Below are 52,982 nucleotides of genomic sequence, written 5' to 3' on the forward strand. Positions count from 1 at the left end.
TCAAAAAGTTTGAAGTGAGAAGTGCAAAAGTTAGAAGTCAGAAGTGGGAAGTACGGAAATCAATTGTCCCTCCAGGGCTTCCATACTTCGCCCATATATTAAACGATTTTCCTTATTTTCCCTTAATCCTACATGTAACTTTTCTGCGCGAATTTATCAGTCGAACTGAAATTTGTTGCTGTTTTAACATGCAGTATGCATCATTGGTTATGTTCATTTGATTTTGAAGATATCGCTCGAGGATGACGAATATTGATTGCTTTCCAATGATAATAACTGTACATGTACTTGTGAAGTTTAAATAAAGCGGAATAGCGGGACCATAATTAAATGCGATGTTTTCGATGACCTAATGCACAAAAGCTTAATATATTAAAAAGATGCCTGCTCGAGATAAATGTTGATCGCAAAGATAAGAAGTTGATCGCTCAAGATAATATTTGATCGCTCGAGATAAGATGTTGATCGCTCAAGATAATATGTTGATCGCTCGAGATAAGATGTTGATCGCTCGAGATAAGATGTTGATTGCTCAAGATAATATGTTGATCGCATCGAATAGGATGTTGATCGCTCAAGATAAATCGTGCACAAATAGTGTTGATCGCTCGAATATATGTTGATCGCTCAAGATAATATGTTGATCGCTCAAGATAAATGTTGATCGCTCGAATAAATGTTGATCGCTCAAGATAATATGTTGATCGCTCAAGATAAGATGTTGATCACTAAGATAATATGTGATCGCTCAGAAATATGTTGATCGCATCGATATAAGATGTTGATCGCTCAAGATAATATGTTGATCGCTCAAGATAAGATGTTGATCGCTCGAGATAATATGCTGATCGCTCAAGATAAGATGTTGATCGCTCGAGATAATATGTTGACCGCTCAAGATAATATGTTGATCGCTCGAGATAAGATGTTGATCGCTTAAGATAAGATGTCGTGCGCACGAAATAAGATGTTGATCGCTCGAGATAAGATGTTGATCGCTCGAGATAATAATATGTTGATCGCTCGAGATAAGATGTTGATCGCTCAAGGTAATATGTTGATCGCTCAATATAAGATGTTGATCGCTCAAGATAAAATGTTGATCGCTCAAGATGATATGTTGATCGCTCGAGATAAGATGTCGTGCGCACAAGATAAGATGTTGATCGCTCAAAATAAGATGTTGATCGCTCGAGATAAGATGTTGATCGCTCAAGATAAGATGTCGTGCGCACGAAATAAGATGTTGATCGCTCGAGAAAAGATGTTGATCGCTTATGATAATATGTTGATCGCTCAAGATAATATGTTGATCGCTCAAGATAAGATGTTGATCGCTCAAGATAATATGTTGATCGCTCAAGATAATATGTTGATCGCTCAAGATAAGATGTTGATCGCTCGAGATAATATGTTGATCGCTCAAGATAAGATGTTGATCGCTCGAGATAATATGTTGATCGCTCAAGATAATATGTTGATCGCTCGAGATAAGATGTTGATCGCTTAAGATAAGATGTCGTGCGCACGAAATAAGATGTTGATCGCTCGAGATAAGATGCTGATCGCTCAAGATAATATGTTGATCGCTCGAGATAAGATGTTATTCGCTCAAGATAATATGTTGATCGCTCAAGATAAGATGTTGATCGTTCAAGATAATATGTTGACCGCTCAAGATGATATGTTGATCGCTCGAGATAAGATGTCGTGCGCACGAGATAAGATGTTGATCGCTCAAGATAAGATGTTGATCGCTCGAGATAAGATGTTGATCGCTCGAGATAAGATGTTGATCGCTCAAGATAAGATGTTGTGCGCACGAGATAATATGTTGATCGCTCGAGATAAGATGTCGTGCGCACGAGATAAGATGTTAATCGCTCAAGATAAGATTTCGTGCGCACGAGATAATTTAATCTTAAAAAAAATAACATATGTCCTAAACATACCACCGTACGAACCCGTTTACGATGTAATGTTTATTTTTGCAAAGATATTCGTGAATTTTATATATAAAACACAAAGAACCCGGTTTAAAATATTCAACAATAATATATCACAGTGTCACAATATCAGTGTGACACACTACGATATCCGAAACGAGTGAAACACGTGTATTCCACTACAGCTGTAACACACCAGTAATATTAACCCTCCTCGATAGCCTATTGGTTGAACGCAAGCGTGTAGTTTTGAAGGTCGTGGGTTCGATCGCCGGCCACGTAAGTTGTTTCTTTTCTCTCGTATCAGCGCGGCGATCAATTCCATCAGAAATGAAGTATGCGTTTTTAGGGCTTAAGGATATCACAACATCTACAAAAGCATTTCTGTTCTCTTGTAGAAATAAGTGATGTCATTTAAAATAGTGCATCAATTATTTCTTCATTTCAACATTTATTTGATGACTTGTCCGCTCATATACAAAATCAGTCGCATTTCGATTTACGGATAGACTAGCCGTTAGACTGGTAATAAAGAATTTGTCACAAAATTTAAACTCTTGTAACCTATCTTTTATTCTATGCAATAGTGACAATTGCCAGCCTGTTTTAGAGATTTTCTCAGACAACTGATTGTAATATTGTTACCCTGAAGTGCCTAAAATTGGCTGTCCCAATTTATATGTCTTAGATATAGATAAAGCAACATCTATGTTCAAAACATCGACTAACACTTAATAAGTAATGATTATTTATTCATTTGGCTTTAAAACATGTAAAGGGTGGAACTAAGAATGCACAAATATTTTTTTCTCCCAGTATATGTCCCACTGATTTGCGGGTGTGATGTAATCAGCAAATTTACATCTTTAGTATTGAATCTTTCTGTTTCGCCGCTACTATGAAGAGTATAATTTCCTTCTACATGATTTCATTGACGATGGCAAAATAGTTTCATATTACAATGGAAATTCTACCACCAAGAGGTAAGAACTTATTAGCCTACTTTTTGTTTAAGTCTGTTGTGTAACATAGTTATCGGTATTATCACACACATACACACACACACACGCACACACACACACACACAACATCAGCAGAATCACCGTCGTCTTCTTTTTAGGGAAGGCAAAACTATAAAACAGAAATGAATAAAATGAAATCTAAAACTTTATTAAGATAAAACTTGTATCACAGATTAACATGAAAGATTAAACAAGTTCAGAAAATAACATATACACAAGCTGAAATCAAAGACATACAGATAACAAACTGGAATGTACTGAAGTCTGCTGAATCATCAAAAACAAGTGAAATGCAATGCTTAAGAATGAACGATTGCTGAAGACAAGTGTCGTTCATAAAGTCGTTTGATCAAAAGCTTTTTTTCTTCTGGTTTAAATGAATTTAGGCAACCTATATGCAGAGGTTTGTAAAATAAATCAACTGTCTTTTGATATAAATGACGACATCCGTTGTTACAGAGACGAAATATTTATTCGAATTTAGAATGTATGTCGCCACTAGGTAGAACAGTCACAGAGATACTTGAAGGTAGCCAATCAGATTTAAGCAACATTTTATGACATTTTTCAAAATGATTCTTATTACAATTTTTCTTTTGATATCTTATAAGATTTTACAATAACATCCATTTAATATAAAAGTATTTAGAATGTGGACTTTTTCTTTTAATTTTGATAAAATTTCACTTTTACGTTTGCATTGAATATTTCAGGTTAAATGTCACTAATTCAATCATATAAAAAAAAACGACAACTTTTTATCATTCGTTACGCGAAGTATGTATATCAAATTTATACTGATGCTTAATACCGCTATCTTGGTTGGACAACCAGGATTTTAAAATGAACCCAATGCAAATGTAACATGTATAACACAAAATATGAGTTAATGATAAGTTGTTAAAGTTTAAAATAAACTTACTGATTGGCGAAAATCTGATTAACCATCTATAAAACCGTCTTGTTTTGTTTGTGTTAATAAGGCGCGGGGTAATTTGTGTCCTTTTTGTGTAATAAAGACTTCATTTAATTCCATATCGTTTTTAACAGAAAAGCAACAGCTAATTGGATAAGAAACATTACAAATGCCGGAGAGGCAGTCGTCAGCGGTTTTTCACGTGATGTTGACAATTCATTTACGACGGGCCATTTCATCTTTGAACAGTCCTAAATATGTTTCCAAGAAACCAATTAGGACACGGTAAAAGGCATCTCAAACATATAAACCATGACCAGCTGGGGGTTGTGAGAGAAATTTTGGTATTTGAAGTAGCGACCTAATAACTGGTAATTACGTAAACGCACGCAAGGTATGTAGGGGATGTTTAAAAATAAATTACGCCAGAAAATACAAATACTTTATATATTTTGGTATATTTGATTTGGGCAAATTTAGTATAGATTTATAGTAATTGTTTTCAATCTTCATGATACAGTATATACTTTTGAATATGACTAATGAAATTTAGAGGAAGAGTTTAATCACTTGAAAATTTAGACCGTATTACAACAAACAAGGCGATGGTCATTATGACATCAATCATTCTCTCCACGCAGTTTCTAATTAAGATGTTTAAACAATAGCTATGCTCAATTGTGTACCCTGGTCGATTTACATTCGTTTCAGTCAGGCTAGTTGCGCGCGCATTAATTTGGCACACCTGCGGGACATGCCTAATAGCCCGGCGCATTTCGGTGTATCGAACACGTGGTCGGGATAGCCCGGTGTGGTGTAAAACGAGCCTATCTAATATGTGGCTCGCCACGTTAAAAGAATCATATTTTTAATGATTCTACCGGACTGAGAAACGGCTTTCGTATGTATATGGTTGCACTTCTTTCTATTAAGAAATCAATCGAGAGTATTTCCAGATTCAGGTTGCAACTGAAGATCAAGATTAGGGCAGCTGTAAATGTAGGCACAAAAAATGCGTATACTAGTTCTCTCTTAAACAGAAACAAAGTTCCAAGAAGTGTCAACAATTTTAGCAACACTTAATGTGTTCCTATATTATAACGTTGAAACGCACCACATGAAACTCGTTCATCATGCCGTTGTTATTTATAAAAACTGAACCATTGCTCCAGAGATTTCAGAATATTAATTGGCAATTTCATTAATTGCTTTCATAATCAATTATTTTTCAATATATGAAACAACATTCAAACTTCAAAACTACCAGAAGTCAATAAGTTGTTCATGATATGCAAATATAAAAATTAAACAACTTTGACAAGGCTCTATTACCAACGGTTATTTAACAGAAAGTGTATTGTCCAGGCTACTTACGCATGTTTGTCATTAAAAAGTGCCAAATTAGTAAAATAGATAACAGTCAGGCTATGCACTATGACTATTAATCCTATAAAAATGTATTTACTTTAAAGTGTCAAATATTTACATAACACAAGTTCTCATTGCATTCAAATTATAAGACAATTCCATAAACAAACCTTACAGACGAAACATTTTACGTATATGGTTCGTAAAGCAAACAGCTAAATCGATAAAACGTTTGGACATCAGCAGGATAGTATTTACTATTTTCATAAAATAGAACTCGGGGACAATTAACATCAACAGCAAAATGTTAGAATGATAAAGCACTTCTTTCTAAAGGTCTTCTTCACTTTTGTCAACGATGCCAAGTTTTTGTCCTACCCATGTGCATTTCGCAATGATTTCGTCTTGCATGAGAGCGAAACACATTGACAAGATCGCCATTCCTGAAGAAAAAAAAAACAAATATGGATTCAGAATCAGATGAAAGACATTGGCAAAATTGCCGTTATCATGCAATAGGAGCTTCAACGGCCACTGAACTTTACCGCCATTCAAATCATATGCGTCGGCAGAATTGCAGAGTTATCTCATGTGAGCAAACAGCGAAGGGCTATCGTTCTTACCAGATTCCCACCTGTGTGCCAAATAAGGTACAGGAAGGTAGGTAGAGTCCTCTTACAAAAAAATACCAACATAATCTACTTGCACGATGTACTAAACCAAACGGGCTTGACTGTATGTACAAGGGGAGATCATTCAAGACAGAATGATATTGCGTATGAGACTTTGAGATCAAGCCGACTCTATTTCAAAAGTAATAATGAGAGTTGGATGCGTGTTGTTTACGAGATTGCCAGTTAAGTTCGTTTTAGGCGAAAATGCTTGAGAAACAATAATTGTTGCCTACGTATTGAGCTGCTGATCGTTGTCCTTGTTCAATTCTGTGTGTGAGGGACTTCTGCCATGGGTTCCAGACGGGATAACAGTATTCAAACTGGGTAGACAAAGGTGTTGTGTGTCATTTCTTTTATCTTTCTATTGTATGTTTTGACATTTCTTTTGATGAATGTAAGTGATATGTTACTTAAATAACTTGCAGCTTCTGGTGTTTAGAGAATTTTGTTATGAAGTCTAAATTTCCGACTGATTGGTTTCTTCTTTCAAGTTATTCTCATTTATTAACTCTTATTTAGATTGTCATCCGACCTGGGTTTTTTTTTGCCAAGGCTTCTGTGAAGCGGAGATCAGTGTGTAGGTCTGAGAATCAAGGGATGACACGCTGGTGTCATCTGCAAATCTCGATTGACTTTTGACTTTAAGAGGTAATTGATTTGGTAAGAAAGAGGCTGGAACCCATAACCGAGAACCCCAGAGTTAGGGACAAGGAATTCATCCGAGGAGGAGAAGTCTACAAGCAATCTTTCCTTGACAAACTATTTGATTATCTGGAGTCGCAATGGGTGTTCATAGGACAGGTATAGGATGTATTAACAAAATTGCAATTGATGGTTATAAAGGTATCTTTAAAGCGATGTAACTTTGCATGCGGGAATCAAAATATTTTGCGCTGCATTTTCAGAATGTTTCGTACAGTAAGATCATCTATGTAGACACACACTTACTGTGTATCATTAACTTTGTAAAACTGACATATAAGCTACTATTATATCAGAACAAACTTAGTATGTCTTAATACTGACTAAGAGCAGAACATTTACGAAATGGCCGGTACCAAGCAAAATGTTAATGCAAGGTCAAGTTCTGAATTTTTCTTTCACGAGAACGCACTGCAATCATAAATGTGTAACACTTGATTTAGATACTGTATAATTTGTTCATTGAAGTAGATCAAAAAGTATTTTGCACATTTCTTTACCCCTCATAAACAGACTCAATCAAACAAAGTCTGTTGTTTGCGTTCTGTGCTTGCTTCCATAGGATCTTTTCACAGATTCTATTTTAGAAGGGCGAAATTTATTTATTAAAAGCTTTATTAATGCGAATGGTACATTAACCCGTGGTGCAATACTATATATTCAATGTCAAAGAAACACTATTATCACTTAGAATAGAATAGTGTCCATACCACCTGCATAAACAAATGTTTTATAAAGTCATTTTGAAGTAACATATATTAATTCTACTTATATAATAAATGAGTACTAGAAATAGCTCAATTCAATGAACATAAGATGCTTACCAAAGAGCACATAGATAGCCCCGAGGATAAGTTGAGCTGACGCTTGTGGGTTGTCAAAGTCTGTACCAGGAACGACGTCTCCAAATCCAATGGTGCTCAATGTGACAAAGCAGAAATATGCCGACTGTAAGTTATCCCAGCCCTCCCACAATCCAAACAAAACCGCTCCTCCAAAAATGTAACCTGTAAACATTGTAAAATAACATCGTGATACTTGATAGAATATTTTATCTTACTGTTTATATCTTAATTTATATTCTATTTGTTTCACATGTAACATAACCAAGTATTAATATGCTGCCTAAATGTGAAAAATGCAATTTTACTGTGAATTAAATGGTAGTTGCACGCTTATTGTGTTCCTATACTTCAAAGCATTTTTCGAAATAGTATGTTTTATCCTCTTCAATCTTACTTAACTGCGAGTGCAAAATTTTAATACAGGAAAGTACATGTACATTTTTGTTTCAAAAGCACTATGCTGAAGGATATATGTTTCACATCGTCAATTAAACGAATTCAATAAAGTGAATGTGAAAATATACAAAAGCAATATCAGCTGAAACATCAAAATTTCTCCTTTATTTATGTATTATATCTATTATCTGTTATATACCAAGTCAATTCGACCAACGTCTCCTGTACTTAAAACGGCTTTATTACACTACTTAAATACCAAAATTATGTTGTGATTTTATTTCACTCCAACAATGTCGGACATGTGATTGATATTTTAAAGTAAAATTTGAGAACAATCTTCGACAGCTGCTCTTTGTTCCTTATAATACATTATAGATTCAGAAAAAGGTTATTTCAGGGGGAAAAAAAACAATATAACATTACGCTACAAAATATGAAACTAAAGTGGAATATAAATATGCTACTATGAGAAGGAGTTCTACAAAAAAAGTATTTTGTTCGATGATCTTACTGTTCTTCCATTTTTATTGTAGTTTTTTCAAAGTTTGACAGAAGTGTCAAATATCATAGAATTTATTTGTTTCAATAAAAACTAACATACGTTTAGTTTAAGTAATTGGTATGAAACTTTACCGGGATAATAGCTTAAAAGAAAATTGGAGACACACTATAATAGGCTATATCGGTTATAGATACAGACTGTTTCATTTTATGAAACTACGCGTATATTGTATTGACTGGCTGCGTTAACTATTCAAATATTTTTTTATATATTTGAACTTCATATTGAAATAAAACGCAATGAAAATTTAGCAGCATGATCAGTGTTTTCATCTAAATTACCTATCTAATCACTCACTTCATCCCCAATAACACACACAAATCATTTTTTTTACAAAATCAATAAAAACACATAACACTTTACCTGCAATGACAACCATTGTCACTGTTAGCGGCACTGTCACCTTCTTCTCATCAATATCATCATCTTCATCATCACTATCATCATCCAGTATCATCGGTTGGTTCCTTATTGCCTGGTTCCTGTTTGCTAGTTCCGCTTTGTTCAATGTCTTAATATCCAAAGGAACAACCTTTGGTTTTGTAGAATCGTCCTTGAATTTAAAATAAACATGTTATAAGGTATGCATGATTTTTAGATTTGCTACAAACGTGAAACTCGTACGAGTCCACCAATTTTAGAATCCTTACAATCACTGTAAAATGCTAGCGTCTGGTCACAGTACCTACGCGTCCCGTACGATCTTTAGAGGATGCAATCGTAGGGCATCCGTACGGACATCGCAGACTAGTCGTGCGGAGCTCGCAGGGAGGCCGGCAGTACCTCGTACGGTGCACGCGAGCTCGTACGGCGCTCACACGGCACTCGTACGGTGTCCGCACGGTGTCCTTGCGACAAGGACAAATCAGTTCGGCGGCGTGTGAAAAATTTGCATTTACAATCGGAGGATATCTGTACGGACAGCGCAGACAAGTCGTACGGAACTCGCAAAGAGTCCGGCCGTACCTCGTGTCCGTTGGCTCGTACGGCGCTCGTACGGTGTCTATACGGTCTCCCTGTAACAAGAATAAACTAGTTTTGCGACGTCTGAACAAATGTCCTTTGGTAGCCACTCAGCTGATCGTAACACCCTGCGAGCCCCGTGCGGACATCGCACGTTCTCCGTACGGTGTCCTTAATATCGTACGGTCATCGTTCATTGATCGTGCGAGTCCCCTACGATAGTCGTGCGAGCATCAGCAAGCCTCGCAGTTTTCCAAATCCGTGCGATACCCGTACGAGCTCCTCCGGGGCCCGTGCGGTTCCCGTACGGGGCTCTTGCGAGCTGCTCCGGACTTCGAAAATCTCTACGAGCTAGTAAAGAACTCAGGCGCTCGTTGAAACATTTTCACCGAGTTCCCGAGTCCTCTACGAGTTCAAAAAATCCGCACGACGGTCGTATGAATCAACGATGTCCGTGCGGACGCCGGACGAGTTTGCCAAAATTCGACTGAAAACCTACTCGTACGGAGCTCGTAGCGTTCTTGTGACCAGGGTATTAGCAATAAATTTGTTTCAACTCACTTTTTTTAGCATTGGAAGCCTTATCAACAATTGATTGAGTGCTTCTATGCATGTTTTTTGCAACTTTTCGTTATGTATATTTAATAAGAAATCAGAAAATAAGCTTTACTGACTAGTAATAACAAAGCTCTAATAAAATTGCTGATAAACGCTGTACGGGAATTTCAAATGCCTCTGACGCAAGATGTTAATGACTTTGTGTTACATAAGATGTTAATGACTTTGTGTTACGTAAGCTGTTAAAGACATTTTGTTGAGAGCTGTACTTATAATTAAATATATTTTTCAGACCAAAATGTTGAACAATTTATTTCTGTTTATCAAGCTTATGAAATTAGTTGCCATTAAATGTCGTAGCCATTGATATGCACATCGTGTAACATGTTTCAATAGCTACAGGTCTTTTTTACAAATAAAGTAACGAAGTGGAAAAGATGGTAATTAATTTCAGGTCACATCATTAAATTTCCAAACCTGTGATTTTGACGGTAGTTTGTGAAATTCTGTATTCATTGGTGCTTGTGCGTTTGGGATAATTTTGGTGCGATCGTTCCATGCAGAGTCGGGTTCTTGTGATGTCGGTTTTATCTGAACAACCTTTCAAAAACAAGTATAGCTTTAGTTTACACGAATTGATACCAGCTTGGTAAACAGACTTCGAAATAAATGCCGGTGCCTGTAAATCGCTTTAGAATTTATATTTCATTAAGATAAAAAAATAGTATTGTTGCTACAGTTGCCTCACTATAAATGTATATGACGCATTATGAAAAAATTAACTAAGCAAAACTAATCTGATTACCTATGAATAAATAATACACTTAATTACAACTTTAATATGATGTATATGTGCTATACCAAACAGCGTCTAGAAAAATATCAATTTTAGACACTTTCCTGAGAAATGCTGATGACAGGAAACAAAATTACATATATCAAATGAATGTAAGATTTCTAGAACACATAGCCATTTTACTGCAACTGGCAACAACAAAAAACATATTACCTTGTTCTTCGATTTCCTCTTGCAGCAGCCACAACAACATATCTTGGCATATATGAATCTAAATATGTCTGCTAGGATGTCACCTATATTCGCGAGGCATAACAACATCAGAGGTATGCCTAACACTGAGTAAGCGATACACACTAACCGTCCCCAGAATGTCTTTGGTGCAATATGACCATACCCTGTAAGTTATAAATACAGTTTTTGTATTATAAGTGTTATTTCAAATGATGCACTGGTCCATATTCATATAGCATTTTTCTTTTGTTGCTTAACGTGCAACAGTGAGAGAACCTAAGATATGGTTATTGTTCAGCTTTTTTGGTAGCGGACTACCCCAGGTTCACTCCGGGAATTCCTTGACGATCTGAGCAATACTCAAACAAACAGAGATAAAGTTTCAAGTGATTCGGAAACAATGGGACACCTGCTCTAGCGACCTATACAAATCAGGTACAGAACTCCCCGCCCAATCATTTCATTAACTGAAATTATGATAACGTTTAGGCTGCAAATCATGACAGTTAAGTTTTAAAATTTTCATATTTTTCTTTTGTTCTGTTAAAAAGTCTATTATAAAGTGCGGTTTCTGGTAAAGTTCAGTAAGTGTATAAGTTATTGTATCTACAAACAAAAACATATAGCAAAACCTTGATATTATGTTAAAACTTATCATTAAATCTGGAACTCTTCTAGTTCCAGAATATAAACATCCGTCCATGTGCAACCACTGAATTTACAGAAATTCAAATAAAGGAAACTGGATGGAAAGCTTTTTAAAGAAGCATTTTAGTTCGCATTTCGATTTAATTTAATGCAATACTAATTCAACGTGTTGATGATATTAATTGGCACTGGCGCATCGATACAAAATTAAATTACAATACATTTTAGGATTGCCTTCATGCATCAGTTGAAATCAATCTTTCACAAGCAATGTCTTTGTATACATATACACTTTAGAATAGTTTATTTTATCAATATACTAGGCATTTTAAGGTACTCTGAAAGTAAGACCAAATATGTATGAACAAAAGCAGTTTTAATGTGATATACTGGACCGAAAAGTGCAGCTGAACATATTTCAGAGGAGTTAAGCAAGCACAATATTTCGATTTGGCATTTAATATAGAATGTACTATACATTTTGTATAGTGTTTTAAATAATTTTAGAATATTACAGAATCCAGGCATATACATTGTTTAGATGCGCATTGCAGCTTTTGGTGTAAACACACAAAAAAATAATTTATTTCCAATTTGGTTTAGACTGGCATCAGTCGTTAGAGTCCATTAAAATAAATATCTCTGTCATAAAATCCTCTTAAATAGCACTTTCTGAGAAATATTACAATATCTCTTATCTCTGTCTAGAGAGAAAATGTTTTTCTGAGAAAATATCAGTATCAGTATGAAGAAAGAATAAACCTTATTACAGATTACTTGATCTCATCAGACTTTGTAGATAGATAAAAATGTATCTGTCAAACGTGAGCTTCAGGTAAAAGTAGTTCATGACACATTGGAGGAGGGGGATTATTGACGTGTAAACTTTTTGAATAGTGTTGTAAACAAGATGTATTTGCGATAATGGTCGCCTTGTTTATCTCATTATGTTAGGGGTACCGAGTACTCGTAGTTTAGTCCAATAGAATTTAATCAAAGATAATCATCATTACCCTACGGATAACAAGTTTGTTTATAACGATTTTCAGTTAAATACAGATATGGGGATAAACCTAAATCTAGAACACTTCATTCATTTGTTTAAGTCTAATCCATATACATGTACAATTAGTTGCATAAATTGTAACCGCCAAATTGTAATTGGTGGACCGGTGGTCTAGTGGTAACACGCTTGACTGTCAATCCAGAGGTCCGGGGTTCGAATCCCGGTCCAGGCACTGGAAATTTCTGAGATGCTCTTGAGTGTTTCCCACCTAACTAGAGGCATGTAATGGTTCTTCCCAGGAAAGACGGCTTCGCGTGTATCGGTGCTATACACCGGGCATGTTAAAGAACCAGACTGTCTATTCGAAAAGAGCTAGACTAAGTTAGCCGGACATGTCTGTATCTGAAAAGTTCTCTCTGTCTGTTCCGGGGGCTTTATCTCACTCTGTCCCTATGGTCAGATCGCTCTGAGTCTGTACTAGTAGAGGATGATTTCGCACCATGTGTGGCTGCAGTATATGTAAAGCGCCTTTGAACGCGTATATCATGAAAAGGGCGCTATATAAATCTGGTATAATAATCATAATAATAATAAATTAAATTATACAATACATTTTAAAATACACTAATTGTTTATAATGGCCATGCTTTTTAAGAATTACATTAAGACTACCGGTAATGTACATACATAAAACCTACAATTCACAGACATTGCTGATAAATTTATTAACTATGTGAGTCCACTGTTAATGTAAAAAAAAACAATTTAAAACTTTGTCATACTACATTATTGTCCCTTCTCTTGAGAAGGAACACTTAGAATTGGTAAGTCACACTTGACTGAGCAACTGACCTCGCAAACTGTTGTCATCAATCAAACTCCGTGACCTTAGAAATAACCTCTGAAGTTAAAATTATTCTTTCCTAATTGAGGCGACTCACTGGCTGAACGCGCCCCGCGGATTTCATATTACTAAACCCGAGGATGGAAAAGTGGCGTTGTTGAAACATGCCAAACATCTCATTTGTCACAAAGGTTAACATATGTCGTTACCTTCAAATGCATGATCAATATGTGAAAACAGACCTCACTGCGACCCTCTCATTGTGCGCAACATTCATGAATCGAATGCTCGGATGTCACATTCAGGAGATTTAGGACAGATACTACTAAATTATAGCCATGCATTACTTGATCAAAGACCACTAAGTTTGTTTTGTGCGAGGATATAGAATGTTAACGCATTAAAGTCACTACATTAGGATGTTAAACAGAAAAAAATAAAGCGAATATATGTCAATATGGTGGAATGGTCTTGTCCTTGCGTCCAATCCTGGGGTTCCACACACTGGTGGCCGATTTTTAAAACAGGCGTTGCAACCGGAAGTTTACCAGATAAGCATTATATATTTATATAGATATGCTTTAGCAGGAACATTTGCTATGCTTAAACTTGTTTCTAGTATATGTACTACTTAATTGGCAATACAGATCTTGTTATTTTGGAGAGAAAAGGGATGTTCTCTGATAAGGTGATATTCAAAACATGATGCCACAGTAAATAATGTATATTATCATATTCCAGTTGGATGTATTTTATACAAGACATTAATGTCATATGAGAATTGCCAAGTAAACCTCTTGCCAAGTAAACAAAATAAAAGAAATATGCAGATATCAAAATCCCTCAATTATTTTGAACGAAATAAAACATAACACAGAAGTTGAAGAGATTTTCACCACAAACAACACGCTTTGTTTTGTTTTAAGGGCATATTCATTTTATGTATCTAGTGTTATATTTATCTTTCGGGTATATTGGAATAACCAGTGTATTTTTTTTCAATATGTAATCGATACATGCATTAAGGCGCATATCTTCATTTGTGCTGGCACTTGTTCCTAAAAGCTTTACCAAAAGGACATAGATATTAGAAGACATTTTGCAGAATTATCTTTGTCGCCCTGGTTATTGATTCCTGTAGCGTTATGTTTTCTACATGCCGCGTAGATTAATCTGATTAATATTTACCAGCAGTAGTAATTTATCGCACCACGCAAGCGACATCCTGTTTTGTGTTACATTTGAAAAGGGATTATTCAAGTCACTGAATTATTCCAGGACTTAATGTAGAATTTCATTTGATCAGGTGATTATTAGTCAATAAACTTATCACATTTATTAGAGGTGTTGTGAGTGTTGTGACCACCTGCAGCACACTGCCATGACGTCTCTAACTTCTCGGTTTGTAACAATCAATGGAATTCAATCTTGCAGCGCTACATTTATGTAAAACTCACCTATTGTCGTGATAACTGTCACGGAAAACATTAATGCTCCAGGCCAAGACCATTCGTGAACAGGGCAGTTTGGCTCGCCGTAGCAGTCGCAGTTCCGTCCGTCATACCCTATAGCCAGGGAGTTGTTCCGAAAGGTCTGTTAGAAGAAACAATAATAATAGAGAACCTTACAATAAAGCTGAACTGTATGGAAACACTACTCTCTGAGTTTGGAATGAAAACATAACAAACTGTACGATACAGAATGAAGGTGACGAAAGATCAACGGTGAACATCAGCTGAACTCTAATTATAGACATAATCCCGATTTCTCATTTATAAGGAGAGAACAGTAAATGCATATTTTAGAAAGAATCTAAAGACGATTTGCAATCATTAAATTGCAAACAAAAAGAACTGCAGATATTTCTTCCGAATTCAGCTGAAGTGTTTCAATCAGTTGTAAATACATGATATGTAATCTGTACACGTCTTATCCAGTAAACTTAAGTTCTATTCTCTTTTTACAGTTTAATTTTCATTTACTTCAGCTAAGATTTTAGACTTACCTGTAGAATGGATGTCATTTGTATCATCATTGCATCAGTGTTGAGATTGTTTTCAAGTATAACCTTCTTCAGGTTCTCCAAAGTTTTCTCCTGCATCGGATTGTATTCCCTCCGAGATTCAAAACACACCTCTTCTTCGTTTGTCTTCTCAAGGTGTTCAAATATGAAACCTCCAGCTACACAGTACAGTACCACCATGGCACATAGTCCAATGTGAGAAAACATGAACTTCCAGAACATTTTGCAGCAACCATCTCGGCCCTTTTCATCATCTGCGTCAGCCCCCATATCTATTTCTGTATTTGTCCCCGTCCTTTTTCAGCAAGTTTAAGCTCGTTTAGATTCCTGGATATAGTGAAATAGTATTTTGTTTACGTTTCATTTCTATAAAACTACGAACAGTTATGAAATTGCTGGATGGTTCAAGGTATGTGTGGTTGAGAAGACATGTTCGAATCTTTAACATTCTGCAAACATTCTTTCGTCCAAAAGCCAAACTACCTACTTGATACCTTCGGTAACGATTAATGGTCTCATGACGTGGTCATAAAAATAGAATTTTCAAATTGCTTTAATTTATAAATGAAAATCTTGCATAAGTTTTTAAGCATATCACGTGACAATTTAAATCAACAGCCTGATGTTTTGGCTTAAGGAATAAGTTTCATTGACACATATCTAGAAATGGTGTTTGCCATCTGCAGTTTCATTGAAAAGCTGTATACTTTCCTAATCAGTTAAAGGGGCATATTTCGAGTTTTGGGGTTTTTCAAAACATTTTAAAGAATAACACCTGTAGAACTACATGATTCAGTGTGTCCTATGTATTATCCATGGCAGGCAATTGGAATATCAATCCAGCATGGACTAAGGGGCCTCTGACCTGTTACGTTGGGCCCTTAATTCTTATTCTCTTGTAGATCTGCCCTCTATAGTACATCGCCTATTTATCAAAGCGCGATGGTAGGGCGGTAGGATAGTATGATGGTAAGATGGCGATGGTAAGATGGCGATAGTACGATGATATACTGCCATCCTACTACCCTAATATCGTTATCCTTCCATCGCTTTCCTATCATCTTACTATCCTACCATCTTACCATTGCGTTAAGCATTACATATATTGATAAAGATTTAGTGCCTACAACAGAAATGAAATATAACTACGTATAAACTCAAGTAAAAACATGTAGTAACGGAAGCAGAGTTACATTAATTTAAATTAAGATTTTCAGTCGGTTGATTCTTACAGAATATTGGTTTGTTAATCCTACCATCGCCCATCGCCTAATTATCAATGGTAGGATAGCAGGATATAGTACGATAGTAGGATGGAGTTGAATGGTGGGAAAGTAGGATGGCACGATGACAGGATAGTACGCTGCTGTTGATAGGACAGTAGGATGATAGAATATCGGTGATATTTTTGTAGGATAGCGATAGTAGGATGACAATATTTCATTCTATCATATCCTACCGTCACCTATTCTATCATCCTGCTGTCCTAACATCCTGTTATCCTACTTTCCTGTCATTGCGCTTGGGCAATTAGATTCCGTAGTAGTACATAGGTGTAAGATTCCTTAAATATATTTAAATGAGCATATCTGATTTAGCACGTGTGTTCGGGATGACTATTTATATTGTCCTGTTACTTAAAAACATGTTGATGACTAAAAGTGAGATATTGAGCACATTTAACCAGTTTGTATAACTAGTAACATTAAAGAAACGGAAGCGTCACGGAATAACTGTATGCTTTTGTATTTCTATGATGGTAATTATACATGATTTGCATTAAAAAGTTAAGAAATAGAGATTTGTAGTTAAAAACTGACAGTGACACATATTAGGCCAAGACAATGTGTTTAATGTCTAAGTATTTTGTCGAATGAATGTAGCAGTGTGCAAAGCATTTGATGTATTGAGTTTAGACCACGTTTTGTGATATCTATTTATCTATTTTTTAAAGCCGTATTGAAAATGGACTGCCTGAATAAGTTTGCAGATGAAGTTGTAAAATCCCATCAATTCAGAGAGGGCCTAAATTGTCCACTTGTCATCCTGTAGCGTCGCTGTATTATTCCAGTATTATCCGAATGATTTTCACAAAGTTCATGCGGGAGGAAAAAGTAGGTCTTAGGTTGTAATGGGTCTTTAAGAAGTATGGTTTTCAGGCGCAATAGAGATAAGTCTATCAGGTAGAGGACGGTTTCTGACGACAATCTTTTCTTGTGTGTAAAAAACACTTCAGCCATTATTATGTAAGAATTTCTTCTTATTTTGTGTTCAGCTGTAGAAAGGAACCACTTCAAAAGATTTTAATATCCCTAATACAGAGTTCTTAGGGTAGATCTGATAGATATGGATGAAACGAAAGTAGCTATCCCATGTTTGATTGATCTGTGGAAGAATGGTTTTGTGTAAAGTAGCTGTTTCAGTCAAAGTCGAAGTAGAAAGATATTTCTTGGATGTTTAAGTAACAACAATATGCTTGTTATGTTGATTTTGACTTGTAAAGTTTTGTTTGATTCAGCTCCCCGGCAGTGTTAAATGTGCTGCTGGTTTTACAATTGTGATTTTTTTTTACTGAGTGTCACTTACAAAGATTTAAAACTGGCGAATTTTTCTATCTATGCAGCTCAGAAAGTAGTCTGACTACTGACAAAAATAATCATTTTATTTATTCTGACTTGATATTTCCTAGCTCTGATTAGCATACGTTCAGAGAAGAAAAGGGGCATAATTATATAAAAAAGGAAGTATCTTCTATGATCTGAATACAGACTACCCAAACCGCGCACGGTGAAACCGAAATAGATACGTAAATAAAACGGAGAGTTCATTTACTAGTATCAATACATTATAAATACATGACAATGTAACTACAATAATACTTTGATTTGTTCAGTGTAAAATGCATTTAGGCGGGACTACTTACAGCAGACGTGATGCTAGACACCAGACGCACAAAAGGTTAAGGGAAAACTATTTTGTGTCTATTTTTGTTTATGTGATAATTGTGTTTGATTGGTCAAATACCTTTACAACCTACACTGTTATAAAGACTGTCGAAAAAGTTTGAATGGCAGTGTTTAAAGTAGGGTGAATGACAAAATATAACACTATTAACCATTGTTAATAAAATCAGAATTTTCTTAGACTGGTGACCATCGTCTGTCTCTACGCGCCCTTTGAAAGTTGCGCATACCTTCTCATATAAAAGGAGTAAATATGGTAAAAATACAATTTAGTATATTTGTATAAATACATACACTTTACTATTCTAAGAATATGCATATATAAAATTATATAAATCATTTAAAGAAAAAGAAAGCTTTAACGTTAAACTATATTTACCTCTAATTATGAATTAAACAATCCAGTCGTCAAATAATGAATAAAAGGTAGTCAAATAAGTTACAGTTTTAAACATTTATGCACATTGCAAAAATAAATGTAATTCTACAGTTGTATCGTATTTTATTCACATATTCTTGCCAGGAAATTCAAACCGCTTTCAGTAATTATTTCTATATCAGTATGTCAAAAGACCCACACTTTACAGAAAAGAGTTGCAGAAATCAATAAGTTTTCTATTTGAATGAACATCCATTAAAAATTTATTGTTAAAGTTAAAACCGAAGCAGCGCCACATTGATTGTTCTTACGTCGGTCGATATCCTAACAATGATCTGCGTTCCCCCGTTCCACCGGGTAAGTATTGAAATTTTCATAGTTCTATCCAAAGCTAATAAAATTCAATAGCAGGCAATCGATTCCGAGTACAACATTTGTTTGTTTAAATAATTCCACCTTATTGATTTGAGAAGCAGGCCAATAAATAACGGCAGGGGTCCTGTCGACGATTACGGTAGTCAAATGTGCTCCTATTTATATATTTTTAATGCTACTTCAGTAGTGAAAGCTGATCAGGATATTTATTTACAGCCTCATCATATGTTTCATATAACATATTTCATTCACAAAAAGTCATGACTCCTTACGCTTTATTCATTATACGTGTAAGGTTGTTCCCTTGTTTTATTTTTAACAGTATATCATCTATATAACGGCGCTTAGCAACTTACATATTTCCCACTATAACACATAAGAAAGAGAGCATAACTAAAGTTTTTCTGTCAAACCTGCACAGACAACACTTGCCAAACACATTAAACCAACTTACCTAACAGAAATAAAAAAGTATAGAATAAAAACGAATCATCTATACAGATCACCTCACGTAATGGAAGTTTGAATTATTGATGAAAGTTTTTTACAATAACATATGTAAAAATAACAATAATATGATACATTGATAACAACTGAAACAATATATTAGATGTTAGTTTGAAATATTGGTAAGGTTTACGTATTCTACTAGCACCTGTATAATTTTCCCCATTTGCAGCCGAACAAGAAAGCCGTTCAAACAATTCGTATTAGAAATGGCGGTAACGCACGATATACTGCCAGGTAAAGAATAAAATATTGAATCCCAGGGGAATATAAATAAGACCAAGTATTAATATAATGAACTTTATGATTTATCGATAGGGAGAACTATGTTTTCAATTGTTGCATGGCATCAGGACGACAAGCGTCAATGGGTAATCAATACATAGACTTTTCAAGTATTGATATAGCAGGTGATAATAAAACATTGAAAGCATAGACTGCACTAAAGCGAAATAATAGCAGACTTGCTTTAACTGAGGTTATGAAAACCTTGAGTTCGATTCTCGGGCGGGAGCTGCATTCGATTTTATTAAATGTCACAAATGCTGTTTTGTAGTGATGTATGGCGACAGTAAGAAGTCTCCCTGAAGTTGACTTCAGTGTTGTTCTAGTTCTTTTTGATCATTTAGTCTTCTCAATATCTGTGTACTAGAATTTCAGACGGTGCTAGGCGGTAACGGGTATTGCACTTTTTATTACCTCTTATGAACAATCTCGGCCAAAACAGTGTCTTCTATTATTTTTTCTTGGCTTCATTCTTCTTACAGATTCCATTAAGAAACGTAACTGTTGTAATTATCGGCAGTATTTCTTTTATTTGAAAATACATTTTGGAAATGCAGCTGTGACAGGAATGTTAAAAATAGATTGAATTATTCCTAAGTTATATACATGTACCTGATTACAAGATGTTTAAAATTTGTTTTCTACATTGTGTCGCCAAACTGAAATGATACCTTTGATGGTGCTTCAGCCCCATGTGGTTCTGGGACGATCTATGTATGAAAAGAATTGGAACCACTGCCTTACCCATGCACGATCGTAAGAGGCGACTAATAGGGTCTTAACACTTGGTTTTGCTGTAACTCTGTGATTCCAGCAGGTATGCAAATTTTGATTCCATACCTCATGTTTTTATTTCGATGTAAATGAGATGTGGAACCAAAATTAGTAGTCCTGTTTGGCGCCATATAACCTATACTGCGTTGGTGCGCCGTAAAACCCAAATAAATAAATAAATAAATAATAAATTGATGATGCTTCTCAATGGAAGGCTTTAGCTACATCGTGCACCTGAACTGAATTTTTATATTACATGGTGCATCTAAATCGAATGTCTAATTTACATAATGCCTCAAGTTTAAAATACTTTTCTTTGATCGTTGACGATTGCAATTTAGATATTTCGTCAAAACTACCTTTGGAGAATATAAATTACGTATTACATAATCTTATATCCATATATGGCCAAACGAGCTGAATCTGCCGACAGACGTTGCTGAAACAATGATGTCATACACAGGAATAATTTTGAGCGACTACGTTTTCCAGTAAATCGACGTCTGCAAACACCACATGAGAACATGTTGGAATGTACACAAAATACGAAATTAGCAAGAAATGTTCCCTGTTATTTTCAGAATATCAGTACAGTGGAACAGAAGACCTGAAATAATGCGTAACACGGATAAAATGGCGACCACAGAGCCACGGAAAATGCGAGGTGACGTTTATACGTAGCCGTTTAAATCAAACATAGCGCAAGACAAGCAGTACAAAAATCTCTTTCTGACTATTTGTCTCCAAACTTCAAAGCTTTTCTTCAAGTATTTAATAAACAGTTCAATCTAGTAGATACATATGGTTGCGCTATTCAGTCTCTTACCAGAGAAGGGCGTCAAACATCTTTTCGGTTATGTTGTTCTTTGGGTTACTACTACTTATCACTGTTTTGATAGAAAATTAACAAACTAAAGGTATGTTTTTCTTGAAAAATGGCGAAACCGAACACTGAAGAAAATTCCGTAGCTCCTGCGTTACTACATTTTGCATTCGCTGTTCCTGTAGCTCCTGTGTTACCGGTCAGCTCGGTCATGAATCGCCTTATATCCGTCTTTCAAGAAATTTAAAGTGGCATTATGCGCATCTTACAGCACGTAGTGTGTTTTTGGTGAATGTTTTATAAAAGCAAGTTTTCGGTTGCTGTGCATTTAAATGTGTTTAATTAACAATAATGCCGCATAAGTATTTGAAAGTGATGCTTTAGAAATGAAGAAATCGGACTTATAAAAAATAGTTCATTTCTTCAGTCGTGTACGCAATGATCTCCCTTACCTATAAGTAGAGATTTCTGAGGTTGAAGGGAAGCAACTCATGCAAGCAGTTTGACTTTTCTTAAAAAGACTGCCCCAGTCAAAATAAGAAAAGTCATATTTAAAAAGTTATTATTTCGTAATGGTAACAGGAAGAGTTTGGTATACTGGGTTAAAAACTATAATTTCCTCCAACCTTTTTACACACATATCTATTTGTGCTGTATTTTTGTTTGAAAAAATGCGTATAATTCCACTTTAATTCATCATTTGTATCAAAAACATGTAACAGGACTGTGTCAGTAATATCACGGAAGTGTTGATATAGTATTTTTGCCGAAAAATATACTGGAAATAATGCTTTTTAGTGTACCGTGGCATTGTGTACCTGTTATTTTCGCATGGCTTTCCAAAGTAATTGAGAAAAGTGCTTAGATTTGCTGGAAAAAGAATAGCAACGAGTATTCCGCAATGTTCGGGGCACATCTTGCGCTGTATGCTGTCCTTGGCAATAATTTCTAAATAATAGAAAAAGACAATCTTCTTACCTAAAATCACCAATACCGCTCCATTTTATCTGAGATCATACGTTACTGATCCGGTTTTTAGACGCGGCGTTATCAGACAAACATGACCCATCGAGTGTGAAGAAAAATCGTAAATGTGCTTTAAGGCAGCAATTATAATCAATACATGTAGTTTACATTATTTGTTATTAATTATCCGATTAATAAATTCAGTATGCAGCCCGATGAAAATTTGAATAGTGGCACGACAATAACCAAGGGTGTTCCGGATGTAAACATGATTTGCATATCAGTATCAATTTTTTAACGAAATTTAACTTTTTCTATTCCATACAGAGAGGGTACAGATGTTAGTAAGCCTTCAGTTTTTAGAAGACATATAAACGAATCGAAAATATACAATTATTATGAAAATAAATCAAAACAATGAAATATTTTTTCGTCTACCGCTGATCAAATTCAATTGGTGCTTTCAATTTTGGAACAAGATGGTGGCTTGGCAAATGTAAACATTCGGTGTAAAAAAAAAATGAAGCGACATTTCCTGGATAATAATGGATTGTAAATTAAATTTACCTTGCAGAACTAAAGCAAAGGTATTTCTTTTCATCTAGGTACAATTAACCAACTTTTTAATGTTTGAAAAATTGAATATATGCTATATTCCTTTGACAGTATCCGTTAGACGTCAAGAAAAACGTTGATAGTTAAAATGTAAAATGTCAGAATATTGAATGTTGGACGTCAAATGGCAAATTTTCGCGTCTAATTATTTGGACTACATTGGCTTCGTGCCACGCTCTGTCATATTTCAACCAAAGATGAAATGATGCCAAGAACACATTGCTTCCCGGGTAGATCTAGATCATTAAGTAAATTACATGCCATTGTTCATATGTGAGAAATACGTTAAATTTGATAATTGCGTCAGTCAGAAACGATTATGGGGAAACAAATGTCACGACTAAACAGCCATTCAGAATTAAGCTTCCAAAAATAAAATACTTCACCTGGCGGGGATAACTTTTATTTACACGGAAAATGGTGGAAGTAAGAGTGAGGTTAGGTGCACCATACAGGGGCGGATACAGGATTTGGTGTTAGGGGGAACGCAAAATATTTGTAGTAGAGCAACGGCATGCCCCCGCGTAAAATTTTGAAAACAATATGGATCCATGTAGAGTAAGATTGGGTAAATCCGACACCTTCAAAATACCGACAAATTTGCGTTTTTCCGTTATTACTTAATTTCTGAGCCAATTCACTTCAAACATGGGTTACTTTATCGTTTGATTCTTTTATAGTGTAACTGTCTGTTGGATAAATGTCTTTTCCTGAAATCTACAAAGCTTTTTCAGTTTTCTAAAAAAAAAGCAATTTCTTTCTTCTTCCTAATACCGACACTTTAATGGCACGGTAAAATATCTTAAAATTCTACCCTAAAACAGAGTACAATTATGAAAGCCTAGTTTTTAATAACAAAACAAATTCTATATGTACCTTTAATGACATTCAGCTCAGTAATAGTGCTAGAGGAAAATCTGATTCTTACGAGCTTTAAAGATTATGATAATGAAATATACTAGAGTGGTTACAAATGTAGCTGGGTTTTATAGAGCTTTGCGTGAGTCAGTTGTAGCGAAATCAATGTAACATGAAAGTTTTGACAATAAAGTATACAAATTGTGCCTTATCTCTGTATCTAGAAACAAAAAAAATAAGTGAATTTGCTATATTAATGGACATATAGGAAAAACTGCCTATGGTCTGGTTTATATTTCTTATTTTTCTGTTTACAACCAGAACATAGGTTAACTTTAGTAATAATTGCAAGACAAATTTGATATTATATTTAAAAAAACTAATGCAACTTATCTATAAACTTATAAAAACTTAATTTACACTTCTTAATGGTGTCGGTAATAGGAGAGCGGGTGTCGATATTATGGCAAATTGAAAATTTTAAAGGACTTGACTACATTTGTTAAAATAGTTCTCATTGGTCAATTTGCAAAACTACTGAAGTTGCACATCATTTTTCAACCAATGAAATCCGGTTTTATTAAAGGTCCATTACTAAGGGAAAGTGAGTTGGCAATTTTTTTCATAGCCAGTGCATAGACTTCTGCAAGACACTAAATAATGAAGATTGGCAGGTCAAAATTTACAGAAGGTCTTTGGAACTCAAAGAAATGTATGTGTATCATGTTGAAATTTCAATGAATCGACAGAATGACCCCCCAGGTCTTTTTAACTTTCTTCATACTTCATAGAAAAATAATTGTACATATACTGCGATTTATTTCGAATTTCTACATACCAACTTTCATTTTCCGATAAAATGAAATAGTTTCTGTGCTTTTTAAAAGAAATTAAAATGTTCACTTTCCTTAGTATTGGACCTTTAAAAGATAAATTTCAATTGCAAAATAAATTGCCCTGACATCCACTATGTTCGTTCTTTCTTAAGGTGTCGATAATAGGGCAGTTTACTCTAGTGCATTCTATGCGTTCTAAGGTACTTTATTTGGTATTGAAAAATGACAGGTTTTGTGACAAAATCAATCCAAATAACATGCAAATAATAGTCCATGTTTTATGACTTGTCAGACTTATTCTTGAGTAAGTATCTCGGAATGGAATTTCGTAGCCCGATTTCTGAGGATTTTTATGGGGAGGGGTTACCAAGGGCTATCAACATTGAGATAGTAAAGAGCGTTATAGGAGCTTATGCAAACTTTGTCGGATTTTTATTGTGCGATCATAGCGATCGAGAAAAAATGCATATTTTAAATTTAATTTTTCACCCAGAGCAAAAAAAAACAAATTACCAATGCGAGTGTAGCGAGCGAGAAAAAAATGCATATTTTATATTTTTTGCCCGGAACAAAAGACAAATTACCTATGCGAGCGTAACGAGCGAGAAAAAATGCATAGCCTATTTTACATGTTTCACTCAGAACAAAAAGATCTTGAACTTACGCAGAGTATGCGAGCGAGAAAAAATGCATATTTAATATTTTTCACCCAGAACAAGAGATAAATTATACTACTTATTCGAGCGTAGCGAGCGAGAAAAAATGCATATTTTGCACTTTTTTCACCCAGAACAAAAGACAAATTACCTCTGCTCCGGCGATTTTAGGGGTGCGCCCCACCCTCCCCCACAGTAGTGATTTTGTCACTGACCGGTCCAAGGCGGTGCCCCACTGTGTTCCTTTCTTTGTTCGTTTTGTCCTAGAGTGTGTTTGCTTTGTGTGACAAGGTCGTATATGGCGTCCGCGTGCTGGGTTGGCGTTTGTGGATGCTGTGCTTTTGGAACGTGGCTTTCAGTGTTGGATATTTATCCATGCTTTTTTCCATAATTTATTTATTTTATAGCTAGATCTACATCTTTAAGGAATGTTATTATCTTGTTCACTTTCGTTTTGCCGATCGCCTTTTCATAAGAGTTACTCCCCTTATGTTTTTGAACGTTTCAATGTACAACTACAAAGCAAGGGCAAGGGACCAACATTGAAAACAAAGTCAAATTATGTTCGCAAGGCAAATGCCAGGTAGGAGAAGCTTTTCTAAATTTTAAGTAGATCTATTTGTGATAACTTAAACGTACGTGATCTAGACTAGATCTAGAATCTTTTGATCGGCTGTTTAGTTGTGACATTCGCTACGATCGTTTCTGATTGACGTAGATCTAATTGTAAATTTTGTCAACGTTTAAATTAAAAATCTAGATCTATATTTCCTAGGATTGTAGATCTATAATGACATGTAAATAATCTACCCAGAAACTAGATGATGTAGGTCTATTCCACAGGTGCCAGACACATAACCAAATATTTTACTTAATAGACCTATATATGTATATAATAGACTTAAGGTCCCCAACGGAACAAAAACATCGTGCTGAACAAACAAGAACACTGCTGCAAGAATCGATCAGATCATGGTTTTCTCTTTGTGGTCGCCACTTGAAAGCATCAATCCAAGCGTTAACACTTTTTATTTCATTAAAATCCCTCAAATAGCAAAGAAATGATGAAAAGTTTCACTAAATACCGCGATTGTCAATCCATGTCGTTTTCGACGTCCATTCTATACATGTATACAAACACGATTTCTGATCGATTCCTACGAAATAAACGAGAAACGGCTAAAACTTCCACATACTTCCAATAAATGAACTCTTTTCCTGTCAATCTGCGAAGTATTAACTGAACAAAAGCCCTCTACAAACATTATTCATCTGAAAATATCACCCGTGGAAGCAAAGCTCAAGTAATGCTCGCCATTTTGATTCTGAAGTGACAGGAAAATGATGCGAAGAAATAGTGTTATACGATTGGTCAATAATGAAACAGGTAAATAATGACAATGGTTTTAACCAATCAAGTCCTAGCATAATATTAAGTGCAGAACAGTATACATGGGGCTAAAATAACTGTCACAAATTAAATAACTTCGTACTCTTTAGATGAATTATGTTTGTAGAGGGCTTTTGTTCAGATAAGACTTCGCAGATTGACAGAAAAAGAGTTCATTTATTGAAAGTATGTGGAAGTTTTAGCCGTTTCTCGTTTATTTCGTAGGAATCGATCAGAAATCGTGTTTGTATACATGTATAGAATGGACGTCGAAAACGACATGGATTGACAATCGCGGTATTTAGTGAAACTTTTCATCATTTCTTTGCTATTTGAGGGATTTTAATGAAATAAAAAGTGTTAACTCTTGGATTGATGCTTTCAAGTGGCGACCACAAAGAGAAAACCATGATCTGATCGATTCTTGCAGCAGTGTTCTTGTTTGTTCAGCATGATGTTTTTGTTCCGTTGGGGACCTTAAGTCTATTATATACATATATAGGTCTATTAAGTAAAATATTTGGTTATGTGTCTGGCACCTGTGGTCTATTCAATGGGTGTTGTTTGCATGCAGATATTTGGCCATTTCGGATAGGCCTACTGTATGGATAGATTTATCTTTTTTGGTTGGAAATTGACAAGACTCAAGAGCGTGGTGAAATGCAGCACTACAGTCTAAGTAATTAGATTTACCTTTTCAATTAATGTAGATCTATAGATCTAGTTAATGGTTGCTGGATTTTTTGGGGGGTTGATGTTTTGTTATCATAGACTATTATTCAAATTATGTCATACAATATATGACGTCACTAAAATATCTCGTGCCATGAGCGGCACGATGTGTGAGCTTTTACGCGTAGCTAGCCTCAAAACAATATTGTATTTAGATTCTATCTTTTTAAGAATTATAAAGAATAAAGGCAAACATTAATTTGTTAAAAGGTAACGCCTTATATTTGTAATTTTGTTGATTGTAATTAGCAGCAGGCTTTTGTGGATCATCCAAAATGCATGGCAAATTTTGTCAGTTAAAATATATCGTGACCGTACATTTTCAGTCATTAATTACATTGAACTTGCATCATGTCACCAAGACCGAACGGTCATTAAAACTAGCGAGCACGGACTGACACGGAAATAAATGCTTAATTACAGGGGAAATGTTAATTCAGTATTCAATTCAATTCAATATATTTATTGCATTAAACATGTTACACACATTTATAGTAACACAATACATTAAATACAATAGAAGATATGGATTTCTTAATCAAACAATACATTTTTTTGCAAAAGAGCATAGATATTTGTGGATATTGAGAAAAAGCTTCCTAGTTTCGTGTCAGATTGGCATAATATAGATCTATAATTTTACTCAAGTTCTGTATAATTTTCCGATTAGTCACTGTTATTAAGTTGATAAACTTTTGTTTGGTGGGCCAAGTATAATAATAACGTTTTAAATATTTTACTCTAAGATCTCTAAATCTAGGACAAATTAGAAGAAAAAGATATTCATTTTCGATTATTCCATTGTTACAATATGTATAAATTCTTTCGTTCCTTGGTACATTGGTGTAACGCCCGCGTTCTATTGCTAAGTCATGGGATGATGTCCGGAATTTCGTAAATGATATTCTGAATTTAGGCTCTTGTATAATGTCAAGATATTTTTCACTTTAAATTCATGCTTAAATAAACAATACGTTTCAACACGAGGAGAGTTATTAATTGATGAATATCATTGTTGGTTATACATATCTATTATTCTTTGTTTTATTGTATTGAAATTAATAAGCATATGATATTAAACTGGTTTTGCCAAATGTAGGTTAAACCGTGGTCATCGAGGATAGTTTTAACTTTATGAGCCCAATTACTGCCGTTGTAAGTGTCACCGTTCTTCAACATATTGTATACTTTAGATAATATTTACTGATTGTCTAGAGTTAGTAATTTTATCCAGTATTTAATTAAAAGTATTTTTCTCTGAATAATCATTGGTGTTCTTCCTAATTCTCCATAAAGAGCATCTACGTTTGTGGAGCGTTTTACACAGGATTTTTCTATAAAATTTATCATGTACAGTCTCAACGTCCGGTCCGGCATGGTGGCCCCACACCTCAGCGCAATAATTAAGGGTTGGCGACACAAGGGTATCAAATAAGTATATTTTTTGAGAAACTGGTAGGTCCAACTGGTTATAGACTGTAAATAAATTATGAAGCGAGAATTGAGCATGTTGTGCGATATGTTGCTGCGTGCGATTGCAATTACCGTTTTTAAACAAATGAACGCCAAGATACTTAAATGACTGAACAATTTCAATAAGTGAGTTATAAATGTAAAAATCAAACGATGTACGACGACCATTTTCAAATATCATTATTTTCGTTTATTTAGCCGAAGTCCCTATGCATTGCAATAAGTTTCAACATCATTTAACAACGACGGTAACGTTTTGGGGTCATGAGCAAATATGGCCCTGTCGTCAGCAAATAATAGCAAAAATAGTTTTATATCTTCAATACTAACAATTCCATTTATATTACTGTTTATGTTTTCTAAAATAACATTTAAGAAGAAAAGACACAAGATGCTGCTTGCAGGATCTCCCTGTTTTACCCCGATATATGAGGTTATAGGACCTGAATTCATAGATTTATACCGGATAACAGACTTCACAACTAGATACATCGATTTAATAGCTGTAACGAGTTTTGTGCTTACGTTTGATGTTATTAATTTTTGCCATAACATTACTCGATCAATCCGGTCGAACATGTTTCCCAGTCTAAAAAAGCAACATAAAGTTTCTTTTTCATACCATAGATAGAGTATTTGATATAATAGCATGGAGGACACATATACAATCATTAGTTGATATCGATTTTTGAAATCCATATTGGTTATCTATCAGTACTGAATTTTCGGCTGCCCATTTTGTCAACCTAGTAATTCGCATTTTAGAGTAGATTTTAGACAAAATATTATTTAATGTAATTCCACAAAAGTTTTTAGCTTCGTGCGCTCCACCTTTAAAAATTGGTACTATAATACTTTGTTGCCAACTTTGTGGGAAAACACCATCAGTGAATAGTTTGTTATACATTTTAAGCAGGAAATGGGACATTATATCAAATGAGTGTTTAAATACCTCAGCTATCAGATGATCAGTACCTGGGTTTTTCGAATTATTTTGAGAGAAACTGCATCTTTTAATTCCGATTCTGTAAATAAACTATCTAATCTATTATTCTGTATCCTATCATGTTGTTGTTCATTAGTATTTGAGCCGTGCCATGAGAAAACCAACATAGTGGGTTTGCGACCAGCATAGATCCAGACCAGCCTGCGCATCCGCGCAGTCTGGCCAGGATCCATGCTGTTCGCTAACAGTTTCTCCAATTCCAATAGGCTTTAAAAGCGAACAGCATGGAGCCTGACCAGACTGCGCGGATGCGCAGGCTGGTCTGGATCCATGCTGGTCGCACACCCACTATGTTGGTTTTCTCATGGCACGGCTCATTTGTAGTAGGTGTAGGTGGCGCTCCATATAACTCATTAAAGTGCGTGTACATATCGTCTTTAGTAAGATTGTTTGGGTCCCTATTATTTTGTCTATATTGCGATTTGACGTCTTTCCAAAATGACTTAGGACTGGACTTTGCTAGTTTTGAGAGGCGTTTGCCCTCACTTCGCTGAAAAAGTTTTTCATGTTTTCGCTTGATATTATTATACTTTAGTTTTTTTATTCAAATAAATGGTTTTATTTTCCACTGTTGTATGTCTTAAATAATAATTGCTTGCCTTATTAAACTCCCGGCGGGCATTATAGCATTCTCGGTTAAACCATTTCTTTTTCGACAGTTTATTATCTGGTCTGTTTATTATTCTAGTTTTCCCAAATACATTTAATTCAGGACCTTGCAAGTAAAGCCTGTAAGTTTTACACGAAGTTTGTTTATTCTTTCATATCTGTTTTTCAACAATGAGTAGTTCAGACGTCGCTAACTGTGAGCAAATCTCCGAAATACTTAAAAAAAAGTACAAACTGTCCAAACATCTATTTTTCTTAAAACTGAACATTTCTTGACGAAACTTTGAATACATTTGGTATTGGATCGTGTTTGATAATAACACTGTAAAATGGGAACATAATTATGATAGGAACCATTTATCTGTAGGTCAGAGACCATCAATTAAAAAAAGTACAAAAAAGAACTTACTGGGAATAAGGTAAATGTATACCTGGGAATTAGGTAATGTTTGTCCGTTCTGATTGGTCAGTCATGTAAACAAACCCAAGAAGTGATTATTTGTTTTCAAAATGGAATTCGTTTACTGCATTTACAGTATTTTTTATATAGCTTTACATTTTCACAAAATTTGCTACATTTTATGTGTATTGAAAAAAAAGTTATATCAAACGAACTTCTCCCGCCATGCCAACGACACCTCATTCACAGATGAAAATTACTTAAATAAAGTATCACTATTCATATGTTTTTCGTCCGATATTTTGGTGGAACTAAGGCATTTCTTGAAAAAAATGTGATTAGATATACATGATTCGATATATGGAAGGTTGTACACGCCATAATGTTATAATGGAAGTCTATGGGAAAACAATTGGTATTCTCTTACCAAATGACATTTGTATGGACACCGCCATTTTGGAATGGACGTCACGTTATTTTACAATTAACGTGACGAGAAGGTCAGATTAGGCCATCTTTAAGCGAAATGCTCCGTGTCTTGGCACAGCATTTTGTGATCAACGAAATGCGCCGTTGCACTTTTTGCAAAAAAATACCAATATTTTATGGCTTCTTACTAGCAGCGAGCAGTCCCATATCCAGAAATTTTTGACTGGGGAGGCACCAGTCTAGAACGAAGACGTCACCGCCGAAGCGCATAGCGATAAATTCACTATTGAAGAACAAATTTCAAATTTGTTGATTCAAGTTTGATAAAACTTTTTTTTAATTAAATCTTTAAAATCATAAAAATTTTAGATTTTCTAAAAACACAAAATCTTGATTTTTAATTTCATTTTACAATTAAAAAAGAAAGAAAAACAAATCTAGAGATATTAATCTGACATGAACGACGTACAACGTGTGTTACTGACGCCATGTGCATCTTACAAAACTTATCGCTCTGTTTTATCTTCTACGTCAAGATATTCTTGTTGGTTCATATTGGTATATATCCAACGGTACAGCTACAGAAGTTATTTCTTTTTCAGTAAATATATATTAGAAATATCCTCATGTCCTTATGGCCGATGACTATATGGTAAGTCTCTTTTCGGCAGAGCCTCGTTACTACCAAACATGTACAGTCATAACAGATTATTTTAATCTGGGTATTGTCGAAAACTCAACATGCATCTAATTTGAAATATAACATATACTAATCCCCAATGATAACGTGATTCCCGCCGAAACGCGAGGACGAGTCTAATTCGTGATAACTGATGAAATAACTATTCATAATGGACAAGCAAATATTAGTATTTCTCTCATTTTGAATATCTATTAAGTATATGGCAGTATAGCTCAGTTAGGTAAAATGCAGACATCAATCGGATATAAGGAAATCGTTTTGTGGGTTACGAATCCTCATGAGGATTTTTTTTTCAGATTTTTGTTTTGTTTTTCCTATTCGTTTACCTTTTTGCTTCCGTATTTATGTTTCTTTCTTAGATGGTTTGTATTTGTATATAATTTTATGTCTTTATATAACACAATAATATGTTCATTATTTGCATGGCTTAAGTGCATGCATTTAATCAAAATACCAATAATCTTAGATATTTAATAAACTATTCTGATCCGCCATATCGCCTTTAGATACCTTTCGGTCATGTTGTCACAGAGCTCATGAAGGAATCTTATTTTTTATGCAAGAGTGAAATAAAAATGAAATGTCCATGCTGAGTTTCGAACCCACACGGCAAAAGATCTGTTGAACATGGACAGTATGCTTTACCACTGAGCTAATTCGTAACTGGTACAAAATCTAGAAATGTTTAGATTGTAACATGTTTGAAAAATGTTGAATTCCCTCTGTTCCATTTTAATCTATTTATAGTCATGTTTGTAAATATCAAGTTATCGTTGGGGCATACTAATAAACTTTGATAATGTGGCAGTTGACCTCAATATAATCGACACTGTTTATTTTCCAATACAGGTAAATCCAATACTTGCTTTATAATGGATCTATGACGGATTATCTTTGAACACCCCTGGACTTATTCGACTCAACTGCCACATTATCAAAGCTTATTAGTAGTAGACTTGCTTTTTTTTTATTTGTATACGTACAAAATAACGCACTTGTCTTGCGACTTTACTAACTTAATTCGAATTCATTTTCTTTTGTCATGTATGAAGTCAATTATATGATTTCTGACCTTTTCTTTAGTTCGCATATTAAGAAAACTGTACAGTCTAGGTTGTCGCTTTTACAATAAATCGTGTGTTAAAATGTGCCGAAAACGAAGGATTTTAATGTAAGCTCTTCGTGAATAAACGACGTAAAGAATGTTGATACGTAACGTCATCATTTTTGTCGTCTGAATTACACCTTCACTAAGGACACAAATCCGAAATAAATGTATTAGGATACGTATTTTGAAGTTGCATATAGTCACTTTCGCTGATAGATTTCACACCAATTTTAAGCAATGTTTTCCCAAAAGAGTTGTTAATAAAAATTGGATTGATATCATTGAAATACGGATGATTTAACTAAGTAGTTTGTAAATGTTGATACATGCTGTACTGGCTGGTGAGGGGAAAATATGTTTTGATGCATGCCACTTTTCTGTTTGTGGTTTTCCTTTTCAAGTTACTGACGTTTAGTATATGAATGTAGGCAGGTTAAGGAATAGTTTTCTGACCAATTCGAATTCCTGCTTAGAATAATACAAATGCACTTTTAACTCCATTTCAGACTTTAACTGGGACTATATTTCGGAAACTTTAATCCTTAAAAAGTGCAAAGTTAGAAAATAAATGCAGTATTTAACAACGTTAGATTTTTTAAGCGATTTAGTATTTCATTTTTGTAGTATATATTTATTCAAGTCACATATCTATGTCATCATTATGGTGTAAGATTATGTTGCTGCATATTGCATTTTTCAACAGCATACATTATTTGATTACACATGTACTATGATATAAGGGTCTCCATGGCCGAGTGGCTGTGGTCGCTGACTTTAAATCACCGACTTGCCTCTCACAGATGTGATTACGAGTCTTACTCGGGGTGTTGAATTCTTCATGTGCTGTGTGGTTCTACCCAGGTGTCCACCCGTGATTAAATAATGCACAGAGGGGCATTTGGGGTCTTCCTCTACCATCAAAGCTTGAAAGTCGCCATATAACATAACTGTGTCGATGCGACGTTAAATCCCACAAAAAAATCTAGGCTATCACGTTTTCACTCACTCTATCCCATGTGAATAATTGTTAAAGTCAAATAGGATTTTACTTGCTATTTCAATAAATTTTAATCGGGAGACAAAACGAGAAAAATATATTTCTTCGCACTTTGCTAGCTCGTTCTTCAAAATCAAATATTTGAATTTGTTTTTAGCTCACCCCACAACTTCTTTGGAAAAGTTCGATAAACCACTTTACAACTTGGCGAGGCCTTGGGATACTTTGAATTAATCCTGTTATTTCCCCCTTTTTACGGAAGCTTTCTTACTTAAAAAGAAGAGTACCTTAATATATTCCTGCTTGTATTATTATAACCGTTTGTTTCATAAACTTATCTGTTGTTTTCCTTTACCTTAAACAAGGAAGTATTTAATTAAGACATCATAAGACCTTATACAGAGATAACACATAACAGTCAATACATTCAGGTAAACATCACTGACACAGTTTTATTTTCTAAAAACGATAGTTTAAACTGGATTTATCAGCTGTGTTGTGTCTCGTGATTACTTTATATTGAAGGATACTTGACAGAAGCCACAATGGCAGCTGGCGGACCACATTATACACCAGAGCACGGGGTCTTTGATGAAGAAACTTGGGAACGACTCAAAAAGGTATAGTTTACATCATTCTGCACATTTGAGTATGTCAGTATACTTGAATACAGGTGTAAAATTGACAATAAACCGTTTACTATCACAATAGTGTATAACTATAATTAATGTACAAATTAGTTAGGAAAACTATTCGATTGAGCGGTATGTAAACGTTCATTGTCAACAAAAGTTAACGACAGACTAATGTGGGAACGACAGATGTGTTGATCCGTGTCAGTTATAAATAATAGACATGTTTACCTGCTCAACTGCCGATAACCGATAAGTACGATGTTGCGAGACACATCATATCAAAATCATATATTATTGAAGTTTCCGATGTTAAGACTCCGTGTTTTTCGTTTTTGTTTTGTTTGATAGTTTAAAGGGACTGACCTCCAGATCATTCGACAACACATTTTTTGAAAAAAATTTAGATATCTGGAAAAAAATGCTTTATTTGTTAAGAAGGCTTTAAATCTTAATTACTGAAAAACTATATGTTACGGAAACACATGAGAATTTGCTGTTTTTACCACATTTTTTTTACAGGTAAACTGTCTCGATTATAAATATCTATATTTTGAGGTCGTAATTAACTAATTCAGCTATATCTCTATTGGTTACGACGACGGGATGTCTTTATAATAAGTCGCGGTGATCCGGGGTTCGATTCCCGACGATGTCATCTTTTTTTCTTGATTTAGAATTTTTATAATATTTTGGAAACAAAAACTCATATTCTAATGTTCATAATATGACCAAACTTCAGTTTGAGAGAATGATTATTTTTTAGCCAAATCTGGAGGTCAGTGCCTTTAAAGTGTCGTCGATTTCAGTCAAATCGTTGCTTTCATCGTTGGTTTTCATGATTTATTGATTTGAGCATTTGCATTCTGTTTTTGTTTTACAATCCTTTAAGTTATATTTTCCAATCTATTTTACAACCTGTTGCAGGTTGTTTTATTCATCATGTTATTGATCATGTCATGCTATTAGTGTTTGTTCTATCTAAAGGTTCGTGTTCATTGGTGATGTCTCCTGAGTAAATAGAAACTGACTATAAGAATTCAAGAATAATACTTGAGAATAACATTAAGAAACCGTATACTGGTCATTTTGACTAGTATTTCATTTTAAAAGTCTTTGTGTCTTGGAGTTGCATGGGGAGTGGGGCGGGGCATCCTTTTTACGATTTCGGCCCCGAAATTGAACAATTTTTCAAACTGGTGTCAAAGATAGCAAAAATTATTTTGTCTTTTTATCCGATCATGTGGTTTAATGGTATTTTCTCCTTTATTGTTTTTAATGAATGTGATCTCTGTCTAACTTACCTCACACTACATTTAGCGGAAAGTTCAGTAGTATCACCAAACAAATAGTAAAAGCACAATATATACAAATGCATTTTGGACTGTGCACTTTTGCTATCAGGACTGGTGGAGGGTCAAGTACCTCTGAGCACATGTATCTTTGACACAGGTAAACAGTAGAATAGGTATTACAAATTGATATGGAAACGATAACTTATGTTGTTATCATTTCAGTTTCACCCTTCAGATGAAAATGTTTTTCTCTTTCATTGTTTATATAATGTTAAACAAAACACGACCATTTATACTACAATGCTAGTTAGAACTGAACTAGGTCTTATCGCATTGATTACAACAGATAGTGCATGATATCTAGCCGAATTTGGCAGTCTGTTTTTTTAATTCCATAATAGTTTTAAAGATAACCGACTGAAGAACATGAAAAACACGGTAATACAAATACTTATTAGATAGATTGTCCAAAGTTATTTCACTTAGTCTGTACAGTTAATATGTTTGTCTTGAACACCGGTCAAGCATTTCCGATGATTTTACTCCAACTGACATTCCGCATACTTTTAGATGACTCCGGTGTTGTATATGACGTCTAACGAGCAGATTCGTGCATTAATTACATATATGTATGTAAAACTATATAAAAGTCAAATACTTGATATGTTCTTTGTTATCCATAGTATAGTACGTTATTTCACGAAGAATACGTAAGTGTTACGCTACAAATAAAAAGCTAAACTGGATCTCGACGTTGTTTTTCGTCTTTTAAACACAATGACGTCGTTTCTGTTTAGTGGTTTTAAATAAGCTACTATAAGAAAGAAAAAACGCTATAAAGATATAATATGGATAACAATACGAGCTCGATGTGCACATGTGACAGTGGTCGCAAATGAAACCTATTTGTATAATAAAAGTAACTGTGTATATAATCAAAGACTTCGCCTGGAAATTAACTGTCATTACAATCAGGTATATTTGTGTTATACCCGCTGTTGTGAGTAAACTTGCGACTAAAGATATTTCTGCTAAGGTATCGTTATAACGCATAACATGTACATACTTCAAACGTCACGCATTTTGACTACGTGTACGTACTTCAACGTCAGGCATTCTGACAACATGTACATACTTCAAACGTCACACATTCTGACAACATGTACATACTTCAAACGTCACGTATTTTGACAATGTGTACGTACTTCAAACGTCCCGCATTCTGACAACATGTACGTACTTCAAACGTCACGCATTCTGACAACGTGTGCATATTTCAGACGTCACGCATTTTGACAACATAAACATACTTCAAACGTCATGTATTCTGACAACGTGTACGTATTTCAAACGTCACGCATTCTTACAACGTGTACATATTTCAAACATCATGCATTCTGACAACATAAACATACTTCAAACGTCATGCATTTTGACAACGTGTACGTACTTCAAACGTCACGTATTCTGACAACGTGTGCATATTTCAAACATCATGCATTCTGACAACATAAACATACTTCAGACGTCATGCATTCTGACAAAGTGTACGTTCTTCAAACGTCAAGCATTCTGACAACGTGTACTTACTTCAAACGTCACACATTCTGACAACGTGCACATACTTCAAACGTCGCGCATTCTGAGAACGTGTACATACTTCAAACATCACGCATTCTGACAACATGTTCATACTTCAAACGTCACGCATTCTGACAACGTGTGCATACTTCAAACATCACGCATTCTGACAACATGTACACACTTCAAACGTCAGGCATCCTTACAACATGTACATACTTAAAACGTCACGCATTTTGACAACATGTTTGTACTTCAAACGTCACATATTCTGACAACATGTAAATACTTCAAACGTCACGCATTTTGACAATGTGTACGTACTTCAAACGTCACGCATTCTGACAACATGTGCGTACTTCAAAAGTCACGCATTGTGACAACGTGTGCATATTTCAAACGTCACACATTCTGACAACATAAACATACTTCAAACGTCACGCATTCTGACAACGTATACATACTTCAAACGTCACGCATTCTGACAACGTGTACATACTTCAAACGTCACGCATTCTGACAACGTGTACATACTTCAAACGTCACACATTCTGACAACGTGTACATACTTCAAACATCACGCATTCTGACAACATGTACATACTTCAAACGTCACGCATTCTGACAACGTGTACGTGCTTCAAACGTCACACATTCTGACGTGTACATACTTCAAACGTCACGCATTTTGACAACATGTTCATACTTCAAACGTCACGCACAAGCATTCTGACAACGTGTGCATACTTCAAACATCACGCATTCTGACAACGTGTGCATATTTCAAACATCACGCATTCTGACCCCATGTTCGTACTTCAAACGTCACGCACACGCACTCTGACAACGTGTGCATACTTCAAACATCACGCATTCTGACAACGTGTGCATATTTCAAACATCATGCATTCTGACAACGTGTACGTACTTCAAACGTCACGTTTTCTGACAACGTGCGCATACCTCAAACATCATGCATTCTGACAACTTGTACTTTTTTCGAACGTTATGCATTCTGACAACATGCACATACTTCAAACGCTATTATCAGAACTGTATACGTTTCTTTCCAAACAAAGTCATAGTGAGGTGATAATCGTTTCAAATTATTTTGGTCTTAAAGTGAGTTAAATTTATATTCAGTTTACCTGCCGATGTGATATGTCTCCGGCTGTTTGCAATGTTACCAGCACAGCTGGTAACATCATGCTTTCTTTTACATGTTCAGTAGCATTCTGGCTAGACAATTTTATCACTTTGGTTATGATGTAAAAAGATATTAATTTTTGCCTGGTTTGATTTGTATAGATGAGCCTGATAATTAGTTTCCATTAATTATTTCAGATTCGTCGACTACGTGAACTGTTTCACGGTCGATTCCCTGACCGGCAATGTGGAACCTTGCTCAGACACTTCGAATGGGATTTGTCAGTTGCCGTTTCTTTCATCCTGGACGGTAATAATGTGTACTTTCTTTAGACATAAAAGATACAGTGTTTTATGCTTTACGGTAATAATGTGTACGTTCTTTAGGCTTAAAAGGTACAGTGTTTTGTGCTTTACGGTAATAATGTGTACATGCTTTACGGTAATAATGTGTACGTTCTTTAGGCTTAAAAGGTGCAGTGTTTTATGCTTTACGGTAATAATGTGTACGTTCTTAAGGCTTAAAAGGTGCAGTGTTTTATCCTTTACGGTAATAATGTGTACGTTCTTTAGGCTTAAAAGGTGCAGTGTTTTATGCTTTACGCTAATAATGTGTACGTTCTTAAGGCTTAAAAGGTGCAGTGTTTTATGCTTTACGGTAATAATGTGTACGTTCTTAAGGCTTAAAAGGTGCAGTGTTTTATGCTTTACGGTAATAATGTGTACGTTCTTAAGGCTTAAAAGGTGCAGTGTTTTATGCTTTACGGTAATAATGTGTACGTTCTTAAGGCTTAAAAGGTGCTGTTTTATGCTTTACGGTAATAATGTGTACGTTCTTTAGGCTTAAAAGGTGCAGTGTTTTATGCTTTACGGTAATAATGTGTACGTTCTTTAGGCTTAATTACAAAGACGTCAAAGTGTATTACGACCGGAGCTTTACATGTCTTAAGTTGTACTCGAATTACTGTATATTAAGAAACAGACATCAATATCATGATATTTTTATTTCTGAAATAATGGCGGTAACCTTTATATTGTTTTAGAGTTAGCATTTGACTTCTTTCAGAGGCCCTGCGTTGCCATATTTTCTTATGTTAAAATCCAACCAGAAAATAGCTAGAAATACTTATAGTATAATGTTAGTTTAAAGTATCCACACTGGCATGCACTCATATGTTGGCCCAGAGGAAAACAAAAATGTCTTCTAATTATATGTTTATTATGTGCATCTGTGCTTTTTATTTGTAAAGACTTGTTTTTTTCAGTTACGAAGGGGTGAAAAAATATCTAAGCAAACAGTAAATAGTGTTATGCAAAGACAAAAATGGACTCTTTCAGCCATATAGAGGTTTCATTTATGCTTTGATTTGATACAAACTTGCACAGAGTGTTTACCTTGATGATCTCTAGGCCATGTTCGAAACTGGGTCATGTGCGGTGAAAAACGAGGTCATCGTGTCAAATCAAAGGAAAAGCTTGTTTACACTATTGAGCATGTTGAGGCCACACTTTGGACCCTATCTTCAAGAAACTTTGTCAGAATGTTTATCTTGATGATTCCTAGGCCAAGTTCGAAACTGGGTCATGTGAGATCAAAAGCTAGGTCACCCGATCAAATCAAAGGAAAAACTTGCTAACATTATTGAGGCCACATTTTTGACCCTATCTTCATGAAGCTAGGTCAGAATGTTTATCTTGATGATTACAAGGCCAAGTTTAACAGGTGAGCATCATGGCCCTCTTTTAATCACATGTAAGCTTTTCCAGCCAAAACATAAAAAATCTACTTTCTTTAACTATTATAAACAAGTCAATTTGGCCAACGTTTCCCATACTATAAACGACATCAACGTCAAAACTTTATTACAGGAGTGTCTTTTCAAATTGAAATTATTAAACGAGTTGAATAAAATAATAAAATGCGAGGCTCTGCCGAGCATTTTATCAATTTTATTCAACGAGTTTAATAAATTCAATATGGAAAGTCACAAATGTAATATTCTTTTTATCACATGTTAGCCTTTTTTTGTCGAAACATCAAAAATTCGACTTTCTTTTACTATAAATAAACAAGACAATTTGACCGGCGTCGCCTTTACTATAAATGACGTCGACGTCAAAGTTTTATTACACTAGTGTATTATCATTTTTATTTTATGGCTTTATAACACTCCCGCGACGTCAAACATGTGATAAACTAATTTACGTAAGGGCTTTATTTCACTTCCGCGACGTCAAACATGTGATAAGATCATTTTATTAACTGTAGATTGTAAATTAGATATCATGTGTTCCTCTACACTCTTTTTCAGAGGAACCGAGTGCTATACGAGAAATTATAGGAGAAGATGAGGTATGTTTCTGTCTCAACCTATTTCCTTTGAAAAATGAACAGTTTTCCTTCGTTTTTGTTGTTGATTTATTCTTAAAGACGCGCCACAAAATAACTTTATTTTTTTGTATTTCCATGATGGTAATTATACTTAGTTTTCACGAAAAAAAAGAAGAGAAATAACAAGTATCTCGTTACAAATTGACAGTGACATATATAAGGCCAAGACCATGAGTTTCATGTCTAAATATAAATTAGTAAATTTAATGTAGTAGTCATGAAATTTATACTTTAGTATTCTACAGTTGTAAAGATAGTATGACATTATACTTGTTCACAGTGTAGATAGTTTATTCATGTGTAAGTTTTACTGAAAAGAAAATGACTGAATAAGTTTGCAGATAAAGCTGTGAACACACATTTATTCAGGGATGGCCTAAATTGTCTACCTGTCATCTTGTAGAGTAGCTGTATTATACCAGTATTATCAGAATGATTTGCACGAAGTTTATGTGGCAGGAAACAGTAGGTCATTAGGTTGTGGTGGGTCTTTAAAACTTTATTACAGTCGTTCAAAGTATATTTGGAATGTGACGTCGTTTGTGGCTAACAAATTGTTAACGGTTATCCAAAATATACGGTAAACATTTGTATCATAAATATTATTCTAATATGCTTGTTTCTGTTAAAACACGCTTACGCTAAAATGACGTCACGTTAACGTGCAATGACGTCAATGTTTTTGTTGCGACCAAGAAAGAGCGCTACTATATTTTATCTAATGTTTTAGATTAAGGGCATATTAGAATCGAAATAATGTATAGCAAAATCGTGTTTTACCTAAATGAATACATCAGAATCGGTTATCCGTCGCCAGTATGTTTGTGGACGTATAACCTCTTTCCGTGTATTAATAACGTTAAAACACGGTTTTTCTATACATTAATTCTTAATTAAAAATCTAATAATAATGTTTTGAACGGTGTATTTACAGTGGCAAATTGTCACTGTCCGACAAAATAACGTTATACGGGACTTGGCAAGACGAGACGTGATTGGAGCAGAAATCAGGCAGTTTGGATGCAAATATTGTGACAATATGTGGTGGCGAAAAGTACCTACTAGAAAACCCGTACGTTCATATACTCTTCTGTATTATTTATTTTCATTAGAACACGATTTATTATTGAAAGTTCATACTTCTGACATGACTCGATTAGATAGAAGGTCAAGCTATATATTATGCGATAAACAACAGTTACTGTTGACGTGCGGACTGGTAAGAGTGCATACCTGTACGAAATTTTACAGCTCTAACAGACCTGTATTTTTGTTCAAAATTACAATCATGATTATTTCAATTTTACACCTGTAGATTTTATATAACAACATTGATTTTCCAGCTGTATATTTCAAATTACAGCTGTAAAACGACTGTAAACAGGTCGAATTATGCAAATGAGATACATCTGTAAAAAAAACTTACAACTGTAAAAAAGAAAAAGTTACAGCTGTAAAAGTGCTTAGAAGTTACAGCTGTAGAAATATAACAGGTGTTGAAAAAGGGAACATTATTTTAAGGGACGAAAGCAGAAGTACAAAAGGTTTTAGGATGAATTGTAATTCTCTAGGAAGGGTAGCAATTACTACACAAATGGCAAAATAAATGATCTAGTAAGTAAAGAACAATATCAAATATGTTTCTAGTATAGCAATTGCAAACTTAAAGAGTAGGATACAAAGTAGAAACTATGCATCATATCTTGTTTACAAAACCTTCAATGTCATGAAAACATATGACAATTTTGTTACTATTTCCTTTAAACTTATCAGTTTAAAATAAAGAGTAAAGTGTTAAATTATAGGTAATAAGTAATAAATGTCCCTCCAGGGCTTCCGTACATAATGGCTAAAATTCCAATATTTTAGATGATGTGGTGTCTCTCCCGTGAATTTCAGTTATATCCCGCCAAAATGCATTAAAGATGGCTGACAGTCACGTTTCCCTCCAAAAAATGTTACAGCTGTAATTTTGAGAAATGACCATTTTACAGCTGTAACTTTCAACTAAAATATTTACAGCTGTATTTTTGAGACCTACAATTGTTTTACATGTGTAAATTTCAACTGCATTTCTGGTAATTATCCACTTAAGGTCTTTTACAGCTGTAATTTCAAAATACAGGTCTTTTACAGCTGTAAAACAGGTCCTATTTTCGTACAGGTATGACGTCATTAATACCCGGATAAACGAATTCCAGCATGATTTTTTTTTCAATGAGCATGTAAGAATGTAGCAATTCTGGCCTTACTGTGATTTATCGCTTAATTTAACTGATCTCTGAATCGTGATTTCTTGAAACGTTTACATGAAAATCGTACATGTATTTCTGAACTTTAAGTACATGCATATTCTTACGTGTAGTACACATTTCAATTAATTTACTGATCTTACATGTTTCCCTATAGGTATCCAGGTGTATTATGTGTAAACGAAAGCGTGACGCAATCCCGAGCGACCAAGAGTACGGGTGGGCAAAGTTCCAGTGCCCATGTTCCAACGAATTTCAGTAGGTGTTCACTTTTTTATGTGAAAAACGACCTTAAAAGCTGATTTCAGTATGCAGAACTTGGATCATTCATTAACTTACATATATACATTCAGAACTATATTCATTAGGTTAAATTTTCCGAATGTAGATCAAATATAACTTTCACATTCTTTAAAGTTTGGTAACAACTAAGTTTAACTTTTAATTTCATGTTATGTTATGATGATGTTTGCTCACTGATTTCTGTTGTTCCAACACATCTGCGGCCATTGATAGTTTTATTTGATTTTCCTTGAATGTTAGTAAATCATCGTCAAATACGGTATAAAATGAGGAAAAGTGTGTAGAAGTTTTAAAATAATTCGTATTCTACCTTTCAACAATAAATAGCTGAATTAAATATGTATTAACAATTGTTAAAACAAGAATGAAAAAAAATCAAACAACGGTTATGCCAAGTTTCTTACTATATCAGAATAATTTGAGCCGTGCCATGGGAAAACCAACATAGTGGCTTTGCGACCAGCATGGATCCAGACCAGCCTGCGCATCTGCGCAGTCTGGTCAGGATCTATCTGTTCGCTTTCAAAGCCTATTGCAATTAAAGAAACCGTTAGCGAACAGCATGGATCCTGACCAGACTGCGCAAAGCCACTATGTTGGTTTTGTCATGGCACGGCTCATTTATATTTTATACACGGGTATGAATTTGAAGTGATTATTTTATGCATAAAATTCTTGTTAAATATACCAAATGATGAACTTCCGTAATAAAGAAGTTAGACTAGGCAATACTCGATAAAGGTTCAAGATTGTTTATTAGCCTTTAGCCTGCTGGCGGCAAGAGATTCTACCTTTGCGACCAGTGCAGACCAAGATCAGCCTGCACAGGCTGATCATGGTCTGCACTGTTCGCTATTCAGTCAGTAAATTTTCAGTAAACACCCCTTCGAATAATAAATAGTATTGCCCAAATTGAATGATGGACCAGTCCATTATAGAAATTTAGCAGGGTAAGGGTAAGTATCAAGTATGGTAATCATACAAACATTTCAGAGAACACGTAAAGATGCAATGGGCATTTATCTTGCAGTGCTTTTGGGATGATGGACATAGGCATTTTAGACATTGGACTTACAGGGAAAAGCAAATGTTTGTGCTGGCGATGTATGATACAGCTCTGTGAACCGGAGTACATTCTCAAACCACTCAAGAATGAGCGAGGCCGCCGTGCACGGTATGCACACGAGTGTACGGCATTTAACTGCTACAATCGATGTCCGCAAAGGCAACGTGAGTATTTCGATATGTTCCTTAAATAGTTTTTGTTTCAAAACTCATTGATTATCTTATAGTTGGAAACAGAGTTTCTATGGTATTGCAAACGCTGTTAATTATTAAACAACAGTGACAGATGTTACCTTATGAAAGACTTTAAATATCTGTCATTCGTGTGTTTTGAGTCGACGTTTATCAATATGATGTTTTGTATATATACAGTAAAATACTATAAGACCCGTTGTTAGGACTGTTTCGTCTTGTCCAAAATGGTGTTTATCTTGTTGCTACGCTTTCTCCAAAGACTCGGTGTATGCATATATGGTTCCTTGAGCTTTCGTACATGTACATTTTAGTGTTTTACGTATCTTGCATTTTATTACATTTACATGCGTAAGGGACTAGTCATTTATTTCCGAAAATGCCTTATAGTAAAAACTTCTATACCTGTTGTTAACGATTATATGTGTACATAACCAACGTTTTTAATGACATGTTTTTGAAATTGCTACGAATACTTGTAAACAAATCATTGCGATGCAGCTCTTTAAAAAAATGTAGAAATACTCAGGAAAGAAAGCTTAGAAAAAGACTGAATCAAAGAGATCGAATCTGAGGAAATGAAAATGTTTTACGAAAAGGAACAACAGCAGATCGGGTTAGAGAGACGGTTAATGAGTGTGGAAGATTTGGAAGGGTTTGGAGTTGAGAGGTTAAGAATAAATTTAAATGTTTGGGGTGGGATAGAAACTGTTTAAGAGGGTGATGTGTTTATACGTGGATTGATTCTCAGTATAATACATTTTGTAAATAAATAGAGGATATTGCATGCGTGCCTTTTCATATTCATTAAACTCGTTGAATAAAATAATAAAATGCGATGTTCTAAAACGACGTCAACGTCAAAGCTATATGAGCCGCGCCATGAGAAAACCAACATAGTGGGTTTGCGACCAGCATGGATCCAGACCAGCATGCGCATCCGCGCAGTCTGGTCAGGATCCATGCTGTTCACTAACAGTTTCTCCAATTCCAATAGGCTTTAAAAGCGAACAGCATGGAGCCTGACCAGACTGTGCGGATGCGCAGGCTGGTCTGGATCCATGCTGGTCGCAAACCCACTATGTTGGTTTTCTCATGGCACGGCTCATATTACATTAATGTATTACCAAATTAATGTAATGTCTTTATTTCACTCCCACGACGCCAAACATGTGATAAACCTATGTTTGTAAAAAAACTGCTGACTTTCTTAATCTATGCAACCTACAAAGAGACATGTGGTGTTACAGATCTGAAATTTATAGTTACACAGTGTAATTAATTATGTTAATGCAGTAGCAATTTTAGCACCATACAATATAGTTGCAGTATTATCAGGAATCATTTCTCAAAGATTTTTAGTCTCTCTTTAACTTTTATAGATTATGAAAACAAGGGCAAAGATCGAGTAGAAACAACTACGTTCTAAGAACACATGATGTTAACGACAGGTCCATATCAGTTGCGTGTGTTGAAGGCGTCTCTCGTTGGCATTGTTAAAGATAAACTAGTCCCATTTAACGGCTCTCTTTTTTGTTTCAGCCAATGAGCCTATCGTTCCGTACTGTGTACATCCTAGATCCCTGCAAGTCCAGGTACCGGGTCAGGGCAGTGACAGCCATGTTAGCACGGGATCCACGGTGAAAACCTTTTTGACCCAAGATGAATTAGCACCACCGCACGCTCCTTACGAACCAAGTCTCGCGGATATAGACGAGACAAGGAGCGAGAGTAGCGGTCATAGTGGCAGAAATGGCGACAATTTTTGATTTCATATTTTTAACTGTGATATTTCCTTTTGTACATATCTTTAAATTTATCTATTGTTTGAAAATAATACTTGAGCTTCGTTTTGCCTTTAATGTAACTGTAAATAAATCATAATAATTTTATGTATTATATGAGGATTATTATGTTTCTGGCGCTCAAGCATGTGTAAACCCTGCCGACTAACTTACACATTGAATAACAGAACATAATATAATTCCAAGTAAACATGTTCCTACAATATGCTCATGCTTGTATGTATCGTTTAGAAATTTTATAAGAAAGTAATTGATTGCTGTTTTTCCTAATATTGCTGCTGTCTGCGTCGGCTTTGACACAACGAAGATATAAGCGTTCGTCAATGTATGAACATTAGAATTTTCAAAATAACAGGATACAATGTACACGTAGTCTTAATTCAGGCTATTTTGTGTGCATCTTTAACCTTGTTTATTAATACATCAATGTTTTATGTTGCTGCTGCTTTTTTCAATCTTAAAAAAAGTTTTACTTATCATCAAAAGCACAAATAAATGAAATGGTTGATATATGAGCCGTGCCATGGGAAAACCAACATAGTGGGTGTGCGACCAGCATGGATCCAGACCAGCCTGCGCATCCGCGCAGTCTGGTCAGGATCCATGCTGTTCGCTAACAGTTTCTCAAATTCCAATAGGCTTTAAAAGCGAACAGCATGGAGCCTGACCAGACTGCGCGGATGCGCAGGCTGGTCTGGATCCATGTTGGTCGCACACCCACTATGTTGGTTTTCCCATGGCACGGCTCAATTATATATATGGGTGTTTGTGTTTGATCTGTAGGTTATGGATCAATAAATCTTGAATTTTGCCTGCTTCAACTTCACTTTCAATAGCTCTGTTTCTACCTCGGTCGAGCAACGCCATGTCTTTTGTACAAAAAACATCAAAACGACCCTGGTCATTCCGAATCTAGTCAGATGCAATTACTGTATTCACAGAACAAAACCACATCGGCTCTGCCCAGCAATGCTAGTGGCATAGATTTCATACCGAAGAATATTCCTCCGGCCAATAATCGATAGCGGTCAGATTTTCTATATAGAAATAAGAAGGGCATGTACACATTTTACTTAATAACAAAATTACTAAAAATAAGAAACCATTAGGTGTAAAAATATTACCAAAGTTCAACATTTGATTCATCACACGGTATTTTCAAATAAAATTTTATCTTTATTTTTGATTCGTTCCCAACATAATATTTAATGCCATCATTTCGTCATTTTTATTTTATGTTTTTCGGTGGTTTATCGAAATATAACGGTGAATTATATCCTGATAAACTCACTGGCCACTCAGTGAAAATTATCAAATCTGATACCCGGATTAACGTCAAAAAGTTTACCGAGCGTACTGAAAGCCGGAAACAATATGGCGATGACGTCGTTAAAATGACGTCATCTTTGCGATGCTTCCTGATAAAATTTCCCGCAAATTTCGACATTTTATTGAAATAAACACAACAAAAGTAGAGTTTTAGATATAAAATAAACAGAAAAATTGTTGGTATCGATGTAATATCACGGTAATTTCACTCGTGAACACCAAAAGTTGTTATTTTCACTCGTGGCTGCGCCACTCGTGAAAATATCACTTTTGTCGCCCACTCGGTGAAATTATAACGTGATATTACACCGAAACCAACAATTATCCTCTATATACTCTCTTGTGTGCCTGGTAGTTGTAATAACGGAGTGTCTTTGATATAAAGGTTTATTTCAAAAATTATTCATTTCACTGAATTATTCAAGATGAAACTAGAAATAAACATGATTCTGAAAAGAACAAATGAGCCGCACCATGAGAAAACCAACACGTGCGTTTGCGACCAGCATGGATCCAGACCAGCCAGCGCATCCGCGCAGTCAGGTCAGGATCAATGCTGTTCGCTGACGGTTTCTCTAATTGCAATAGGCTTTGAAAGTGAACAGCATGGTTTCCTGACCAGACTGCGCGGATGCGCAGGCTGGTCTAGATCCATGCTGGCCGCAAACGCACTATGTTGGTTTTCTCATGGTGCGGCTCATTAATGACCCACATTTAGAAAAATTAAATTTGATTTTTGTATGAACATTGTAAACTAGTATATTGGATTATATACTGTCTAAACATTGTTCAAATTTTCTGGTGTTCTTTTCTGTTTGGCATTGTGCAACCAAAATAATGATATTCGTTCCATCTTGATTACAACACGATACTTGCCCATAATTATGTATTGCATTTGGAATAACATTTTGTGTACTTTTGCCGCCGTTCAATTTTCTTCTCCTTTGTGATATATCTGTTTAAAGAACAGAATTCCACTTAAACAGGTACCGGGTAACGTGAGGGTTGTTGCTTATTTCCGAAGTGTTTTCATAATTCAAGTCGAGTCTGCTATTATTCGGCTTGGTTGCGTTACGTGCATCTAAATGATCCTCACAGACTGCATTAGTTTAATACTCGCTCATAATCACGTCTAGGGTCTTTCGTTTTCGATGACGGCAAATAACACAGATTCGTCTTGAAATCCATGACCCTGCTCAGAAATCCGAAACCAAGGCTTCTTTGTGTGACGTGATGCTGGCTATGATTATTAACCAAGCCCCATGTGGTTCTGGGACGATCTGTGTATGAAAAGAATATTGGAACCACTGCCTTACCCTTGCATGATCGTAAGAGGCGACTAATAGGGTCTTAATACTTGGTTTTGCAGTTACTCTGTGATTCCAGCAGGTATGCAAATTTTGATTCCATACCTCATGTTCTTATTTCGATGTAAATGAGATGTGGAACCAAAATTTGTAGTCCTGTTTGGCGTCATATAATCTATACTGGGTTGGTGCACCGTAAAACCCAAATAAATAAATAAATCATCTTGAGAAACCTGAGCTCAAAAACAGGTTTGAAAAGTGTAGTGAATATTGATCAGGCAGTCGCATTACTCTTGCTTTTCTTTGGGGCTTTTTGTGATTTTAGTCAAATCGACACAATGTTTTGTTATGAGATTTTTAAACTTCCATAACCCAGATTGACCAGCTTCCTCACATGAAAGAATTCAACATCCCAACCGGAGTTCTGATCCCACAAGTCAGTCAAAATCCGCGACATCAACCACTCGGATAAACATATATCAGAGGAGATGTGTCCAGACGCCACTCGGGAAGAGTATTCCCGATAGGCCGATACATACATTCCCGAGCCATTGTACATCAAACATGATGTCTTATTTCGGCCCGCCTCGACATGAAAATCTACGATAAAGACCGAAAATCCCGCTTGTGGAGGAATGAAACTTGATTTAAAGGTTCACGCCAAGGAATTTAATCTTTGCATCGGACCAGCAGCTATGCTTAATTGTAATATGAAGACACTCTCAAGAATAAATTCTCTGCGTCGGACCAGCTGCAATGCTTTATCGTCATCTGAAGATCTATCTTTCAGGAATAAAGTCTCTTCGCTGGGCCAGCTACTCTGCCTAACTGTGACCTCTCTGTCTCTCTCTCCGGTGGGGCTCAAACTCCGGAGCTCTCGATCCGGAGACGAACGCTCTACCACTGAGCTATCATGGCACACGATTTCACTTTCAGTGGGATAATTTTGTGTAATGGTAGTGTAATGGCGTCCGCCTCCGGTGCGAAGGTCGCGGATTCGATCCACGGTCGTAACTATGAAATATCTTCCAAACTGAGAGCTAAAATGTGGGTATGAACACATGAGTATCAGGTTTGTTTACATTTCTATAAATGCAAAAAATCTTGAAAATGCTACTTAAATGTTAAGTATAGGTCCACAATGAAATACAAACCGGAACTGGATCACATAAAATATGACAATTTCTCTTTAACTGGGAAAACAATTGAGGATTTTTTCTTTCCGCCATTATCTATTGTTCCTAAAATTACATTTGAACGAATTTTCTAAAAGTTAAAAACATTTTTAAGTAACTATTTTCACGAAATTAAATCGACAACGGGCTGCATACTATATTTTGTTTAACAAAGCTAAGCTTGTTTACATAATTATGTTATAAAGTATGTGTTAGTAATGCAAAACAAGAAATATCTTTAAAAAAGATGGTAGGCGTGATATAACTGAAGCACAAGTTATATATGGGCAGAAACCTGTATTTTAATTCTTTTGGCAATGTTGAAAGGGGCCTCTGTGAGTTTTGTATAAATGAGTACATTATTTCAGAAGAAGACTGTGTTTAGAAATTGTGGAGGGACACACGACGGACACCAAACAATCACAAAAGCTCACTTTGAGCCTTTGGTGCTTAAAAGATGGTAACAGTAAGCAAACAATATTGAAATACGTTCTATACTTTATTTCTGGAATAGTTGGAAGCAACATGAACCCTTACCCTGCTTGTCATCAAATTTGTCTATCATTCAGAATAGGTACAGTACTGTTTTCACCGGAAAGATTAATTTAGATTTAGAGTCTAAAATTTAACAGTATCGGACATGTTGTTGCAGGTAAGCAATGATTTGCACTGGTTAGAAATTGTTGTTGTAATGCAGGGTAAGGGTTAATGACTGTATAAAACAGATAACCTTTTTGTAAAAACAAAACTAAGGAAAGGAAACTTAACAAAACAGAAATAACTTAGCAAGATTAGCAAGAAAACTTAGGTAGCAAGGTACACTTAGATGCGAAAATTTTGGGCACGGACGGTCTTACATGTAGCGCGTCGCAATATTGCACTTCCCCTATGAGCAAAATTTGGGTGGCAATTCGAGTGTACTTACCTTAAGATTTTTCGTTAAGACAAAGAGGGTTTTACTTGTTCTAACTTTAATGTCTTTCGCCATTCAACAATAAAATGTTTTAATAGATGAAAAGAAAGTCTGTATAGAGACTCTAACTGCCACCCCTAATGCACAATTTAGCAAATTACAATCGTCGCTACAACAAGACTACAATACATCCATTTTTACCATTTTCTGACATGTTACGTTTTTATCATAGAATGATAAGGCATTCTGCACTTTGCGAAAAAAATGTCTCCACCTTATTTCTTATGCATTTCTTATTTCATGCGGTCCCCACCGTCCGACTATCCCCCTGATTGACGAACTGCATAGCTGGTGGGCCAGATATGCGCTGTGTGGATTAATAACGATAAAAATGATGTTTTCACTGTACCAGAACCTTGTTACTGGAGCTAGAATCCAAAAAAATCGTATGCGTGTATATTGACTTTTATGCTTTTATGTGTCCTCACCGTAACATTTTTGAGCTGCTGTGACGTCAGGTAGCGTTTTAAGTGCCCAGAAAGTTTAGAATATCGGAGAAGAGGTTCTAAACTATTTGAAACCGCACAAATTTAAGAGTTCTTTCAAAATTTAATTTTGGCAGATTTTCCTTAAAGTAGCAAGGTACACTTAGATGCGAAAATTTTGGGCACGGACGGTCTTACATGTAGCGCGTCGCAATATTGCACTTCCCCTATGAGCAAAATTTGGGTGGCTATTTTATAAATTGCGTGCATGTTTTGTGCTTTTAATTAATGGCAAGATCGGGATTCTCATACAAGAATAAAGAAAGTTATCAAAGCGAAAGGTTTACATCATCCATGAAAAATAGCGTGCCAAAATCATCAATATTGCACCTTTTGAACAGTCTACAATGATCCCGCTGCAAGAACACTGTTCAATTTTATTGCATTTCTTAATTTAATAGTCCTTACTGAACGTCAGGACATAAACGGAATGGGGGCCCGTCCAGCTCGTTTTTTCGGAAAATAACGAAAATGTTCCTGAGTATCAATCAACAAGCACAGAACCCTTCCGTGAATTGAATTTTTCCGCGAAATGGTGTCTCATTGATCATACAAAGCTACCAGCAGTTGGTTTTCCAACTGACATCAGAATTTTACATGTATCGGCTGTATAAATTTTCTAAAGAATTAATAATCATTATCTCTCACCTTAATTTACAG

General features: G+C 35.3%; 2 protein-coding genes across 4 annotated transcripts; one reads left to right on the forward strand and one right to left on the reverse strand.

Annotated features, from left to right (window-relative positions):
• Positions 1–3,095: 3,095 nt before the first annotated feature.
• On the reverse strand, positions 3,096–27,074 carry LOC123522972 (TWiK family of potassium channels protein 7-like). 3 transcript variants are annotated; one of them, XM_053549456.1, is made up of 8 exons: positions 26,740–27,074; positions 15,489–15,833; positions 14,941–15,076; positions 10,965–11,149; positions 10,433–10,555; positions 8,798–8,987; positions 7,453–7,635; positions 3,096–5,695 (listed from the first exon to the last, which is right to left on the reverse strand). In XM_053549456.1, the coding sequence occupies exons 2-8, from the start codon at positions 15,774–15,776 to the stop codon at positions 5,583–5,585; spliced, it is 1,218 nt and encodes a 405-aa protein (XP_053405431.1). In that variant the 5' UTR covers positions 15,777–15,833; positions 26,740–27,074; the 3' UTR covers positions 3,096–5,582. The 3 variants fall into 3 exon arrangements, with proteins under 3 accessions (XP_053405431.1, XP_045156458.1, XP_045156457.1); XM_045300523.2 differs by lacking the exon at positions 26,740–27,074 and adding an exon at positions 22,591–22,697; XM_045300522.2 differs by lacking the exon at positions 26,740–27,074 and adding an exon at positions 18,849–19,194.
• Positions 26,105–47,566, forward strand: LOC123522971 (shiftless antiviral inhibitor of ribosomal frameshifting protein homolog). Its single transcript, XM_045300521.2, has 8 exons — positions 26,105–26,126; positions 34,916–35,010; positions 39,243–39,354; positions 41,357–41,397; positions 42,371–42,508; positions 43,846–43,946; positions 45,022–45,221; positions 46,791–47,566. Exons 1-8 carry the CDS (start codon positions 26,105–26,107, stop codon positions 47,015–47,017), a joined length of 936 nt encoding a protein of 311 aa, XP_045156456.2. The 3' UTR covers positions 47,018–47,566.
• The last annotated feature ends 5,416 nt before the right edge of the window (positions 47,567–52,982 follow it).

This window comes from Mercenaria mercenaria, chromosome 8 (genome assembly GCF_021730395.1).
Source record: "Mercenaria mercenaria strain notata chromosome 8, MADL_Memer_1, whole genome shotgun sequence".
Lineage (NCBI taxonomy): Eukaryota > Metazoa > Mollusca > Bivalvia > Venerida > Veneridae > Mercenaria > Mercenaria mercenaria.

What these genes read in the sequence shown, in the direction of transcription:
- LOC123522971 (XM_045300521.2), top strand. Translation starts at nt 26,105, where the DNA reads ATGTTCGCAAGGCAAATGCCAG. An exon ending in AAGTACCTACTAGAAAACCC is followed by an intron (nt 42,509 to 43,845) that starts GTACGTTCATAT and finishes GTTTCCCTATAG; the next exon opens with GTATCCAGGTGTATTATGTG. An exon ending in TCGATGTCCGCAAAGGCAAC is followed by an intron (nt 45,222 to 46,790) that starts GTGAGTATTTCG and finishes TTTTTGTTTCAG; the next exon opens with CCAATGAGCCTATCGTTCCG.
- LOC123522972 (XM_053549456.1), bottom strand. Translation starts at nt 15,776, where the DNA reads ATGGGGGCTGACGCAGATGATGAAAAGGGCCGAGATGGTTGCTGCAAA. An exon ending in GACAGTTATCACGACAATAG is followed by an intron (nt 11,150 to 14,940) that starts GTGAGTTTTACA and finishes TATAACTTACAG; the next exon opens with GGTATGGTCATATTGCACCA. An exon ending in AGAGGAAATCGAAGAACAAG is followed by an intron (nt 10,556 to 10,964) that starts GTAATATGTTTT and finishes TGTTTTTGAAAG; the next exon opens with GTTGTTCAGATAAAACCGAC.